This window comes from Harpia harpyja, chromosome 4 (assembly GCF_026419915.1).
Source record: "Harpia harpyja isolate bHarHar1 chromosome 4, bHarHar1 primary haplotype, whole genome shotgun sequence".
Taxonomy (NCBI): domain Eukaryota; kingdom Metazoa; phylum Chordata; class Aves; order Accipitriformes; family Accipitridae; genus Harpia; species Harpia harpyja.
In genome coordinates this window covers 79,889,753-79,957,580 of record NC_068943.1, presented here as the reverse complement: position 1 = coordinate 79,957,580, position 67,828 = coordinate 79,889,753, and the positions used below count along the sequence as shown (strand labels likewise).

General features: G+C 53.9%; 6 protein-coding genes and 2 gene segments (V, D, J or C); 2 read left to right on the top strand and 6 right to left on the bottom strand.

Moving 5' to 3' along the window:
• The first annotated feature begins 3,764 nt into the window (after positions 1–3,764).
• LOC128140717 (T cell receptor alpha variable 1-1-like) lies at positions 3,765–6,164 on the top strand. The segment is given in 2 exon segments: positions 3,765–3,943; positions 4,895–6,164. Coding segments are annotated over 2 exon segments (543 nt in total).
• An 850-nt stretch (positions 6,165–7,014) lies between these two features.
• On the bottom strand, positions 7,015–7,484 carry LOC128140736 (feather keratin Cos2-3-like). The gene has a single exon (XM_052784940.1). The coding sequence runs from the start codon at positions 7,318–7,320 to the stop codon at positions 7,015–7,017; it is 306 nt and encodes a 101-aa protein (XP_052640900.1). The 5' UTR covers positions 7,321–7,484.
• Positions 7,485–16,528: 9,044 nt separating this feature from the next.
• LOC128141196 (feather keratin Cos1-1/Cos1-3/Cos2-1-like) lies at positions 16,529–17,303 on the bottom strand. Its single transcript, XM_052785804.1, has 2 exons — positions 17,235–17,303; positions 16,529–16,855 (listed from the first exon to the last, which is right to left on the bottom strand). The coding sequence occupies exons 1-2, from the start codon at positions 17,301–17,303 to the stop codon at positions 16,529–16,531; spliced, it is 396 nt and encodes a 131-aa protein (XP_052641764.1).
• A 7,319-nt stretch (positions 17,304–24,622) lies between these two features.
• On the bottom strand, positions 24,623–29,543 carry LOC128141197 (feather keratin Cos2-3-like). The gene is made up of 2 exons (XM_052785805.1): positions 29,496–29,543; positions 24,623–24,925 (listed from the first exon to the last, which is right to left on the bottom strand). Exons 1-2 carry the CDS (start codon positions 29,541–29,543, stop codon positions 24,623–24,625), a joined length of 351 nt encoding a protein of 116 aa, XP_052641765.1.
• An 11,968-nt stretch (positions 29,544–41,511) lies between these two features.
• On the top strand, positions 41,512–43,911 carry LOC128140712 (T cell receptor alpha variable 1-1-like). The segment is given in 2 exon segments: positions 41,512–41,690; positions 42,642–43,911. Coding segments are annotated over 2 exon segments (543 nt in total).
• Positions 43,912–44,761: 850 nt separating this feature from the next.
• On the bottom strand, positions 44,762–45,269 carry LOC128140713 (feather keratin Cos2-3). Its single transcript, XM_052784924.1, has one exon. The coding sequence runs from the start codon at positions 45,065–45,067 to the stop codon at positions 44,762–44,764; it is 306 nt and encodes a 101-aa protein (XP_052640884.1). The 5' UTR covers positions 45,068–45,269.
• An 8,003-nt stretch (positions 45,270–53,272) lies between these two features.
• On the bottom strand, positions 53,273–54,476 carry LOC128140710 (feather keratin Cos1-1/Cos1-3/Cos2-1). The gene is made up of 2 exons (XM_052784921.1): positions 54,408–54,476; positions 53,273–54,026 (listed from the first exon to the last, which is right to left on the bottom strand). Exons 1-2 carry the CDS (start codon positions 54,474–54,476, stop codon positions 53,700–53,702), a joined length of 396 nt encoding a protein of 131 aa, XP_052640881.1. The 3' UTR covers positions 53,273–53,699.
• A 6,276-nt stretch (positions 54,477–60,752) lies between these two features.
• Positions 60,753–66,087, bottom strand: LOC128140711 (feather keratin Cos2-3-like). Its single transcript, XM_052784922.1, has 2 exons — positions 66,040–66,087; positions 60,753–61,458 (listed from the first exon to the last, which is right to left on the bottom strand). Exons 1-2 carry the CDS (start codon positions 66,085–66,087, stop codon positions 61,156–61,158), a joined length of 351 nt encoding a protein of 116 aa, XP_052640882.1. The 3' UTR covers positions 60,753–61,155.
• Positions 66,088–67,828: the final 1,741 nt, after the last annotated feature.

Below are 67,828 nucleotides of genomic sequence, written 5' to 3'. Positions count from 1 at the left end.
TCCTGGGTTGGGCTGGAGGAAGGGGAGGGTCCAATTCCCAAGTGTCAGCACTCCTGCTTCTTAGCAAACAGGACTGCAAGCACTGGGGCTGTTTCCCAGAAAACATCCAGCAGGGACGGTGCAGCGGTCCCGGGCAAATGTGGGCAGTCACCGCAACTTGCACCCATAGGATGTGTGAGTCAGGCCAGAGACTGACTGCAGGTTTCAGCTGGACTCTTGTTCTCATTTAGATCTCACCCATTGACATCACAAGTGAATGGAAGGAATTGCACAGCCACGTACACACAGGTGCACGTGAAAAAGTGCTCACATCCACACACGCAGGGTGCACACACGTCCCCATCCCTAGGGTCACAGAGGTGTGTGCGATCACAAGCATGTATGTACACAAATGCACATGGTCCTTGTACACATATGGAAGTGGAAGCACACACATGTGCCTGCACAAACACAAACATTTCCTCACGTGGGAGCACACATGAAAAGACATGTGCATGCACATCCATATGTAGATGCACATACCTTAACCCTCCAGGACATGTCATCACATAAATGTTCACATGTGCTTATACGCACCTGCACCCTCACACTTGCATGTAGATATATATGCAAGTGCCGGTACGAACACAGATATAGATGTGCTCATCTGCACACAGTATGCCCACCCACATACACTCACATGCACACTCAAAACACACACTTACTTTCTCACCTGCAAAAAATGTGCACGTACACAAACACAGGCACAGACACACACAGAAATGCACTTGTTCACACACACGTTGGCAGACACTCACTCTCACATGTGCAGTTGCAAATGCAAACACGTAGGCACAAATACGCCCACAAGAACAGACAGATGCACAGACACATGAGGAAGCACAGCCTCCCCCAACATTCTGATAACCAGGACTCCACCAGCCAGCTCTCTGCCTCTGTGCCCCTCACCTTTAGGCAAGTCCTTGAAAGCCCAGTGTTAAAGAAGTTAAATCAGGCACCAGCCATCCCTGGTGGATTAATGACAGCAAAGGGCTTTTGTGGGTTGGGCAGAAGTGGTTCACCTGATTGTGTTCTCATTAGAGGAAAGAGAAAAGGTGGATTGGGGTCCAAGCTGCAGGGTCCTTTTTGGACATTCAGCCTGTTCACATGTGAAGTCCATTCATGAGAGACAAAGTCAAAGCTAGAGACAATCCCTATTGCTGCAGCTCCAGGGGTTGCCCACCTAACAAGGCAAAGAAATCCCAAAGTCTGACAAGGTCCAGCCAATCCCTGGTGATCGCTGTAGGGCAGTTGTGGAGGTCTGGGACCAGTTCCATCTTCAAAGCAGGGAGAGGTGCTGCCCTGACATGCTCACACATCAGCAAAGGGTTGTGTGTCTGGGCTGTAACCTGGCTCATTAGAGCTGATGGAGCTGCACTGCTGGAGAAGTCTGTCTCTGCATCGCCTTTTAGCACTGGAGCAGTCCCCAGAGCCACGGGCGTGGGGACAGGAGGCTGTGCCCAGCGCTGCACAGGCGCCAGGAGAAAAAGCCTTGTGCCCTGAGAGTCTCCTAGAAAGGCTGGTTTTTTCCAAGGGTCCTCACCTGGTCTGGAAGGCTCCTATGCAGGTCCCCCTCCAACCGTGACACGCCTCCCTTGGAAGGAGTTCAGCTCCTAACTATGCTCTGCAAGTGCAGCATCAGGAAGGAAGGTGCCAGCCACATGGGTTTGTTAGCAATCTTCTCAGAAAGCAGCTGCAACATTGCTTAGGCTAGTCAGCTGCTGCTGTTGTAAGGAAGAAATTTTTTACGATAATGGTGGTGAGGCACTGGAATGGGTTGCCCAGAGAAGTTGTGGATTCCCGTCATTGGAAGTGTTCGTGGTCAGGCTGGACGGGGCTCTGAGCAACCGGATCGAGTGAGAGATGTCCCCGCCATGGCGGGGGGTCGGCCTAGATGGTCTTTCAAGGTCCCTTCCAACCCAACCCATTCTAGGAGTCTCTGACAGCCCGAGCCATGCCCGCCAGGGGGGGCTGCTGCTCTGCTCGCCGGGGCCACCTTGCACCACCCAGCCCCTCCGGGCCACGGGCCCCGGGGCGCTTCCCCTGCCGCCAGGCATTGTCGTCAGCATCAGCACTGCCACCGGCATCGAGCATCGCCATCGCAATCGGCATCCAGCTTCTTCCGAGCTTCTCCATCGTTTCCCACCACGGGATCTCTTCCAGTCCTCGGAAGCCATCCCGCAGAGGCAGGAGTTTGAGCCCAACACAGACACGAGACAATGACGTAGAGGTGACCGAAACCCTCAGGCTTTCTCCATAGGTCCCAGACCATGAGGCTGTTGTAGAGGATTTGGCTCCACACCAAATGCAGAGCTTTTTGGGGTGCAGGTGAAGTCCCAGAGATGGGATGAAAGCTTGGGCGTGCCTAGGGTCCGAGACACAAAGGGGGCTCAAGGGGTGCCAAGGTCATGTCTCAGAGGCAGTCAGAAAGAGAAGTGCTATGTTTCCCAAAGGGGTCGAAGGTCTGAGGTTTGCTGAAGCTGAAAGCCGTCCACTGACCAGAAAGATTTCTGTACAGCTGGTCCCCAGGGAAGCCCGCACGGCTCTAGTAGCTCACTCAGCTGTTCAAGGTCCATGCTCCCGGGCTGCAGAAGCAGAGGGGAAAACCTGGTTTCTGCAACGGCAGAGGCCCCTGTCCTGAACTGGCAAAGGACGCCTTCTCCAGGCATTCCCTGGATGGGCTTCCAACAGGCCAGGTTGCATGCTAGCCTCAGTGGTGGTGTCTGGGAGCCCAGGGCAGCACAAGCAGCTGTGCCCTTGTAGGAAATCAGACCAACTGCACTCTGAGATGTCTTTTTAAAAGGGTAGCCAGCCAGGGAAGTGATCCTTCTCCTCTGTCACTCCTGAGACCATGCCTGGGGTCTTCTTATTTCTCACTCTGTTTTGACCCTGAAAATTCTCAAGTACTGGAATGCACTGTTCACAGATATTGTACAGGCTCTGGCCTTGGAAATTTTCCAGGCATGACAGGCACAGCCCTGAGCAGCCTGATCTAATGAGACCTGCTCTGAGCAGGGACTTGGAGTGGGTGATCTGCAGAGGACCTATCCAACCTAAATTGTGCTATGGTAAGAGTAAAAATAGTGTGGCTACAAGGATTTGTTAAAGGCTACAAGGAAGGAGAGGTCAAATGCAGATCCTACTTGTTTTGAGGAAACCGAGAATGGAAGGGTTATGGTCAAGTGAAAGAACTGTTTAGTTGCATTTGAGTGGTTTGGTTTTTTTTTTCCCCCAACAAGCTTTTCAGAAGCTGATTTATGAGATTTATGAGATGGGATGGGCAGTGTGGCTAGAAACGTCCTTTATCGGTTCCTGAGATATCTTCTCCTGAATAGAGGGAGAAAGTCCACAGTGCCTGGAGGGGCTGAGTGGGACAGTTGGTGTCTGCAGGGTTTGGGGTTGTTGACCATTGTGTTTGTGAGAGCTGCAGCCTTGGGGTGTGCTGAGAGGAGCTTGGGGCACCATACAGGAGCCAGGAGAGGCCAACTCAACCGTGGTCTTGAGGTTGGTGAAACAAGAGGCACGAGGCATGAAGGAAAGAGAGACTCCCAAGACGTTGCAGAGGAGGATGTGTCAGAGAGCTTGGTCACCAGGTGCATGTCTATCCCCCTTTAACCCCTCACCTTGGAAAAGCAAAGGCGTTGTCTGCAGGAGCAACACGTGTCCCTGCTGGAGGAGGGAGGACCACAGCACGGGCAATTCAAGCGTGCTAAGGAGAAGCATTTTGTCTTCCCTGTTTCATTCTTTGTTGCCCTTGCCGAGTCATTTCCGGCAGCTGTGCTCTCTCAGGGCTCTTGGTGGGGACGTGTGGCTTTTTTGAGTCTCTCTCACACATGCAGGAGGATTGGTCTCAGCATGCACCTCGGGTATCTCATCCTCGCTGCTTTCCTGAGGCAACCACTAGGTAAGCACTGGCTTTGACTGGAGGCTTGATTCCTCTTCCCCCCAGGAGACCCTCACCCCCTCAACAGTTCTCTGCAGGGAGCTGCTCTTGAATTATGGGCAAATGTTGGGAAACATCAGATCACACGGGTGGATTTGCACCTGCTTTCTCAAGATGCAGATACCGATGGAAAAGAAAAATGAGACCAAGAGGAAGCATCTCCTCTGCTGATCATCTTAGACCCCTGCCCTTCCTTGTCTCTTGCCAACCATCCACCTCTCTCTGCCTCTCTCTGCTGATCTGTCTGGGCCCAGCGTTTCACAGACATATGACTGCAGAAGCTCTTTGCTCTCTCAGCAGTACCTATTTTCTGACGCACAGCACTTCTGAAAGATGATGCAGGGACATGAAAGCTCTCTCATCCCACTCTCATTCTTAGGGTGTGCCAGTATCTCTCCTGGCTGGCACATGTCATGCAGCATGCCCTGGCTATCCATTGCTCCTGTGTGATTGCAATGCCAGGGCTTCCTTTTCCCTCCCCGCCCTTGACCTTGGAGCCTTTTGAGAGCACAGGGAATGGGGAGCAGGATGAAACTTCTCACAGGAGTTCCCGGGTCCCTCACCCTGCTGCAGGTGTCCTGGAGCCAGCACAGGAAGGCCAGGCACTACAGGCTCTTCCCTGGAGCCTCCAGGCAGTAGGAGAGTGAGGATGGAAGACCTGGGTGAAAGCACAGCTCTCTCTGGGGGTATCCCTGTGGGAGGTTATTGGCATTACTGTGCTATGGGATCCACGCTGAGCTGAGGTCTCAGACCTCCTGCCCAAAGACACTCACCACCTTGCTGTTCCCACCCATGGGGGTCTTGCTGCAGAGCAGGACACAGGGAACTTTCTCCTCTGGCACTTTGCATCCCCTCTTGTTTTGCATCTTGGAGCCTTTCCCTGCACAGCCGCTGACCCTTGCTTTCTTCCAGGCACCATGGGGCAGACCACCGTCACCCAGCAAGAAGGACAAGTCACAGTCAAGGAGAGAGACACCTTCCAGACCACCTGCACCTACCAGGTCACTAACTTTTATGGATTGTTCTGGTACCAGCAGAGGAAAGGCCAAGCCCCACAGCTTATCTCATATCAGGCAGCAGCTGGCCCCAGGCGGAGTGGCCGTCTCACCACATTGCTGAACACCACAGGGAAAAACAGCCTTCTCCAGCTGGAGGAAGTCGAGGTCTCTGATGCTGCCTTGTACCTCTGTGCTGTGCAAGACACGCTGGTGCAGGAAGCTTCTTTGGCTGTGCAAGAAGCCAGGGGAGAGAGGGCATTGGTTTGTGTGAGGCTGAGCTTGGGGGAAGGGGCCCTCAGCTCTCCCCTGGCAGTGTTGCTTGCCCTGTACACCCAGAGCTCTGCAGGTCAAAATCCTCTTCCAGGAGAGGACAGTGTCAGTGGCTTGAGAGGAAGAAGAAGGTGGTGAACGAGTCTCAGGTTCCCTCGTTTTCACCGTGGGTTATGTGGTTATCCTGCCCATGGCTTTGGAGAAGTGATGGGCAATGTAGGAGGTTGGGACCGCTTCTGCAATGGTTCCCTGCTGCTCTTAACTTTCTGGTTTTGTCTACTGCACATTGCTGCTTCAGGTATTCCTGCAAGCCTGTTCCTTAGAGTACCTGCTCCGGGATGTGTCCCTCAGAGGTCAGAGTTCAAAGTAAGACGAAAAATGTAAATAACATGCCACAGGACAATGCTCCTTCCAGGAATTACATGCTTACAACAATTTTGGAAAATACTCAGAACTACTCTGTGGCTCCTCCAGTTGCTGCATGCCTATGTGCTGTGATCCAGAGGACCTGCTGTCCCCCAGTGCACTGTGCCGGTCCTTGGAGGCCTCCTCATGCCCTGCCTCGTGGGCTTTCCCCAGCCCTGCCTCATTTCTTCTGCAGTGGGACCAGGCTGTACAACTCTGTACAAGAGCACAATGGGGGAAGAGACCTCCAGGCAGAGGTGGGCAACAGGCCCTGCCAGGAGAAGAGCCAGCTTTGAGGAAAGCTCCTTCATGCTCGGCAGAAGGCCAGGCACCACAGAGCAGCCATGGGGGCTTGGGCACTGGCTGCTGTCCTTGGGCTCCCTGTCTGGTGGGAGCTGGGGCTGTGTGAGAAGCATGAGGCCCCTGGTGTGTGGCCTGGCCAGGCTGATTTCAACATCAGCCTGTGAGTCACCTTAGCCCTGCACACCTGTGTAACTGCTGGGCTGTGCAGGGCACTGTTTGGGGGGTGGAGGGTGTAGAGGGTGTGTAGGTAGCATTCCCTTCTGCACAGGTTTGTCAGCTGTTGACCTCTCAGAGCCTCCAGCACCACGGGGCTCCTCACTGGGGGATAGCAGTGGTTGGGCTCCCCATCTGCAGGACCTGCTCTGAGGCCAAGGGGCCATACCTGAGCAGAGATGCCAGAATGCAGGGCCTGATCTCCACTGGCTGTGGAGCAGCTGAGTATGTCTTCCTCGGCTTCAAGAGGCAGTGACTGCAAGGGACCCATTGCCCTGTCTCCCACCCTCCCCTTCCTCTGCAAATGATGAAAAGTTCCCTTGCGTCCTCACCTTCTCCCCCCACAACCAAAGGCAATGCCTTTCGTCCTTGGCACCACGAGACAATGTCCACCAAGAAAAGGATTACGTGGAGGCAGAGGCTGTGATGCGGAAAACTTTAATGACTCTGAAGAGGGAAGGGAGTTCAATTCTAGAGGAGGCTGCCGGTGCAGGGAGAGCAATAGCAGCTGCTGAAAGTCTGCGCCCATTGCCCATGGTGGAGATCCTGCAGGACATCCATTTGCTTGCACCGCAGAGAGAGCGGGGTCAGCAGATGCCCCAGGTTGGGTCTGGGGATCTTACGGCCCAGAAGAACAAAAGAAGGCAAGAAAGAGATCGGAGGTAGTGGAAGGCAGGGGATTTAGACTTTGGCCATGTTTTCAGAGGGCCTCCGCTGCCCTCCTTTGGAAGGGCAGCACTGGATGTTCAGCCTCTCTGAAATGAATGGCCGGGAGCTCTGTCCTCAGTTCAGCATCCGCTGCTGGTTTTGGGGTGGTCCTTGCCCGGGCTGTCACCAGGGGCTTTAGCAGGGGGGGCACCTTCTGCCACAGTAGCAGCTGGTGATGCAGGAGAGGTCACAGCACCCGGAGTTGATGGGGACTCCGTCACAGCTGAGGATGCTGCCAACAGCAGCGGAGGTGGAGGAGCCCACAACGGTGTTCTGCGGGAAGGAGCTGAGGATGGGGCCAGGCAGGGTCACCACCACGGGGGAGGGCTGGATGACAACGGTGGAGTTCTGGCACTGCCTGACGCAGGGCTCATTGCAGCTGTTGGCCAGTGGAGTCGGGCCACAGGGCTGGCAGGGCTGGCACTGGTTGTAGCAGGACATCTCTCAGGTCCAGAAGTTTACCTGGGAGAGAGGGCACAGAGGAATCACAGCACTGGTACATGCGAGAAGCCGTCTGCCATGAGTCCATCAGCAAAGTCAAAGGCACCTGCTGAGCTGGGAGGTAGAAGCTGGGCAGTGAGGCAAAAGGGTTTCTCAGCCTTATCCAGACACGGTACTGCAAAGTGTCACCAGGCCCAAAGAGGCTGCTGACTATCTCTTAAAAGAAGAGCCTCCTCAGCCAAGCCCCAGACACTCTCTGAGTGAGACCTTCACCTTTCTTCCCCCTCCCATGACAAGCAGCACCATGACCCAGCATAGGACTGAGGAGCATGCATCTGCATGAGCAGAAAATAACATGAGGAAATGCCTTCAGACTCACCTGGTTCCCAAGGAGAAGGACGTGAGAGAGGTGGATGAGAGAGCAAGGAGCTGGGCTGGCTTTTATGGTGGCCCTGACCTGCCCCAGGCCCAGCGGGAGCTTCTACGGAAGTGACAATTTTCTAAGGTGCTCATGATGAACGGAAAACATCCCAGCTAATGACATGGGCTGGGTGGTTGTTTTCCCCGATGACACCTCTTCATTTCCTGGCTTATGCCGTACCCATTCCCTCATGGAGGCTTCTTCTGAGTGCTGGGATTGAGAGGCCCCAGGATTTCCAGGACAGGAACGCAACGTTGCTGGCAGAAGACTCAGTTCAGGTACTGGATGGGTGCAGTGCAGGCAAATGATGTTGGCCTGGGGCACGCTGGTGGGGTTGCCTGTGGCCACGTTGACAGGAATGGCCCAGCTGCTCCCAGCCCTGCAATCCTTGACTGGTCACCCAAGGGCTTCCCTGTGTGAGGACGTGCCGTGTCTTTCTTTTTCCCTCCCTCCCTCCTCCCCAACTTGCTCCAATGTTCACTTGTGGTCGGTTTCCCAGGCAGGTGGGCTGCGCTGCTGGGTTTCAATCCTCTTCCTCCTAAACCTGCCCTCCGGAGAAATTTGTTGACCTCTTTTGGCATCTTACTGGCAGGGGATTACAGGGATCACAAGGGCCCTTAATGCAAACTGTTTTTCTGAGCATGCTGGGCCAGTGAACACATCTTCCACAAGGGTAGAAGATGACCACCTGGAAGGCACTTCTCGCTTACTGCAGCCCCCCACAGGGCAAGAGGCGGTTGAACACAACAAGGTTGTTTCCCTGCAGAGGCTGCCTGCTGCACTCCCAGGTCCTGAAGGAGCATTTGAGAGTCCATTTTGGTCCCCACTCAGAAATGCAGCAGGAGTTGAAGGAGGCAGAAGTTCGCCCCATGGCTTCCATGGAGCATGTCAGGCACTCACCATAACCCTAACCCTAACCTCTGGCCGAGGCTCCAGAGATCTGGAGCCAGACCGATATATTGATTTACATCAGACTTCACTCACTACATGAAGCTTATGACACATTTGTTCGGGGTGTAGAGCAAGTTTTTCATCATTTGCACCAGCTATTTGAACCTGGTGGTTATGCTCATCTCCATCTTGAAGCGGTCAGCAGGCATGACTCTATATTCTCCTGCTGTGACTTTAAACACTGTGAACATTGTGACATTTTTAGGCTGGGTCAGAACTCTCCAACCAAGTAAAAGAGAACCGTGTTTTGGTCAGACTTTCCACCTGGCTGTCATTATTGTAAAAGCCTTTGGGCGTGGGGTACGCAAAACCTGCAGCCTATCCCCCATTCCAAAATTAGAGACAAAAAGCGGTGCTATTTCTTTGATCTAAATAGCAGCAACAATTATCTCTGTTTTGTGGGGAGTGACATGGCACTTAGAGCCACAAGGGACCTGAGAGGTAGAGAATTGTTATGCAGAACAAAAGAGCTACAAGCCAAACTGGGGTGGTCTGTGCGGAGGAAAGTCATGCTGAATGACATCCCCTTGCTTGAGGGCATGTTAACATACGCACCATCCTCCTGTCAGAGGGGAAAAAGGATTGGGGGAGTTTTAAACCAGGCGACAACCTCAGATATTCCAAGACCTCCTTTTACATCTTTATTATGGTGTGAAGGGTGTCAGGAAGGTGTTTGGAGTGAGAAACTCTTGTCAGCTTTATCATACATTGTATAACCATGGCCATAGCTATAAATACCGTTGATGGCACTGCTTTCTCGTGACTGTGCATTTGACCTGGGGACAATGAAAAGGTGCCCCAGTTGCTGGCTGTTGTGCAGGTCTGGAGAACGCTTACAGAGGCGCAAAGCCACAGCTGTTAAAAAGACGTTGATTGTTTGGCTATGATTTTCTGTGAGAAGTTTAAGGCTGAGGCAGAAGAAGAGCACGAACGTAAAGTTGGAAGTGCGGGGTGTGCTATAAACAGATCTGTAATGTAAACCCGCACCAGTGTTTCACACTCGTGAACAAAAATCCAGAAGAAGGGCGGGGCTATATTATCTATGACAGGGAGTGTGTGCAGGAAATGGGATACATGACCTGAACTCCATTTTTTCCTGTGGAGATAGCACTGGATGCATGTACCTATGTGTAGTTTGCTGGAGTATTCCCTGACCTGATCCTCTTCCACCAAGGGTACATCTTTCTCTTGTTCCAGACTTTCCCACTGGTCTCAGGGACCTGGGATTCTGAAGGCTGGTCTTGCTAGTAAAGATTGAGGCAAAGGCGGCATTCAGCACCTCAGCTTTTTCCACGTCACCTGTGTCCTTACAGAAGCCTAGTTGCCATTGACATCCGTGGCCAGATTCAGTTCCAGTTGGGCTTTGACTTTGCTAATCTCATCCTTGCATGCTTAGGCAGTGACCCTTAATTCCTCCTAGGTTACCTGTCCTTGCTTCCACCTCCTGTATGCTTCCGTCTTGTGTTTTGGTTTTGCCAGGATCAACTTGTTCATGCACGCTGGCCTCCAGGCATGCTTGCCTGACTTCCTCCTCATTGGGATGGTCTGCTCTCGAGCTTGGAGGAGGTGATCCTTGAATATTAACCAGCTTTCCGGGGACCCTCTGGCTTCCAGGGCCTTATATTAGGGGACGTGTCCAAGCAGCTCTTTAAAGAGCCAGAAGTCTGCTCCCCTGAAGTCCAAGGCTGTGAGTTTGCTTTTTACTCTCCTCCCCTCCCCTCAGGATCCTGAACTCCAGCCTTTCGTGGTCAATGCAGCCCCGGCTGCCCTTGAGCTTCACATCCCTAACAAGCCCTTCCTGCTTGGTGCATAGGAGGTCCAGCAGACCTCATTGGTCTCACTGGATCCTCTATCACTTGGGTGATGAAGGTGTCTGGGGAGGTCCCTGCTGACTGGCAGGTGGCCAATATTATTGCGATTTACAAGAAGGGCATGGGGGAAGGCCCAGGAAACTGCAGACCTATTAGTCTAACCTCAGTCCCTGGAAAAGTTGTGGAGAAGATCGTGCTGAGTGCTATTGAAAGGCTTTTTAAAGAACAATGCGCTCATCTGGAACAGTCAACATGGGTCCATAAAGGGAAAGTCCTGTTTAACTGCTTTTGATATCCTGCTATGAGAAGGTCACCTGCCTCGTGGATGAAGGGAAGGTGGTGGATGGAGTTCTTCTGCCTTTCAGTAAGGCTTTCGATAGTGTCCCTCGCAGCATCCTTCTGGACAAGTTGTCCAACTGTGGGATGAGCAGGTACACGGTGTGCTGAGTGAAGAACTGGCTGAAAGGCAGGGCTCAAAGGGTTGTAGTGAATGAGGCTACATCTGGCTGGCGACCGGTCACCAGAGGTGTTCCTCAGGGCTCGCTTCTAGGGCCAGTTCTCTTCAGTATTTTTATCAGTGGTCTGGATGCAGGAGTTGAATGCACCATTAGCAATTTTGCCGACAATACCAAAGTGGGAGGTGCCGTTGACTCTCTTGAGGGAGAAGAGGCCTTGCAGAGGGATCTAGATAGATTGCAGCATTGGACAATCATTAATGGCATGCAATTTAACAAGTCCAAACGCCGGATTCTGCACCTAGGGTGGAGTAATGCCAGGCACAAGTATAAACTGGGAGAGGAGTGGCTGAAGAGCAACCCTGCAGAAAGGCATTTGGGGGTGCTGGTTGGCAGCAGGCTCAATATGAGTCAGCAGTGTGCCCTGGCAGCCAAGGGGACAAACCGCATCCCGGGGTGCATGGAACACAGTACAAGCAGCTGGGCAAGAGAGGTGATCATCCCACTGTATTTAGCGTTGGTGTGGCCTCCTCATGAGTACTGCGTGTAGTTCTGGGCCCCAGAGTTGAAAAAGGATGTGAAGGTACCTGAATGTGTCCAGAGGAGGGCAACAAAGCCGGTGAAAGGGCTGGAAGGTGTGTCCTATGAGGAGTGGCTAAGGACTTTGGGTTTGTCTAGTTTGGAGGAAATGAGGGTGAGGGGCAACCTCATTGCTCTCTACAGCTTCCTGAGGAGGGGAAGTGGAGAGGGAGGTGCTGATCTCTTCTCCCTGGCATCCAGTGATAGGACACGTGGCAACGATTCCAAGCTGCTCCAGGGGAGGTTCTAACTTGACATTAGGAAGCATTTCTTTACTGAGAGAATGGTCAGACACTGGAACAGGCTTCCTAGAGAGGTGGTCAACGCCCCAAGCCTGTCAGTGTTTAAGAGGCATTTGGACAATGCCCTTAATAACATGCTTTAACTTTTGTTCAGCCTTGAAGTGGTCAGGCAGTTGGACAAGATGACCATTGTAGGTCCCTTCTAACTGTAATAGTCTAGTCTAGTCTAGTCTATTCTTTTCTATTCTATTCTTTTCTATTCTATCCTTCACCTTGCTCAGAGGTGGCACTTGCCTTAACACTAGGTGGAGACACTGCCTGCTTCTCCACTGCAGTTGGGGTCTGGGGCTCATCAAGCTGCCAGAGAAAATCCTGTCTATCTCCCTGTCACCTGCTCTGATGCTGTGCAGTCAGCTTACTTGCACCTGCTTGCTGACTGACGAATGCTGACCACTTGCTGTCTGTTACGCCTGAGCATATTCTGTGTTGTTACAGTTCTGGCAACTGCAGTATCAGGGAGCGCTCTGGAAATATGCTTTTATCAAGTTTGTGGAGAACTTAAGTTTTGCTCTTCTACTGATTGACAGGGCTTTTGGTAAAGCAGGGAGGGACTGTGTGGAAAAAAGTGTATCTGGTGCCTGCAAATGAACTGGAGCTGCTATGGGTGCTGCCATGACCCAAGGAAGACGTGAGGGCTGATACAGTCTCCTCTTTGGCTGCTGAAATGAGGAACATCCTCCAGAAACCCGGTTTTCATGGCCTATGAGAAAGCTAAGGGTTCTATGGCCACTCTTCAAAAGTACTAGTCCCACGAGAAGCAGAGCGATCAGAAAAGGGGGAAAATAACTCCTGCTTTTCCAGAAGAAATCAAGACAGAGGTGGAAAAGCCCCTGGAGACTCCTGAGGATGCCAGCCCTGTTGTTCAGGAAGTGCCTGATAATATGCATCCATGGTATTGGAAGAATGCACAAGTGCTCCTAGGTACAGTAGGGCAGCAGAAGCATCTATCTTCTTGGGAAAACCAGGGAGGTTTTGTATACAAAGGAGATGGCATTAAGAGGTCCAGCCTGCTTGATTTAGTCCAATGTGTCCTTCCGACTTGTGGCCCATCTGAGAAGACCTAAAGGCTGGAATGTTTTTACGAAAGCCATGGCTGCGATGAATGTACCATCTTCTGTCATGGGTCATTGTCGTGGTTTAACCCCAGCCAGCAACTAAACACCACGCAGCCGCTCACTCACTCCCCCCCACTCAGTGGGATGGGGGAGAAAATCGGGAAAAGAAGCAAAACCCGTGGGTTGAGATAAGAACGGTTTAATAGAACAGAAAAGAAGAAACTAATAATGATAATGATAACACTAATAAAATGACAACAGCAATAATGAAAGGATTGGAATGTACAAATGATGCACAGTGCAATTGCTCACCACCCGCCGACCGACACCCAGCCAGTCCCCGAGCGGTGAATCCCTGCCCCCCCCCACTTCCCCGTTCCTAAACTGGATGGGACGTCACATGGTATGGAATACACCGTTGGCCAGTTTGGGTCAGGTGCCCTGGCTGTGTCCTGTGCCAACTTCTTGTGCCCCTCCAGCTTTCTCACTGGCTGGGCATGAGAAGCTGAAAAATCCTTGACATTAGTCTAAACACTACTGAGCAACAACTGAAAACATCAGTGTTATCAACATTCTTCACATACTGAACTCAAAACATAGCACTGTACCAGCTACTAGGAAGACAGTTAACTCTATCCCAGCTGAAACCAGGACAGTCATACAACACCTGGGGTCTCTGGGAAGAGCTAAAAGTGACTGAGGAGGCCCTAGAAGCACCACGCACACCACCCAGGAAGAGGAAGTTCCCTAAAACCCAGTGGCGCACCTCGTGAAGTTTACTGTTGAAACCAAAATATTCATAGAACCATGGAATTATAGCATGGTTTTCTTTGGACGGGACCTTTAAAAGGTCATGTAGTCCAACCCTCTCTGCCATGGGGGGTTTAAATTCATAAAATCTTTAAACTTTGCTCTCTGTGGTGTCCATTTAAAAAACATGTTGGTTTGGGTTGGGCTGAGCTTCAAGAGCACGCACTCAGCCTTGCAGCTGGGTTATAAGTTTTATTTGCAGAATCCATTTATGAAAATTCCTGCAAAAGGTGCTGGTCTGGGTCTTCTGAAACATATTTTGAGTAGCTGTGGCCAGGAGGAAAGCTTCATCTTCCTAGTTTACAAAACGCATCGGTATCTGATCATTTTGTACTAGATTGTTAGAATACAATTTTGAAATCTATTCAAAAGGCAATCCCTTGTTATGGTGATGTAGGAAAAAGACACAGTGGTATCCACAGGCCATGGAGAGGGGATGCTGCAGTTGCTTCCTCTGCAAAGCACTGTCCATAGCATTGTCTTTTAAAAAGGCCATGATGCCTTCAGGAAAGAGAGCACTCTTTGGAGGGTAAGCACATGAGTCAAAAAACTCTGTGTGGTTCTGATGTGCCAAGAAAAGTGCTAGCCGGTGCTCTCCAGGCTGGTTATGAGGATGTGTATTCACCCCCATGCTTGGTTAAACACCTGGAAATGTTTCCCTTGTGTAGGGCTCTGCTGAGAAAAAACAAAAGAGCTTGGTCCACCTCAGACTTCTGTCTGAGACAGGAGATAATTCTACCCCCAAAGTATCTACCGATTACTGCCATAATTTAGGCAACAGATGTGTAGGAGGTCTCAGTCCCAGGGTCAGAGCTGGTGCTGGGGCTCAGACCAAGGCCAGACTCAAGAGAGGACAAGGTGAAGGCTCCACCCAGCGACTGCCGTGGACTAGCTAGGAGCCTGGCCAGGCCAGGAGGATAACAGTAGCCCAAGCCAGACACAGGCACAGATAGGGCAGAGCTGGGGCAGGCCTGCGCTAGGCCAGAGCTCTCATAGAGACCGTGGGCCAGGAACCGAGCCAGAGCTGGGACCCATGGTTGCACTGGGTCTAGGTAGGCTTGGTCCTGATGCTCATTTTCCCTGTGTTACCACCTGACTCAGCACTGCCTCCCACAGAACCCAGCCTGGGGAGAGCTGCCCCCAGTCCTCACCCCACGTAGGAATCACTCTGTCCCCTATCCTGGTCCTGTGGTGTTGGTGGTGTGTGAGGTCTGTGCGAGGGCAAACCCCCACACCACAGGGTCCCAGAGTCTGCAGCTGTGGGAAGGCATTCGCCTGCGTGTAGGGAGCAGTGGTGCTGCACAGAGCACAAGGGCCACTTCAGCCTCAGGGCTCTGGGAATTCGGTGCCTGGGGGAAGGCACTCCAACATGTGTCCTACGGTTGCACTGGTGCGTGCCCCGTGCCATTCAGGGACAGGTCACGGATCCTGTTGATTGCAGAATCAGGTCCCACTGTCACTGCTATGTCTTCACAGAGCTGGGTATATCTCCTCTCACATGGCACTTTTCCGGACCAGAGTTGGGTTGTGGCACTTGTGAGGCTGTAGAGCTCCTGGGCCTGAAGAAAGCTGCTCCTTGCTGGGGGAACACAAGGCACCAAAGAGCATCCGTGTGTGGTTGGCCACCAGTCACTGTCCTGGGCCTGCCTTCACCCAAGGGGGTGGTTGGGTCACAGGGACAGGGGACTCAAGTGTGTGACCTGCTGTAGCTGATACCAATACTAACTTGTGAACACCTCAGCCCTACACATGTAGGCAAGAGGTGGGCCATGCCAGACGCTGCGCTGAAGGGTGATAGGGCTGCACGGGGAAGCCGTCCCTGCTGCCCATGCCCAGGCGTGCTGGCCATGGCCCCTAGATTGGCTGATGGAGAGAAGGAGCAGGCAGAGTAGGGACTGTGGGCCATCCCCAAGGCTATTTACCCCTTCCCAATTCCTGCCATCCTTTGGCAATATTGTCTTCTGAGCCTCCTTGCCCAGCACAGCTCCAGCCAAAGCAAGAGGAGCTCTCTTCCCCAAGAGCTTGTGGGACTGCTGACCTCCTCGGGGACTCCCACATGCCCACAGTTCCTCTCTGGAGAACAGCAGTTGTCAGGATTCCTGTTCATGTGACATGCTCCAGGGCCAAGGGAATATTTCTGAGCAGGGTCACAGCAAGGCAATGCGTGATGGCCATTGGCTGTGGAGTAACTAGGGTTGTCTCCCTCAGCTTCAAGAGGCATTGCCTGAAAGAGGACTCGCTGCAGTGTGTCCCACCCTCCAATGCCTCTAGGAGTGATGAATGGTCCTCCTGTGCCCCCACCTAATTCCCCTCCAAAGCAATGGCTTTGTCCCTCAGAGTCAGTATGCAGATGGAAAGACCACCTAAGGGACACAGGCAGCATTGCAGCAATTTTTTAATGACTAAAGAGGGAAATGAGGTCACTCCGAGGGGAGGCCCCCAGTGCAGGAAGGCGCAGGAGCAGCCAAGAATCTGTTCCCCTTTTTTCCTGTGGCAGAGTTGCCACCGGCCATCTGTTGACCTGCCTGGCAAAAGGGAGACAGCCTAGCAGGTCACTCCAGGCTGGTTTCTGGGGTCCCCAGAGCAGGCTTTGAGGGGAGCAAAAGACAACAAAGAAAAGAGAGAAAAAGGGTGAGTGGAAGAGAGGAAAGGTAGACATTGGCCATGTTTTCAGAGAGCCCAGGCTGGTCCCTTCCATGCTGCCCTTGCAGGGCAAGCCAGTGGTGGCCAGCTAGTCTGAAAACAACAGCATGAATTTTGATCCTCTGTCCAGCAGCATCTTCTGGGTTCCTAGAGTCCTTATCGGAGGCCATTGCCAGCATCTTTAGCAGGGGGGGCACCTTCTGCCACAGTAGCGGCTGGTGATGCAGGAGAGGTCACAGCACCCAGAGTTGATTGGCACTCCGTCACAGCTGAGGATGCTGCCAACAGCAGCAGAGGTGGAGGAGCCCACAACAGTGTTCTGCGGGAAGGAGCTGAGGATGGGGCCGGGCAGGGTCACCACCACAGGGGAGGGCTCGATGATGACAGTGGAGTTCTGGCACTGCCTGACACAGGGCTCGTTGCAGCTGTTGGCCAGCGGGGTCGGGCCGCAGGGCTGGCAGGGCTGGCACTGATCACAGCAGGACATGACTTGGGGCTGGAGGTGCACCTGGGAGAGAGGGCAGGGAGGAAGCAAAACATGGGGAGGCGTGAGGAGCATTCTGTCACCACACCACGAGGGAGCCAAAGAATATGCAGGGCCAGGAGGTGGAGGCTGTGCAGGGATGCCTGAGGGCTTCTTGGCCTCATCCTGCCAGGGCCCAGAAAGAGCAACCAGGTGTTATGTGGCTACTGCCTAGCCCCTGAGTCCAGAAGACACGAGTACAGTCTCAGCCTCCCTCCGTGTCTAACCTTCTCCCCACTTCCCTCTCCCATGACAAGCAGCCCCATGATGTGGCATAGAACCAAGCTGGTGTCAGCTGAGAGGCCCATTGAGGTGAGACCTGCCTTTAGAGAAAGCAGAGAAGCAGAAGGGCTTTGAGACTCACCTGACTCCCAAGGAGATGGAGGCAAGAGAAGTGGATGAGAGAGTGAGGAGCTGGGATGGCTTTTATCATGGACCTTTACTGCCCTAGGCTGCCAGAGGCATCCCTTGTAGAGGTGATTATTTTCTGACAAGCTCATCTTGAATGCAGAACATCTCACCTAATGCTATGGGCTGTGTTTTGGCTCCCTGAATTGCTGCTGTTTCATTTCCTGCTTTATGCCAGGCACATTCCCCAGTGAAGGCATCTTTTGTGTGACAGGATGAGAGGCCCAAGCATTTCCGGAGCAAAACACGTCAGCGTGGGCAGAGGACTCAGCTCACATGGTGGAGGAGTCCAGTAAAGGACACTCAAGATACAGACTAAACAGCTGGCTTAGACAACACCCATACACACACACACGTCCAGACCTCTAGTCCTCTAGAGCTAATTGAGAAGGCTCAAGACACCCCAAGAGAGGCTGTCTACACTATCCAGGGCCACCACGCAAGTCTTGGACTTGACAGAGTCAGGGGGAAGACTGATCTGCAGTCGGTGAGAGTGGGAGGTGCAGCTGATGAGAGTAATGTGCCCAGCTTGAAAGCATTTCACCCCCACAAAAGCCCTTTCCCTGCTCTCTGTCTGTCCCTGAGTAGCGTGGACATGGCTATGGGGTTTAGCCATGGGATGGAGGTGCTTCTAGGCTCTGGTAGGACAGCCTGTGGGTTCACTTCTGATCGCATGATGAAGCAAGCCATGCGCACGTGACCAGGCATGCAGGCCTTGCTGTGAGCTTATGCTAGCTGGGCAGTTCAGAGGCCACGACTGGTCAATTACAGGATCAGTGTCTCCAGAAAGGTGACTTGTCTCGTTTACCATGGATGTCTGCTTTGGGATGGCAGAAGTCCCGTGTGTGAGCTGATGTCTCTTCACTGACTGTGGGAAGAGTCTGTAGAATCTTTTAGAGCAGGTCCAGAGGAGGGCCATGAAAAGGATCAGCGGGATGGAACACCTCTGCTATGAGGGAAAGCTGGGAGAAGTGCAGTTGTTCAGCCTGGAGAGGAGAAGGCTCTGGGGAGACCTTCTTGCGGCCTTTCAATACTTAAAGGAGGCTTATAAGGAAGAGAGAGAAAGACTGTTTACCAGGGCCTGTAGTGACAAGGTAAGGGGCAATGGCTGTAAACTGAAAGAGGATAGGTTTAGGTTGGACAGAAGGAAGAAGTTTTTTCCAGTGAGGGTGGTGAGACACTGGAAGAGGTTGCCTAGAGACATTGTAGATACTCCATCACTGGAGGTGTTCAAGGTCAGGTTAGATGGGGCTCTCAGCAACCTGATCTAGTGAGAGATGTCCCTGCCTGTGGCAGGGGGATTGGACTAGATGGTCTATCAACATCCCTTCCAACCCAGGCCATTCTATGATTCTATGGATTATGCGGGTAACAAAGCTGAGTCTGTGAGGTCCTTCCCTCAGGGCAGTGAGTTTGGGCTGAAAGAGCCTCTACACAAGGATGTCTTTGGAATCTGCGTTGGTCCCACAGGCCTGGAAGGACATATGCCCTGAAGGGGTCTTGATCCATTTCACTGCCAACCCCTTAATTACCTCTCTTTACTAAGACTGAGATGCAAAGCATGGCACAGAAGTCAGAAAAGAATCCCTCTCCCTTGAGAGCTCATTTGGGCAGTGTGCATGGCAGGAGTGGGGAGCAGCAGCACTCAGCAGCCTTGGCTTCTGTCCCCAGAGGACCCTTTTGGACTGGTCAGGCATGGAAGGTGTTTGACAAGGTGAGGCAAGAGTGCTTTTGCAAACACCTGCTAAAGTGGGCAGGAGGAGTTTCAAGTAGGTGTGGAGGAGGAGGTCTGCCATAGACTGAAGAGAAGGGACAGCACAAGGGGTAGAAGAAGTACGTGTGGGGGACAGCATGCCAGGGGAGGCTCTCACACTTGCCCTGTGGCACAGGTGGTGGTGCAGTGGTATGTCTGTGTCATGGTTTAAACCAGCCAGCAACTAAGCACCACACAGCTGCTCACTCACTGCCCCCCCCGCTGGAATGGGTGAGAGAATGAGAAGAGTAAAAGTGAAAAAACTCATGGGCTGAGATAAAGACAGTTTAATAAGTAAAGCAAAAGCCACCTGTGCAAGCATAGCAAAACAAGGACTTCATTCACCACTTCCCATCGGCAGGCAGGTGTTCAGCCATCTCCAGGAAAGCAAGGCTCCATCACCCGTAAGTGTTACTTGGGAAGACAAGTGCCAGAACTCTGAACGTTCCCCCATTCCTTCTTCTTCCCCCTGTTTTAAATGCTGTGCATGACATCATATGGTATGGAATATCCCTTGGGTCAGCTGGGGTCAGCCGTCCTGGCTGTGTCCTCTCCCAAATTCTTGTGTACCCCCAGCCTCCTCATTGGAGGGGTGGTGTGAGAGGCAGAAAAGGCCTTGATGCTGTGTAAGCACTGCTCAGCAATAATGAAAACAACCCTGAATTATCAACACTGTTTCCAGCACAAATCCAAAGCATAGCCCTATACCAGCTACTATGAAGAAAATTAACTCTGTCCAGGCCAAAACCAGCACAGCCTGCTGCACACCTCCTGCTCAGGAAGAGGAGGCAGATGACGCCACCTTCAGGCAGTTGGGGAAAGCCTCACCATCATAGGCCCTGGTAACCATGGGAGGTTTTTAGCAGCTCAGCATCTGCCTCAGGGGCAAAATGGCCGGGCACAAGCAAACCAGGAAATGTCCTGCTCCTCCACACAGCTGTACACACACAAAAGCACACCCATACACACACCTGTGCCCACACAGTTATGTACATGCAGACCAGTCACACACATTCATACTCTCCCGCCCCCTCGCAAAGAATTCCCGTATTACAAGGAAAAGAAAACAAATCCTCCAGTGCTAGAAGCTCCCACCTGACCTTGGTGATCTCCTCAAGGGTCTGGGACCAGCCCCTGCCCTTGCAAAGGCAGCGGTGCCACAGTGACACACTCATGTGGCAGCAGAAGGGTGTGTGTCTGAGACAAGGCAGACTCCCCTCTGGCTACAGACACTCAAGCTGGCACATCAGAAGTGATGTAGTAGGGAACCTGTCTCTAGACTCACTTTAAGGTAAATACCCTCTCTTCCAAAGGCAGACAAGTGCAGAAGCAACCTTAAATTACAGAGCAGCTGAAAAAAATGGTTTGGCTACGCTGTGATTGTTCATGCATTCTTTTTCTTTTTTCCCCAGTTTGAATTGATGTGCTGGCCTTGTTTCTTCTTGTCTTTTGCATGCAGGTGCAGGTGGTGTAGTTGCCTGTAGTGAGAGGGAGCTGCCTGCAGCCTCCTCTGTTAACCTTGAGCTAGCTGAGTTTATCTTGCAGCCAAGATATGCAAAAGAGTTTCTGCACAAAATAATAATACCAGAGTCATGCCGGTGTATTTGCTTTACCTGGCAAGGTTTCGGTACTGAAGGGCTCAAGGATGGCTTCTGTGAGAAGATGCCAGAAGCTGCCCCCATGGCAGAAAGAGCCAGTAACAGCCGCCTCCAGGATGGACCTGCTGCTGGCCAAAGCTGAGCCCATCAGCAACGTTGGGAGTGCCTCTGTGATAATATATTTAAGAAAGGGGAAAAAACAGTGTGCAGCAGCCAGAGGAGAAGAGTGAGAAAAGTGACAGCAACAACTCTGGAGACACCAAGGCTAGTGAAGGAGGAGGGGGAGGAGGTGCTGCAGGAGCCACAGCAGAGATACCCCTGCAGCCCTGGAGAAGACAATGGTGACACAGCTTGTCCCCTGGCAACCCATGGAGGACCACGATGGAGCAGATATCCACTCTGCAGCCCACAGAGGACCTCATACCAAAGCAGGTGGGGACGGCCTGAAGGAACTTGCAGCCTGTGGAGAACCCACACTGGAGCAGGCTCCTGGTAGAAACTGTGGCCCATGGAGAGGAGCCCACACAGGAGCAGGTTTTCTAGCAGGACTTGTGGCCCCACAGGGGACCCACGCTGGAGAAGTCCATTCCTGAAGGACTGCAGCCTGTGGAAAGGACCCATGCTGGAGCAGTTCATGAAGAATGGCAGCCCACAGGAAGACCCCATGTTGGAGAAGTTTGTGAAGGACTGTGTCTTGTGGGTGGGACCCCAGCCTGGAGCAGGGGAAGGGCATGAGGAGGAAGGAGCAGCAGAAATGAAGCAGTATCAACTGACCTCAACCCCCATTCTCCATCACCCTGTGCTGTTTGGGGGGAGGAAGTAGAAGAGTTAGGTAGGAATGAAGTTGAGCCTGGCCAGAAGGGAGGGGTGGGGGCAATTTGTTTCTAGTTTTGTTTCATTTTTTGCTATCCTGCTCTCTTGCAGTTAATTGGCAATAAATCAAATTAATTACCCAAGTCGAGTCTGGTTTTCCCATGACAGCAATTGGTAAGTAATCTCCCTGTCCTTATCTTGACCCACAAGCCTTTCATCGTATTTTTCTCCCCCTGTCCTCTTGATGGAGGGGAGTGATAGAGCGGCTTGGTGGGCACCTGGCAGCCAGCCAAGGTCAATCTGCCACAGACAGATAAAGCAAAGAGAGGAAGCATAGAATAGCAGTGATGTTATGGCTGGAAGTAGCAGAGATGTCCTGTCCCCCTTGTCCCATGCCCTGTAAAACAGCGGTGGCACAGAGATCACTAAACAGCCCAGTTCCTTGTGTGGTGTAGAAGACAAGGAGGAGCTCTGGTGTGGCTGGAGGGCAGGGGCATCCAGCACTTCATGCTTGAGGCTGCATGGTATGCGGTGAGGGGAAGCAGTCATGTGAGGCTCCACCCACATAATGGTTCTGCATGAGATAAAAGAAAGGAATGATTTTCACGGACAACTTGGAAGTGGGGGTGTCTCCTCTAGTACCCTGAACACAGCCATTAGCTCTGCATGCTGACTGCTGTCCGCACCCATCTTGCTGAGCTGGATGAAAGCTTGCAGCCTTCCACCACCTCCCTCCCTTCACATATCTGCCTGATCTAGGTCTGTGAACTAGGCACAGTGTGGCTGCTCAGGGCTGGGATGTTTGTGCGGTGGGCCTTTCTGAGCCCAGGCAGTGCTTAACAGCTCCAGGGGAGGGTTGGTCGTGTCCATCAGTCCTATTTGAGCTGGATTTTCCTGCACTGATTTGGTGGGGACATGGCTTTGCCTGCATGGAAAGATACCATTCCCATTTTGCAGTGCTGGATTGTTGTGCTTTCTGTGGACTCGTTTCCCAGCTGTGTCCACAACGTTTCCCCAGGGCCTCCTCTCATCCTGCTGGGTAGGTGCAGTCAGCAGCATAAGGGGCCAGCTCACATCCTGGGGACAGGCTGCACTTCTAGAGCTGGGCCACAGTCCCCTGGGAAGGCAGAGGGCTGTGCCCGTACCCCTGAGGCAGCACAGCAAATGCACATCAGCGGCCTCTGGCTGCTCTGGCAGGGTGAGCTATGGGGAGCAACCGCAGCCCCAGGGGGACGGCCGTGCCCAAAAGCCAGTAACCTACAGTGCTACACCAGGACCCAGCCGCTTGCTTTACAGGCCAGACAGGGTTCTGGAAAGGCAAATGCATCTGCTGGACAACCCCAGCTTCTAACAATGTTCTACTAGTTGCAGAGGTGACAGCATGCCCCGGGGCAGCCAGTCCTGCTCTGAGGGTACAGTCCTGGAGGGAGGGGTCCTCAAAATATAGGGGGGCACCATCCTTCCCACTGTGAGCTGAGTAGATATGGAAAGAATATTTTCCCCCACTGGATATTAAAACTCTTTCCTGCTGACAGATCATGGCCTGTGATATATATCGGGGCACTCTTGGAGCCCACCCCAAGCTGTAAGTAGTAGGTTCCCTGCAGGCTGCAAGGTTAGAAAGCCTTTTCCAGATAATTCTTCCGCCCCTCCCTCACCCCGATTTTGTTAACATTCAACACTTGATTCTTGCGGTAATGGGGCAGATTTCCATGAATTAGGGTTACTTCTGCCCTGGTATCTAGCAGAGCCACAGCCTGTTGGTTGTTATTCTGGCTCCACAGTGTTACAAGCAGAACACAAGGGCTCTGTTCATTCCTCCCCATGCCTGTCCCTATCCCTGTCCTGGTCCCTTTGCTGATGAGGGAACGTCCCTAAACCGGGCTTATTTGCAGGGAAGGGGAGATGCCAGCCTGTGTGCCCCATGCCCACACCCCACCATTTCCTGCCCAGACCCCTTTGAGCTGCTGCGCCTGCATCTCATGTGGGGCTGCTGCTTCAGCTCCAAACATCCTCATGTCCCCTTCAAGCATGGTAGTAACAACAAACGCAGCACTAGTGGTCGTTGTCTTTTCCTTGCCCTACCCTCTGTTTCCTGAAACAAGCTCCTAGTTCAGGTGGGCTGGGACCTTCAGCTAATTCCTCCTCACTTTCCCAATTCACCAAGAAAACCATTGAGGACAGGTCTCTTGTGACTGTTTCACTCTCCCCTTCTCTGTGCTGATTGCCCTCAGCTCTCACATGCTTAGCTCTACTTTCCAGCCTCAATGCATACAGCAGCATGGGTGACTATTCCCTGCTGGCCCCATCCATGCATGCTGGCCATGGCCCCTAGACTGAGTGGTGGAGGGGAGAGGAAGGTGGAGTAGCAGCTATGGGCCATCCCAAGGGCTGTTCCCTTCTCTAGCCCTCTTCCCATTCCCCAAAGCAAATCATCTTTTGGAACCCAACACCACCCCCTGTCACCCCAGTGCAGCTCCAACCATAGCAAGAGGAACACTCTTCCTCAAGAGATCATGTGGCTGCTGACCCCTGAGGGCCTCCTGCCTTTCTGGATGTTTGTGGGCAGAGACACAGCAGGGCAAGGCCTGATCGTCACAGGCAGCAGAGCAGCCAGGGATGGCTTCCTCAGCTCCATGAGAGAGTGCCCAAAAGAGGATCCACTGCAGGGTGTGGAGCCTCTCATTCCTCTGTGGATGGAGAAGGGTCTCCTTGTGCCCTCACCTCCCCCATCCACCCCAGAGCAACATCTTTCTCGTTTGGCCGCTTGGCGAGTGTCCACAGGGGGAAGGACCACAGGGAGGCAAGGCTTGAATGCAGCAGAGCTTTAATGAGTCAAAAGAGGGCAACGAGTTCACTCCAAGCGGAGGACAGAAGTGCAGGGAGTGCTGGGGGCAGCCGAGAGTCTGGAGTCCTTGGTCATGGGGAAGTTCCTGCATCATGCCTGCCCCGTGGAGGGAGAGGAGACAGATGGTCCCTACCAGGTTGGTGTTGGGGAGATAGTGTGGGCAAGGGGATAGGCAGCAACAAAGAAAAGGGAAAGAAAGGCAAAACCATTTGGGTATACTGAAAACAGCATCCAAAAGACTGATCCTCTGCCCAGCACCATGTTCTGAGTTCCTCAAGGTGTCACCCTGGGGCTTTTCCAGCATCTTTATCTGGAGATGGGCCACCTGCTGCCTAGTAGCGTCTGGAAATGCCAGAGAGGTCACAGCACCCAGAGTTGATGGGCACTCCATCACAGCTGAGGATCCTGCCAACAGCAGCAGAGGTGGAGGAGCCCACAACGGTGTTCTGCGGGAAGGAGCTGAGGATGGGACCGGGCAGGGTCACCACCACAGTAGAGGGCTCAATGACGACAGTGGAGTTCTGGCACTGCCTGACACAGGGCTCATTGCAGCTGTTGGCCAGCGGGGTCGGGCCACAGGGCCGGCATGGCAGGCACTGGTTGTAGCAGGACATGTCGTGGGGCTGGAAGTGCACCTGGGAGAGAAGCAGGGAGGAAGTAGAGCACAAGGGTGACTGAGGAGCAGCCTGGTTACCCTGTCACAAAGGAGCCAAGGCCAATAATGAATGGGAAGCTGGAGGCTCGGCCAGAAGACACGCAGTCTTCAATGTCCTACAAAGAACTGCCTGACCCAGGGAGGCTCTCTCCTAATTCCTAAACCAAAACACCCCTCGACCATGTCCCAGCCTCTCTCTAAGCAGTCCTTCTCCCTGCTTCCCCCTCTCAGGACAAGAAGATCCAAACCCCAGCACAGGCCAGAGCCTGTATCAACTGAGAGGTCCATCGAGGAGAGATCTCACTTTGGAAGAGAAGGAGAAGGGGCTTCAGACTCACCTGGTTCCCAAGGAGAAGGAGGCAAGAGCAGTGGATGAGAGAGCAGGGACTTGGGCTGCCTTTTATACCTGCCCTTCATTGCTGTAGGACCAGAGGCACCCTTTGCAGAGGTAACAATTTTCTGACAAGCTCATCTTCAATGCAAACCATTGCAGCTAATGATATGGGCTGTGCTTTGGTTTCCTGCACTGCTGCCTTTTCATTTCCAGATTTGTTCCATGCCCATTCCCCAAAGAAGGCTTCTTCTGAGCAGTGGGATGAAAGGCCCAGGATTTCTCAGGCAGGAATGCAGCAGTGCAGGCAGAAGGCACAGCTCAAGTGCTGGACAGGTCCAGAGCAGGCAAGTGACATCAGTCTGGCTCACCCTGTCGGGGCTGCTTGAAGTGTCATTCTCAGGAAGGAGCTCCAGCAATGCTCAGCTGGATGTCATGGGCTCCCGTGCATGAGGACGTGCCGTGTCCTGGTCTTTCCTTCCCTCCTCAGCTCACCCTGATGGTCCCTTGTTCCTGCCTCCCCAGGGGTGTGCGTTGTGCTCCTAGGTTTTGACCCCCTCCTGCCTAACACTGCCCAGTCCCCAGGGGTCCTCAGCAGGGTCCATGGTTCATGGTGTTCCTGTGTGTGTGTGCTTGTCTTGCGTGTACTTGTAAGCAACCAGGTTTGTGTGGATGCCCATCAGAGCACATATATGTGTATAATCCAAGCTGGTATGCATGAGCCCATGTCTGTGTGTCCTTGTGTATCCCTCATCACGAGGGAATATGCTGCTCATGGCAGGGACACTCTCCACTGCTCTCTCCATGAGCGTCACAGAGCAGCAGGTTCCCAGGGTCAGGAGGAGCCTGAGTGCAGCTGAGTGGTGATGGCACCAGACTGCTAGAGAACTGTCCAGGGAAGAGGCACTGAAATGCAGCCACTGTCTCCTGAGCCCTCCTTTCCCTGCCTCTCCAAAGCTCAAGCTCCGCTGCTGCTGATTTCAGGCCCCAACAAGGATGGTTTCACACCAGTTTTGATCCACAGTTTAATTCAGTGTAAACAATATTGGGAATACTTCAGCATGGCTGGCAGTCCTCCCTGCCTGCCCCTCCAGGCCAGGACACAGCAGATCTCCCCAGTGCAAGAGAGTTCAAAAGGATGGGGATTGCTCTCTGGGGAAGGAGAAAGGCTGAGGAATCCTGCTGACCTTGCGCTGGCCATCCCTGAGTGGATCTGCTTCCAGTGCAGGGTCAGTGGTGTCTGGGGTGGTGCACGACCCCTCTCATGTCAAGGCCAAATGTACTTCATCGGCCTGGTGCTGTGTCAGGCAGGGACTGAGACCTTGGATCAAACAGGTACTGAATGAAAGGAACACAGAGCGTGATACCACTGTGCTGTGAGTGGAAGGACAGACCCTGTGGCCTGCACAGGAAAGGCAAAGAACTGGTGACTGCTTTGGACTTCAGCCCACAAGGACCTTCCTGCCCCACACTGGAATCTCGGTCTGAGTGCCCAGCAACTGCCCCTGGGAGGGAAGGGGCATTGGATCCTAGACCGCATCTCCCAAAGCCAGCTGCTGTCCCACAGGGGTGTCCCGAACAGACCCTCTTTCTGACAAGGGCTGTGCACAGTGGGTAAATTTTCTAAGCCCATCTCCCTGCCTGAATGGCTGTCAGCCTGAGGTCAGGACCATCTTGGACTCAGTGCAGTCAAGGGCTTTCCCCCTTCCCTTTACTGACCTCGGTGAGATCAGCGCCAGGCAGCTCTGCTGGGAGAGCTCAGCCAGGGCTGATTCCCCTCTTCGTGGGTCTGCTTTTGAGCTGAGGCTCTACTCCATCTGAGAGCCAACCTCATTGCTTCCTCGTGAGGTAACAGGCACCGTGGAAAAAGGGAAGGGCAGGGGAGGTGTGTACCTAGAGTTTAGCAAGACCTTTGAGAGCCTCTCCTGTAATTCCTTGATGACCAAATTGGAGACGAATGGGTTCAGTTAGAGGATGACAAGGTGGGTGGAAAAATGGCTGTACTGCCAGGCTCAGAGAGTTGTGACCATGGTGCAAAGCCCAGCTGGCCAACACTTATTAGTGGGGTGTAGTATTCAGGATCAGTAGTAGGACCAATACTCTTAATGTTGTCAGGAATGTCATGAGTGGGAACTCCCAGCAAGTCTGTGGATAACACCCAGCAGGGGGAATGGGCCGTAACTTTCAGACATGGCTCCTGTTTAGAGAACCTGGACAGGCTGGAGAAATGGGCTGACTGGAACTTCATGAAGGTCAGAAAGAGCAAGGGCAAAATTTTGCATCTGAGGGAGAAATCAGCCTAGGCAGTCATGCAGGCTGGCAGCTGGCTGCCTAGGAAGCAGATCCATAGAAAAGGATGTGGGGTTTTAGGAGAGACCCAGCTGAACATGAGACAGCAGCGTGCCTTTGCAGCAAACAGGACCAAGTGCATCCTGAGCTGTGTCAGCCAAAGTGTTGCCGGCAGGTCCAGGAAGGTGACCCTGCCCCTCTGGCCCTTGAGAGACCACAGCTGGAGTACTGCAGCCAGATTGGGGCTCCCTGGTCCAAGAAGGATATTGACATACTGAAGCGAGCCCAACAAAGGCCACCAAGTCGATTAGGGGGCTGACAAACATGACATGTGAGGAGAAGCTGAGAGAAGTGGGCCTGCTCCTCTTGGAGAAGAGATGTCTCAGGGGACACCTTCTTGTGGTCTAAAACTACTTTTTCAGAGGAAATGGAGAAAATGAACCTAGACTCTGGAAGTGCTCTGCGACAGGACTAGAGGCAATGACCAGCTGCTGGAACATGGGGAGTGCCAGTGAAGCAAGAGGCTAAAGGAAAAAATGAGAACAGGCATGGATTTCCCTGGGAGTTTCTGTAATCTTCATCATGGAGTAGCCTGATCTAACGTGAACTGTTCCAAGCCAGAGTTGAGCTAGGTGACCTCTGCAGGTCCCTTCTGACCTGCGTTCTGACTCAGTGATTCCCCCTCTCCCCTGCCCTGAACCCTGCACTCCCATGGGCACAGGTGTCCTCTCAGCCCCTTGGCCACCGCACAACTTTTAGGCATTGTGCCGGGAGTGCAGAGAGGCAGCTGAAGGGAGGGAGGCTCTCAGCCTCCTCCCTGCCATCCGCAGGAAATCAGTGGCTGCTGTCGGCAGCCCCTGAGCTCGGAGACAGCTCTGGGAAGCTGGTCCATCTCCTGGGTCAGGGCCCTGCTGCCGTGCCAGGCTGCCGCTGGCGCTGCGCAGGCTGCTTCTTGCTGGGGAGGTGTCCTTGCTGGAGGAGCGGGAGAGGGCATTTCCCAGGAGACGAAGCGGTGCCCGTGCAGAGCCCCTGCGCCCTCTCAGCCCGGGCGGCGCCGGCGCAGGGCTCAGCCCCGGGGCGGAGCTGGCGGAGGCGGCGGAGAGGAGGCGCCGCGGCCGGAGCAGAGAGCCGGGGCTGGCGGGGGGCAGCGAGGCGCGGGCGGCGGAGCGGCGGGATGCGGCGGTGCCGGGGCGCGGGGCTGGCGGCGCTGGCCGCGGTGCTCCTGGGTGCGCGGGGCTGGCGGGGGTGGACGGGGGCGGGGGCTGTGCCCGGGCTGTTCCGCGGGGAGCCCAGCGCCGAGCCTTCCCTCTCCTTCTTCAGCGTGTCTTTCCCCCTCCCTGCCTCTCTGCCATCCCTCGTCCCCCTTCCAAACCCTCCGAGTCCTCGCTTCCTATCCTCCCTATTTTGCCATCAGCTCTGGTGGCACAAGCCTGCTTGCATGTACGCCTGCCTTTCCATGCACCTACTCTTTCCCCTGTGCATTCGGCAGTTCTTACTGCCCTGACTATAGCCCTCCGCCCTTCACTCTAACAACCCATCTCCCCGTCTGCTCCTCCTCTCTTCATCCAGCCATCCACGCACCCAGCTTTTGACCCATCTCTCCACGCATCTAGCATCCTTAAGCCCTCTTCCCACCCTGAGACCCCTCTCTCATCTCTCCGTTTCCTTCATGTCTGTAGGCACGAGGTTGCTTTCCTGCACCACACCGTTATTGCATACATCCTCTCATCCCCCTGTGCATTCAGCATTTATTCTTCTTCTGAATTCAACCCTTCATCCTTCGCTGCAACACACCCAACTCTCCTGTCTCCTCTCCCTCTTGCCGTCCATCCATCCATCCATCCGTCCATCCATGCACCTGACTTTCATTGTAACTCGGCATGCATCAATTTCACATTCCCTCCCAGACTTCTCCCCTGGCTCCACACACCTGCCCCAGGACCACTCTCCATCCTTGTTGATGGGCACACGTCACCATCCGTTCCAGTCCAGTTTTGTCTCACTGCCACTGTTCCTGACTGTTTCTCTGGGAAAAGAGCCACCAGAGCTGAGTGATCTTTGGTGATCTTTGGTCTTTCCTTCTCCTTTCTCGGCAGTGGCTGTGGTCAGAGCCCAGGTGCAGCAGGAGGCGTCGGCAGAGACCACCGAGGGCACCGGCATCAGCATCAACTGCTCACACCCCAACATACAGACCAGCGACTCCATCCTCTGGTACCGCCAGCTCCCGGGCCGAGGCCCCGCATTCCTCGTGAGCACTTTTAAAGAGTCCAAAGAGCTGCCGGACCCGCCGGGGCGGCTGTCGGTGGCGGCAGACCGCCGGTCCAGCGCCCTGTGGCTCGCCCGGCCCCGGCGCGGGGACGCGGCGGTGTATTACTGCGCCCTGAGAGACACGGGGAGAGGAGCCGGGGCTGCGGCCGGGCACGAACCGCCGCGGGCGGGGCCGGGCCTGTGGGGCGGGGGCGGGGGGACAGCCCCGGGCGGGCCCGCCAGGGGGCGCTGCCGCTCCGCCCGCCGGCGCCGCCTCGCCCCGCCCGGCCCCGCGCGGCGCCGCCCGGCCCCGCCCGGCCTCGGGCCCCGGGGCGGTTTCCCCTCCCGGCACCGGCACCGGCACCGGCACCGGCACCCCCGCCCTCCCACCGGGACGCAGACAGACATCCCCCGCGACAGCGGGGAGGAATCGCGACCGGAGCGGTGGCGGTGGCCGGCGGTGCCCGGGAAGGAGCGATTGCAGCCGCCGGCCCCGCTGGCTCCCGGCGAGGAGCAGCGCCTTTCTGCTGTGCCCAGGGAGGCGGGCAGCAGAGATCCTCCTGCCCACGGGCAGCCCTCGGTCCTGCCGCAGGGACCGGCCACTGCTGACACGGGACATACAGGGCCTCTTCTCGGGCGTCTGACTTTCCCCACTGGGATAGCCAAGGGAGCCCTGAGCAGGTGTTCCCCTCTGCTCTGTAACCACAGGGACTCCCCTGCGAAGCTGCTAATGCAAAACTTGACTTAGAAAAGAACGCCCAGAAGGGGTTCCACGTTTTGTTTCTTTCTCCTCTGCCCAACAGAAAACTGCTGGAGGCTGCATTTCTCGGGTGTGCATTTCTGGGATCTAGTTTGTCCCTCTGTGCACATGCCTCTTGTTATGCTAATCCTGTTTTGGAAAGCAAAGAGCTGGTCCTGGAGAGGAGAAGCTGTGGGGAAAGCTGAGAAAAGCAGCCATGATGGCAGGCCAACATATTCCGATTAATGGAGTGATGTCACCTCAGTAGGCCATGACAGTTGGCAGCGAGGCCTTCTGATGTGACAAAGAAAGTTCAAGCTTAGTGGAAGAGAGGGGAATATGTCCAACGCAGAGATGTGCCAGGGGGAATGAGAAGGAGGCAAAGAGTTTGAGGCACCTGGAGAAAAGTGTCTCTGTGAGGTACTGGAAGGTGGATGAGAAGTCCCATTCCCACCTGGATGGGAAAGAAAGCTGTGGTTTGGATCCTACCTGGAGGTTGAGTTCAGGTCTGTCCTCATCCACAGCTATACTCAAACTTCTCTGGGGGTGGATTCAGGATCTTGCAGGAAATGCAGGACATCTTGGGAGGGCAAACAAGAAATATGCTGGAATACAGGGCCACAAACTAACTCCTTCCAGAATGGCATTTCAAGTGAGCTGAGTGCTTTTTCACACCCACCTTACATCTGAAACCAATTGCTCCTTTGTCCAATCTTTCCCTTTTCCTTCATGTTTGTAACTTCTCAGGCATCCTGAAAAGTGCATCCCGTGGCTTAACATTGCTGCAGGTGTTGCAGGGAGACACTTCAAAGACTGATCTCAACATGGGATTTTCCCCCAGAGCCTTCACTCAAGAGGCCCGATTTTCTCTGGGGACAGGAGCCTTTCAGCACCCTGAGGACGTCGCACACCTGAGGAACTTCACCAGAGGATACTGTCAGGGCATGTGGAAGGTGAGAGCTGCTGGTTCACTAAGGCTGTCAGCTCAAGCCCCTTTTTCCTTTCAAAGGGAAGAACAAGTAAAAGGGAAAGTGATAAACAAAGCACACAATGACAGCGATCCCTCAGTAAGTGATAAGGGAGACCAGAGCTCTTCAGCCGCTAATTGATGGGTCATTAGGAAACTGCAGGCGTGGCTCTGCAGTGGGTCATCCTGAGTTTATAACGATTATGGATGTTTGAGGGGGGTCCTGCAGGATTAGGCTACGCTTATTAAGGAATGCTTAGGAGAAGGGTCAGATGTGGGGGGAAAGAGAGTGCTGGAGAGGTGTAAGAAGAGGCAGAAGGGAGGAGGAAGGATAAAAGGAGGTACCTGCACCTAAGCAGGGGCTTGTCAGTGCACTTGCTGGGATGAGCCCTGTGCCTGCTCAGTAAAGCCAGAAACTGGAGGGACCGCATTGCACGTGTATGTCTGAGAGGTGAAAGGCCCAGTGACTGGAGGGACCTCAGTGTGTTTCTCCTTTTAATTTGTGAATTGAACCTGATGTGCATGGGTGTGTATTGGCATTTGGTAGGGTATTTCAAGCTGGCCTGGGCAGTGAGTTGGAGGAAAATCTGTATCTAAAGTGTGAGCCAGAGGTAGGTAAGGGAGCCCAAAGCCAGCACATGGATGATAGGCTGATATTAGCAAGACATGGTAATGTTTGCGGGATCCAGGAATGTGGGGGTGATTGTGAGAGGAGTGGGTGCTTGCATGCATCTGTTTGCTAGTGAACATCAGGCTGGCCTATCTAGAGAGAAGAAGGAGACCCAGGTGCTGGATGAGAGGGCCCAGGCTCCAGGCAGGGCTATTAGATGGGCTGAAGGCCCATGCTGATATTTGAGGGATGCAGGACTGTGGGCGTGCTTGTGACTGCAGAGGGCGAGGGGGTGTGTGTTTTCAGTAGGGAACTGTGTGTCACAGGCATACTGGGGACAGTCAAGCGAGAGTCCACTTAGATGATGAATACACTGGAACATCTCCTATATGGAGAAAGGCTGAGCGAGCTGGGGGTGTTCAGCAGAGAGAAGTCTCAGGGGAGATGTCATCAATGTGCACAAATACCTGAAGGGAGGCTGTGAAGATGGAGCCAGGCTCTTCTCCAGGGTGTCCAGTGACGGGACAAGAGGCATTTGGCACAAGCTGAAAGGAGGCTCTGTCTGAACACCAGGAAACCCTTTTTCACTGTGAGGGTGAGGGAGCACTGACACAGGATGCGCAGAGAGGTTATGGAGTCTCCAGCCGTGGAGGTTCTCAAAATCCGCCTGGACATAGTCCTTCGCAACCAGCTCTAGGTCACCCTTCCTGAGGTGGGGTTTGGGCCCAATGACCTCCAGTGGCCTCTTCCAAATATAACAATTCTGTGTTTCTCTAACACAAGACATGAGGAGGGTCTGAGAGAACTGGACTTCTTCAGCCTTCAAAAGAGAAGCTTAAGAGAGAGCTTTTGGATGCTTCTAACACTTGACTGGAGGATGAAGGGCCAGATGGAACCAAACGTTTCTTGAGCACAGTGATAGAGCAAAAGGCAAGGGGCACGTTCTGGAAGGGGGGCAACTGCTACTAGAAATTTGGAATTGTGGGTTTTTGTAATGATGAGGGTGGAGCGTGATTGTAGATAGATCCCAGTAAGAATGGTACTCCACAGAGTGTTGATTAAAATACCATTAATTGGAGATAACACCAGAAGGTAGAAGGGGATAGCATGGGTGACGTTATGCCCCTTCAGATGCTGGAAACCCTGAGTTATGGAGCATGAGGTGGAGCTCGAGTTGGGGTTTAGCACATAGTGCAAATCCTGCCCTTGCTGAGACTGGCTGGCATTGTTGTCTTTTAAGTTTTCATTGGATTTCTTAGAAATAGACCACTCCTAATTTCTACTGTTGAGCAAAAGGACATTTGTAAGAAAGCATGGTTTTTCACTCTTAGATGAAGACAAGCACATGCTCATGGCAATGTTGCCAAGTTTGCCAAGTGATATATACAGCTCAGCACAGCACAAGCCTGTGCCTACTCAGGTTAGGTTAACTTAACAATAATGAACAGTTTGTTATCTCTGCCATGACTGGTGCGTGGGCTGGCTTTGGAGTTAATGTGGAAAGGTGGCGGGAGTAGGGGTCCCCACCTGCCCATCCGCCACCCCTTCACATGCCCTTTCAGCTCTGGGGTGCAGAGCTACCCTATCCTCACCCCTCGCAGTGCAGCAATCCAATGGGTGCCCCATGAGCTCCCTGGGAGTAGGAGGTGACCCACTGATCCCTCGTCCTGTTCCCTGCTGACCCCTCACCCTTTCCCCTAGAGCTGGAGAAGCTTGTCCTTGTCAACTGTGGGTTTGTGGCATCTAACAGCCCCAATGGAGCCAGGTTGCTCTCCCACACTGTGGGTTATCCCACCAGACTAAGACACAGCCAGAACCCCTGGGCTGCTGCACAGCAGGGTTCATCTCCTAGTTCTGGGGACTTGGAGGAGGGGCATTGTTCCCAGGCAGCTGAGGAAGGAAAGTGAAGAAGTGGCAGATACAGAGGAGACTTCTGTTTCCAGAAGAAATAGCAGTGTCCCCAGTGAGCTGAGGACCCCAGGGGAAGATGTGAAACTTAGTGGGGAAGAAACCCCTGTCCTCCCAAGTGGTCCAGCACTGGGTGTGCAGAAGAGCAGGTGATTCTAGCTGGGGAGGTGAGGACTCCACTGTGAGCTGCCCAGGAACAGCCTCTTCCCATGACTGGGGACCACAGGGACCCCCATGGTGGAAATGTTCAGAATGCCATTGGCTGAGGGAGCCACAGGTGTTGCTGCTGGAGGAGGGAGACACCCAGGAGGAGCATTTCAGGCACAGGAAGAAGAGATCACTTCTCTTTCCCGCTTCTTCCTTTGCTCCCCCAACAGAGTCGTTTCTGGCAGCTCTGTTATCTCGGGGCTGCGAGGTGGTTTTCTGACTCTCTCACTCAGCAAACAGGCAGGTTGGTCTCAGCATGCACCTCGGATATCTCGTCCTCACTGTCTTCCTGGGGCAACTGCTGGGTAAGTCCTGGCTTTCTGTAAACACGTACTACTTCTTCTCCCAAGGAAACCCTTGCCAGCCTTATCAGGATCATGCAGAGGACTACTCTTGACTAACAGGAAAACGCTGGGAAATACCCGCTCACATTTGTGGTTTTGCAATAGTTCTCTCAAGATGCTGCTACTGTTGGAAACAAAATTTGAACAGAGAGGAGAGAGACCTCAGAGCCCTTCTCCTGCTTTTCCCTCCCCTGCAATCCTTCTCTCTCTGCCTCTCTCTTCTGATCCACCTGCTGTCACTGTAGGAGATCTCAGCTCTCTCTGCACTCCCATATTTCTCCCTTTCCACCACAAATTAGCAGATCCTGTCAAAGCTGTGACAGGGACTTCAAAGGTCTCATCTCACTGACATTAACTGGGTGTCCCATTCTGCCTCCTGGCTGGCACTTGACTGTCATGGCTGCCAGTTTTCTCCTGGTTGCCAACACAGCCAGCGCTCCCTTTTTCAAGCTCAGCATTGTGTGTACTCAGGGAGCTAGGAGCCCTCAGAGATGACAGGGATGGGGAAGTAGGATGAGTCTTTTTGCCACAGCTCCGTGGACCCCTCAACCTGGGGGAGGGATGCTGGTCCCAGCACATGGTGCTCAGGCATGACGGGCTGTTCCCTGGTCCTCTGGGCAGTAGGAGAAGGAGCAGGGACAGAGCACAGCTCTCCTCAGGATCCATGCTGTGCTGAGAGCTCCAAGCTCCTGCCCAAAACTACTCTCCAGCTGGCTGTGCCCAGGCCTCAGGATTTTCCTGCAGGGCAAGGGAGAGGGAGCCTTCTCCAGCAGGGTTTTGCATGCACTCCTGGTTTGCTTCCCAGAGCTTCTCCCTGCACAGTCGCTGTCACATGTGTTCTTCCAGACACCGTGGGGCAGACTAGTGTCATCCAGTGGGTCCCAGTGAAGGAGAGAGGCTCCTTCCAAACAACCTGCACATAGCAGACCTCCAACTTTTGGTGCTTGCTCTGGTACCAACAGAGGAAAGGCCAAGCTCCCCAGCTGGTCTCGTTTCAGGCAGCAGATGGCCCCAAGTAGAGTGGCCATCTCGCCACATTGCTGAACAGCACAGGGAAATACAGCGTCCTGCAGGTAGAGGCAGTCAAGGTCTCTGGCAGTGCCTTGTACCTCTGCGCTGTGAGTGACACCCTGGTGCAGAGATCTTTGACTGTGCAACAACCCAGGGTAGGGAGGGCATCTGTCTTTCAAGGCTGAGCTTGGGGAAGGGGCTCTCAGCTCTCCCCTTGCATCACGGCTTTCTCTGTACACCCAGGGATCTGCAGGCCAAGATCCTGCTTCCCACCACAAAGAAGACAAGCTGCCTGCTGCATGGCCAGGTAGAGGCTGTGCAGGGAGACACCAGGGCTTCTTCCGCTTGGACCCAAGGGCTCGTAAAAGAGCAGCCGTGCCTAGAGAGGTTTCTGCCAAGCCTGTTGCGCAGGAGCCACCTCAGCCAGTCCGTCACATCTCTCCAAGCCAAACACTCTTCCCCTTTCAATGTCCCATAAGAAGGAGCTCATAGAGCAGAGTGGGTATGAGCTGAGATGGCCATTGAGGCAAGACCTCACCCTGAAGGAGGAGGAGAAAGAGCTTCCCTCACCTAGTTCTCAATGCAGAAGGAGGCAAGAGATGTGAATGAAGGAGAGAGGAGTTATACATGATTTCATAAGGGCCTTGCACTTGCCAAGGTCCACAGGCACCCTTTGTGGAGGTAATAGTCTTCTGACCTGACACGCTCATCCCTTAATCCAAATGTCCCAGCTAATGATGAAGGCTGTGTTTTGATTTCCTGCAGTGCTACCTTTTCATTTTCTCATTTCTACCATGCCCATTCATTCACAGAGTGCCGGGATGATGAGCCCAAGGCTTTCCAGAGCTGAAATGCATCAGTGCAGACAGCAGATGCAGACCGTGAGCCGGAGGGTTCCTGTGCAGGCAGTTAATGTAAGGCTGTGGCACTCTGGTGGGGTGGTTTGTGTCTCTGTTTGCAGGGAGGGCCTTGGCTGCTTCCAGCCCTGCAGTCCTCAGCCCCACACCCCCAGGTTCACATCCATGAGGACATTTCACACCTTTCTCCCTCCCAACCTCCCAACCTCCTTCCCTCCCAGCTCACTCTAGCTGTATGTGGTTATCACTTTCTCAGGTGGATGGGTCGTGCTGCTGGGATTTGGCTCTCTTCCTCCTAATGCTGCCCTCAGGAGAAAGCTGGTGGCCTATTTGGCCTCCTGCCCTGTCTGCAAAGCCTCTGGGAGTCCTCAGCGGACACTAAGGGTGTGCTTGGGGCCTTATTTGAAGGTGTTGCAGCCCTTCCCTGCCAGGGTGATCCCCCGTGTTGCCTCTCCTGAGCCCACAGTTGCTCACGTGGGTGCATGTCTGCTTGCCTGTGTGGACATTTGTGCATGTGGATCCCTGCACTGAGCAGGTATTGAACCGGAGGGACTGGAGTCCTTATGTTGCTGTGCGCAGGAAAGCCAAAGAGCTGATGAACCCTTTGGTCTTCAGCCCCTTGGACCTTTGTGTCCTGAGCAGCCAGCAACTGGCCCTGGGGGAAAGGGATGTCTGATTCAAGGTCACACATCCCAATGCCTGCTGCTCTTCCCTGACTGGGTCAGGGCAAGACCCTCTTTCTCCCAGGGGCTGCTGGTGGTGGAAGGGAGGGCGCTGCATGAGAGGTGGAAACACTCTCTTGGAAGCTGTTTCCCTGAGGAATTCTTCCTCGAGGTGACTTCTGGCTTCTTCCTGTCAATGACCTTCTTTCTCCTATTCCAGCCAGGCTTTCTTTGTCCATGGTCATTGCTCACTGGTAGCCTGATGGTGCAAAATGGGGCTACAACAGCAGAGAGAGTTTCCTTCCCTGTCTGCAGGTGAGCCCTGAACCCGTTTTACTTCTTCCCTCCCTGGCCCCCACACACTCTACTAGTCCATTTCTCCCCACACCCCCTTCACCTCTGCAAAGGTCTCGGGCATTGGCTTTGGACTGCAGAGAGGCGCCCGGAGGGAGGCCCTCATCCTGATCTTTCCCGTCCCCAGCAGCTCCAGGTGCTTAGCGGTCCCAGGCTAGGGATGGAGCTGCGCACACTGACTCTTGCTGGGGACTCTCCAGGTCGGCTTCCGCTTTCTCCTCCTCTGCTGACAAAGGGGTTTTAGCCTTTTCCCATCTCTCCGTCTTTTGCTCCTGTCTCCTGGGTTGGGCTGGAGGAAGGGGAGGGTCCAATTCCCAAGTGTCAGCACTCCTGCTTCTTAGCAAACAGGACTGCAAGCACTGGGGCTGTTTCTCAGAAAACATCCAGCAGGGACGGTGCAGCGGTCCCGGGCAAATGTGGGCAGTCACCGCAACTTGCACCCATAGGATGTGTGAGTCAGGCCAGAGACTGACTGCAGGTTTCAGCTGGACTCTTGTTCTCATTTAGATCTCACCCATTGACATCACAAGTGAATGGAAGGAATTGCACAGCCACGTACACACAGGTGCACGTGAAAAAGTGCTCACATCCACACACGCAGGGTGCACACACGTCCCCATCCCTAGGGTCACAGAGGTGTGTGCGATCACAAGCATGTATGTACACAAATGCACATGGTCCTTGTACACATATGGAAGTGGAAGCACACACATGTGCCTGCACAAACACAAACATTTCCTCACGTGGGAGCACACATGAAAAGACATGTGCATGCACATCCATATGTAGATGCACATACCTTAACCCTCCAGGACATGTCATCACATAAATGTTCACATGTGCTTATACGCACCTGCACCCTCACACTTGCATGTAGATATATATGCAAGTGCCGGTACGAACACAGATATAGATGTGCTCATCTGCACACAGTATGCCCACCCACATACACTCACATGCACACTCAAAACACACACTTACTTTCTCACCTGCAAAAATGTGCACGTACACAAACACAGGCACAGACACACACAGAAATGCACTTGTTCACACACACGTTGGCAGACACTCACTCTCACATGTGCAGTTGCAAATGCAAACACGTAGGCACAAATACGCCCACAAGAACAGACAGATGCACAGACACATGAGGAAGCACAGCCTCCCCCAACATTCTGATAACCAGGACTCCACCAGCCAGCTCTCTGCCTCTGTGCCCCTCACCTTTAGGCAAGTCCTTGAAAGCCCAGTGTTAAAGAAGTTAAATCAGGCACCAGCCATCCCTGGTGGATTAATGACAGCAAAGGGCTTTTGTGGGTTGGGCAGAAGTGGTTCACCTGATTGTGTTCTCATTAGAGGAAAGAGAAAAGGTGGATTGGGGTCCAAGCTGCAGGGTCCTTTTTGGACATTCAGCCTGTTCACATGTGAAGTCCATTCATGAGAGACAAAGTCAAAGCTAGAGACAATCCCTATTGCTGCAGCTCCAGGGGTTGCCCACCTAACAAGGCAAAGAAATCCCAAAGTCTGACAAGGTCCAGCCAATCCCTGGTGATCGCTGTAGGGCAGTTGTGGAGGTCTGGGACCAGTTCCATCTTCAAAGCAGGGAGAGGTGCTGCCCTGACATGCTCACACATCAGCAAAGGGTTGTGTGTCTGGGCTGTAACCTGGCTCATTAGAGCTGATGGAGCTGCACTGCTGGAGAAGTCTGTCTCTGCATCGCCTTTTAGCACTGGAGCAGTCCCCAGAGCCACGGGCGTGGGGACAGGAGGCTGTGCCCAGCGCTGCACAGGCGCCAGGAGAAAAAGCCTTGTGCCCTGAGAGTCTCCTAGAAAGGCTGGTTTTTTCCAAGGGTCCTCACCTGGTCTGGAAGGCTCCTATGCAGGTCCCCCTCCAACCGTGACACGCCTCCCTTGGAAGGAGTTCAGCTCCTAACTATGCTCTGCAAGTGCAGCATCAGGAAGGAAGGTGCCAGCCACATGGGTTTGTTAGCAATCTTCTCAGAAAGCAGCTGCAACATTGCTTAGGCTAGTCAGCTGCTGCTGTTGTAAGGAAGAAATTTTTTACGATAATGGTGGTGAGGCACTGGAATGGGTTGCCCAGAGAAGTTGTGGATTCCCGTCATTGGAAGTGTTCGTGGTCAGGCTGGACGGGGCTCTGAGCAACCGGATCGAGTGAGAGATGTCCCCGCCATGGCGGGGGGTCGGCCTAGATGGTCTTTCAAGGTCCCTTCCAACCCAACCCATTCTAGGAGTCTCTGACAGCCCGAGCCATGCCCGCCAGGGGGGGCTGCTGCTCTGCTCGCCGGGGCCACCTTGCACCACCCAGCCCCTCCGGGCCACGGGCCCCGGGGCGCTTCCCCTGCCGCCAGGCATTGTCGTCAGCATCAGCACTGCCACCGGCATCGAGCATCGCCATCGCAATCGGCATCCAGCTTCTTCCGAGCTTCTCCATCGTTTCCCACCACGGGATCTCTTCCAGTCCTCGGAAGCCATCCCGCAGAGGCAGGAGTTTGAGCCCAACACAGACACGAGACAATGACGTAGAGGTGACCGAAACCCTCAGGCTTTCTCCATAGGTCCCAGACCATGAGGCTGTTGTAGAGGATTTGGCTCCACACCAAATGCAGAGCTTTTTGGGGTGCAGGTGAAGTCCCAGAGATGGGATGAAAGCTTGGGCGTGCCTAGGGTCCGAGACACAAAGGGGGCTCAAGGGGTGCCAAGGTCATGTCTCAGAGGCAGTCAGAAAGAGAAGTGCTATGTTTCCCAAAGGGGTCGAAGGTCTGAGGTTTGCTGAAGCTGAAAGCCGTCCACTGACCAGAAAGATTTCTGTACAGCTGGTCCCCAGGGAAGCCCGCACGGCTCTAGTAGCTCACTCAGCTGTTCAAGGTCCATGCTCCCGGGCTGCAGAAGCAGAGGGGAAAACCTGGTTTCTGCAACGGCAGAGGCCCCTGTCCTGAACTGGCAAAGGACGCCTTCTCCAGGCATTCCCTGGATGGGCTTCCAACAGGCCAGGTTGCATGCTAGCCTCAGTGGTGGTGTCTGGGAGCCCAGGGCAGCACAAGCAGCTGTGCCCTTGTAGGAAATCAGACCAACTGCACTCTGAGATGTCTTTTTAAAAGGGTAGCCAGCCAGGGAAGTGATCCTTCTCCTCTGTCACTCCTGAGACCATGCCTGGGGTCTTCTTATTTCTCACTCTGTTTTGACCCTGAAAATTCTCAAGTACTGGAATGCACTGTTCACAGATATTGTACAGGCTCTGGCCTTGGAAATTTTCCAGGCATGACAGGCACAGCCCTGAGCAGCCTGATCTAATGAGACCTGCTCTGAGCAGGGACTTGGAGTGGGTGATCTGCAGAGGACCTATCCAACCTAAATTGTGCTATGGTAAGAGTAAAAATAGTGTGGCTACAAGGATTTGTTAAAGGCTACAAGGAAGGAGAGGTCAAATGCAGATCCTACTTGTTTTGAGGAAACCGAGAATGGAAGGGTTATGGTCAAGTGAAAGAACTGTTTAGTTGCATTTGAGTGGTTTGGTTTTTTTTTTCCCCCAACAAGCTTTTCAGAAGCTGATTTATGAGATTTATGAGATGGGATGGGCAGTGTGGCTAGAAACGTCCTTTATCGGTTCCTGAGATATCTTCTCCTGAATAGAGGGAGAAAGTCCACAGTGCCTGGAGGGGCTGAGTGGGACAGTTGGTGTCTGCAGGGTTTGGGGTTGTTGACCATTGTGTTTGTGAGAGCTGCAGCCTTGGGGTGTGCTGAGAGGAGCTTGGGGCACCATACAGGAGCCAGGAGAGGCCAACTCAACCGTGGTCTTGAGGTTGGTGAAACAAGAGGCACGAGGCATGAAGGAAAGAGAGACTCCCAAGACGTTGCAGAGGAGGATGTGTCAGAGAGCTTGGTCACCAGGTGCATGTCTATCCCCCTTTAACCCCTCACCTTGGAAAAGCAAAGGCGTTGTCTGCAGGAGCAACACGTGTCCCTGCTGGAGGAGGGAGGACCACAGCACGGGCAATTCAAGCGTGCTAAGGAGAAGCATTTTGTCTTCCCTGTTTCATTCTTTGTTGCCCTTGCCGAGTCATTTCCGGCAGCTGTGCTCTCTCAGGGCTCTTGGTGGGGACGTGTGGCTTTTTTGAGTCTCTCTCACACATGCAGGAGGATTGGTCTCAGCATGCACCTCGGGTATCTCATCCTCGCTGCTTTCCTGAGGCAACCACTAGGTAAGCACTGGCTTTGACTGGAGGCTTGATTCCTCTTCCCCCCAGGAGACCCTCACCCCCTCAACAGTTCTCTGCAGGGAGCTGCTCTTGAATTATGGGCAAATGTTGGGAAACATCAGATCACACGGGTGGATTTGCACCTGCTTTCTCAAGATGCAGATACCGATGGAAAAGAAAAATGAGACCAAGAGGAAGCATCTCCTCTGCTGATCATCTTAGACCCCTGCCCTTCCTTGTCTCTTGCCAACCATCCACCTCTCTCTGCCTCTCTCTGCTGATCTGTCTGGGCCCAGCGTTTCACAGACATATGACTGCAGAAGCTCTTTGCTCTCTCAGCAGTACCTATTTTCTGACGCACAGCACTTCTGAAAGATGATGCAGGGACATGAAAGCTCTCTCATCCCACTCTCATTCTTAGGGTGTGCCAGTATCTCTCCTGGCTGGCACATGTCATGCAGCATGCCCTGGCTATCCATTGCTCCTGTGTGATTGCAATGCCAGGGCTTCCTTTTCCCTCCCCGCCCTTGACCTTGGAGCCTTTTGAGAGCACAGGGAATGGGGAGCAGGATGAAACTTCTCACAGGAGTTCCCGGGTCCCTCACCCTGCTGCAGGTGTCCTGGAGCCAGCACAGGAAGGCCAGGCACTACAGGCTCTTCCCTGGAGCCTCCAGGCAGTAGGAGAGTGAGGATGGAAGACCTGGGTGAAAGCACAGCTCTCTCTGGGGGTATCCCTGTGGGAGGTTATTGGCATTACTGTGCTATGGGATCCACGCTGAGCTGAGGTCTCAGACCTCCTGCCCAAAGACACTCACCACCTTGCTGTTCCCACCCATGGGGGTCTTGCTGCAGAGCAGGACACAGGGAACTTTCTCCTCTGGCACTTTGCATCCCCTCTTGTTTTGCATCTTGGAGCCTTTCCCTGCACAGCCGCTGACCCTTGCTTTCTTCCAGGCACCATGGGGCAGACCACCGTCACCCAGCAAGAAGGACAAGTCACAGTCAAGGAGAGAGACACCTTCCAGACCACCTGCACCTACCAGGTCACTAACTTTTATGGATTGTTCTGGTACCAGCAGAGGAAAGGCCAAGCCCCACAGCTTATCTCATATCAGGCAGCAGCTGGCCCCAGGCGGAGTGGCCGTCTCACCACATTGCTGAACACCACAGGGAAAAACAGCCTTCTCCAGCTGGAGGAAGTCGAGGTCTCTGATGCTGCCTTGTACCTCTGTGCTGTGCAAGACACGCTGGTGCAGGAAGCTTCTTTGGCTGTGCAAGAAGCCAGGGGAGAGAGGGCATTGGTTTGTGTGAGGCTGAGCTTGGGGGAAGGGGCCCTCAGCTCTCCCCTGGCAGTGTTGCTTGCCCTGTACACCCAGAGCTCTGCAGGTCAAAATCCTCTTCCAGGAGAGGACAGTGTCAGTGGCTTGAGAGGAAGAAGAAGGTGGTGAACGAGTCTCAGGTTCCCTCGTTTTCACCGTGGGTTATGTGGTTATCCTGCCCATGGCTTTGGAGAAGTGATGGGCAATGTAGGAGGTTGGGACCGCTTCTGCAATGGTTCCCTGCTGCTCTTAACTTTCTGGTTTTGTCTACTGCACATTGCTGCTTCAGGTATTCCTGCAAGCCTGTTCCTTAGAGTACCTGCTCCGGGATGTGTCCCTCAGAGGTCAGAGTTCAAAGTAAGACGAAAAATGTAAATAACATGCCACAGGACAATGCTCCTTCCAGGAATTACATGCTTACAACAATTTTGGAAAATACTCAGAACTACTCTGTGGCTCCTCCAGTTGCTGCATGCCTATGTGCTGTGATCCAGAGGACCTGCTGTCCCCCAGTGCACTGTGCCGGTCCTTGGAGGCCTCCTCATGCCCTGCCTCGTGGGCTTTCCCCAGCCCTGCCTCATTTCTTCTGCAGTGGGACCAGGCTGTACAACTCTGTACAAGAGCACAATGGGGGAAGAGACCTCCAGGCAGAGGTGGGCAACAGGCCCTGCCAGGAGAAGAGCCAGCTTTGAGGAAAGCTCCTTCATGCTCGGCAGAAGGCCAGGCACCACAGAGCAGCCATGGGGGCTTGGGCACTGGCTGCTGTCCTTGGGCTCCCTGTCTGGTGGGAGCTGGGGCTGTGTGAGAAGCATGAGGCCCCTGGTGTGTGGCCTGGCCAGGCTGATTTCAACATCAGCCTGTGAGTCACCTTAGCCCTGCACACCTGTGTAACTGCTGGGCTGTGCAGGGCACTGTTTGGGGGGTGGAGGGTGTAGAGGGTGTGTAGGTAGCATTCCCTTCTGCACAGGTTTGTCAGCTGTTGACCTCTCAGAGCCTCCAGCACCACGGGGCTCCTCACTGGGGGATAGCAGTGGTTGGGCTCCCCATCTGCAGGACCTGCTCTGAGGCCAAGGGGCCATACCTGAGCAGAGATGCCAGAATGCAGGGCCTGATCTCCACTGGCTGTGGAGCAGCTGAGTATGTCTTCCTCGGCTTCAAGAGGCAGTGACTGCAAGGGACCCATTGCCCTGTCTCCCACCCTCCCCTTCCTCTGCAAATGATGAAAAGTTCCCTTGCGTCCTCACCTTCTCCCCCCACAACCAAAGGCAATGCCTTTCGTCCTTGGCACCACGAGACAATGTCCACCAAGAAAAGGATTACGTGGAGGCAGAGGCTGTGATGCGGAAAACTTTAATGACTCTGAAGAGGGAAGGGAGTTCAATTCTAGAGGAGGCTGCCGGTGCAGGGAGAGCAATAGCAGCTGCTGAAAGTCTGCGCCCATTGCCCATGGTGGAGATCCTGCAGGACATCCATTTGCTTGCACCGCAGAGAGAGCGGGGTCAGCAGATGCCCCAGGTTGGGTCTGGGGATCTTACGGCCCAGAAGAACAAAAGAAGGCAAGAAAGAGATCGGAGGTAGTGGAAGGCAGGGGATTTAGACTTTGGCCATGTTTTCAGAGGGCCTCCGCTGCCCTCCTTTGGAAGGGCAGCACTGGATGTTCAGCCTCTCTGAAATGAATGGCCGGGAGCTCTGTCCTCAGTTCAGCATCCGCTGCTGGTTTTGGGGTGGTCCTTGCCCGGGCTGTCACCAGGGGCTTTAGCAGGGGGGGCACCTTCTGCCACAGTAGCGGCTGGTGATGCAGGAGAGGTCACAGCACCCAGAGTTGATGGGGACTCCGTCACAGCTGAGGATGCTGCCAACAGCAGCGGAGGTGGAGGAGCCCACAACGGTGTTCTGCGGGAAGGAGCTGAGGATGGGGCCAGGCAGGGTCACCACCACTGGGGAGGGCTGGATGACAACGGTGGAGTTCTGGCACTGCCTGACGCAGGGCTCATTGCAGCTGTTGGCCAGTGGAGTCGGGCCACAGGGCTGGCAGGGCTGGCACTGGTTGTAGCAGGACATCTCTCAGGTCCAGAAGTTTACCTGGGAGAGAGGGCACAGAGGAATCACAGCACTGGTACATGCGAGAAGCCGTCTGCCATGAGTCCATCAGCAAAGTCAAAGGCACCTGCTGAGCTGGGAGGTAGAAGCTGGGCAGTGAGGCAAAAGGGTTTCTCAGCCTTATCCAGACACGGTACTGCAAAGTGTCACCAGGCCCAAAGAAGCTGCTGACTATCTCTTAAAAGAAGAGCCTCCTCAGCCAAGTCCCAGACACTCTCTGAGTGAGACCTTCACCTTTCTTCCCCCTCCCATGACAAGCAGCACCATGACCCAGCATAGGACTGAGGAGCATGCATCTGCATGAGCAGAAAATAACATGAGGAAAGGCCTTCAGACTCACCTGGTTCCCAAGGAGAAGGACGTGAGGGAGGTGGATGAGAGAGCAAGGAGCTGGGCTGGCTTTTATGGTGGCCCTGACCTGCCCCAGGCCCAGCGGGAGCTTCTACGGAAGTGACAATTTTCCAAGGTGCTCATGATGAACGGAAAACATCTCAGCTAATGACATGGGCTGGGTGGTTGTTTTCCCTGATGACACCTTTTCATTTCCTGGCTTATGCCGTACCCATTCCCTCATGGAGGCTTCTTCTGAGTGCTGGGATTGAGAGGCCCCAGGATTTCCAGGACAGGAACGCGACGTTGCTGGCAGAAGACTCAGTTCAGGTACCGGATGGGTGCAGTGCAGGCAAATGATGTTGGCCTGGGGCACGCTGGTGGGGTTGCCTGTGGCCACGTTGACAGGAATGGCCCAGCTGCTCCCAGCCCTGCAATCCTTGACTGGTCACCCAAGGGCTTCCCTGTGTGAGGACGTGCCGTGTCTTTCTTTTTCCCTCCCTCCCTCCTTCCCAACTTGCTCCAATGTTCACTTGTGGTCGGTTTCCCAGGCAGGTGGGCTGCGCTGCTGGGTTTCAATCCTCTTCCTCCTAAACCTGCCCTCCGGAGAAATTTGTTGACCTCTTTTGGCATCTTACTGGCAGGGGATTACAGGGATCACAAGGGCCCTTAATGCAAACTGTTTTTCTGAGCATGCTGAGCCAGTGAACACATCTTCCACAAGGGTAGAAGATGACCACCTGGAAGGCACTTCTCGCTTACTGCAGCCCCCCACAGGGCAAGAGGCGGTTGAACACAACAAGGTTGTTTCCCTGCAGAGGCTGCCTGCTGCACTCCCAGGTCCTGAAGGAGCATTTGAGAGTCCATTCTGGTCCCCACTCAGAAATGCAGCAGGAGTTGAAGGAGGCAGAAGTTCGCCCCATGGCTTCCATGGAGCATGTCAGGCACTCACCATAACCCTAACCTCTGGCCGAGGCTCCAGAGATCTGGAGCTAGACCGATATATTGATTTACATCAGACTTCACTCACTACATGAAGCTTATGACACATTTGTTCGGGGTGTAGAGCAAGTTTTTCATCATTTGCACCAGCTATTTGAACCTGGTTATGCTCATCTCCATCTTGAAGCGGTCAGCAGGCATGACTCTATGTTCTCCTGCTGTGACTTTAAACACTGTGAACATTGTGACATTTTTAGGCTGGGTCAGAACTCTCCAACCAAGTAAAAGAGAGCCGTGTTTTGGTCAGACTTTCCACCTGGCTGTCATTACTGTAAAAGCCTTTGGGCGTGGGGTACGCAAAACCTGCAGTCTATCCCCCATTCCAAAATTAGAGACAAAAAGCGGTGCTATTTCTTTGATCTAAATAGCAGCAACAATTATCTCTGTTTTGCGGGGAGTGACATGGCACTTAGAGCCACAAGGGACCTGAGAGGTAGAGAATTGTTATGCAGAACAAAAGAGCTACAAGCCAAACTGGGGTGGTCTGTGCGGAGGAAAGTCATGCTGAATGACATCCCCTTGTTTGAGGGCATGTTAACATACGCACCATCCTCCTGTCAGAGCGGAAAAAGGATTGGGGGAGTTTTAAACCAAGCGACAACCTCAGATATTCCAAGACCTCCTTTTACATCTTTATTATGGTGTGAAGGGTGTCAGGAAGGTGTTTGGAGTGAGAAACTCTTGTCAGCTTTATCATACATTGTATAACCACGGCCATAGCTATAAATACCGTTGATGGCACTGCCTTCTCGTGACTGTGCATTTGACCTGGGGACAATGAAAAGGTGCCCCAGTTGCTGGCTGTTGTGCAGGTCTGGAGAACGCTTACAGAGGCGCAAAGCCACAGCTGTTAAAAAGACGTTGATTGTTTGGCTATGATTTTCTGTGAGAAGTTTAAGGCTGAGGCAGAAGAAGAGCACGAACGTAAAGTTGGAAGTGCGGGGTGTGCTATAAACAGATCTGTAATGTAAACCCGCACCAGCGTTTCACACCCGTGAACAAAAATCCAGAAGAAGCACGGGGCTATATTATCTATGACAGGGAGTGTGTGCAGGAAATGGGATACATGACCTGAACTCCATTTTTTCCTGTGGAGATAGCACTGGATGCATGTACCTATGTGTAGTTTGCTGGAGTATTCCCTGACCTGATCCTCTTCCACCAAGGGTACATCTTTCTCTTGTTCCAGACTTTCCCACTGGTCTCAGGGACCTGGGATTCTGAAGGCTGGTCTTGCTAGTAAAGATTGAGGCAAAGGCGGCGTTCAGCACCTCAGCTTTTTCCACGTCACCTGTGTCCTTACAGAAGCCTAGTTGCCATTGACATCCGTGGCCAGATTCAGTTCCAGTTGGGCTTTGACTTTCCTAATCTCATCCTTGCACGCTTAGGCAGTGACCCTTAATTCCTCCTAGGTTACCTGTCCTTGCTTCCACCTCCTGTATGCTTCCGTCTTGTGTTTTGGTTTTGCCAGGATCAACTTGTTCATGCACGCTGGCCTCCAGGCATGCTTGCCTGACTTCCTCCTCATTGGGATGGTCTGCTCTCGAGCTTGGAGGAGGTGATCCTTGAATATTAACCAGCTTTCCGGGGACCCTCTGGCTTCCAGGGCCTTATATTAGGGGACGTGTCCAAGCAGCTCTTTAAAGAGCCAGAAGTCTGCTCCCCTGAAGTCCAAGGCTGTGAGTTTGCTTTTTACTCTCCTCCCCTCCCCTCAGGATCCTGAACTCCAGCCTTTCGTGGTCAATGCAGCCCCGGCTGCCCTTGAGCTTCACATCCCTAACAAGCCCTTCCTGCTTGGTGCATAGGAGGTCCAGCAGACCTCATTGGTCTCACTGGATCCTCTATCACTTGGGTGACGAAGGTGTCTGGGGAGGTCCCTGCTGACTGGCAGGTGGCCAATATTATTGCGATTTACAAGAAGGGCATGGGGGAAGGCCCAGGAAACTGCAGACCTATTAGTCTAACCTCAGTCCCTGGAAAAGTTGTGGAGAAGATCGTGCTGAGTGCTATTGAAAGGCTTTTTAAAGAACAATGCGCTCATCTGGAACAGTCAACATGGGTCCATAAAGGGAAAGTCCTGTTTAACTACTTTGATATCCTGCTATGAGAAGGTCACCTGCCTCATGGATGAAGTGAAGGTGGTGGATGGAGTTCTTCTGCCTTTCAGTAAGGCTTTCGATAGTGTCCCTCGCAGCATCCTTCTGGACAAGTTGTCCAACTGTGGGATGAGCAGGTACACGGTGTGCTGAGTGAAGAACTGGCTGAAAGGCAGGGCTCAAAGGGTTGTAGTGAATGAGGCTACATCTGGCTGGCGACCGGTCACCAGAGGTGTTCCTCAGGGCTCGCTTCTAGGGCCAGTTCTCTTCAGTATTTTTATCAGTGGTCTGGATGCAGGAGTTGAATGCACCATTAGCAATTTTGCCGACAATACCAAAGTGGGAGGTGCCGTTGACTCTCTTGAGGGAGAAGAGGCCTTGCAGAGGGATCTAGATAGATTGGAGCATTGGACAATCATTAATGGCATGCAATTTAACAAGTCCAAACGCCGGATTCTGCACCTAGGGTGGAGTAATGCCAGGCACAAGTATAAACTGGGAGAGGAGTGGCTGAAGAGCAACCCTGCAGAAAGGCATTTGGGGGTGCTGGTTGGCAGCAGGCTCAATATGAGTCAGCAGTGTGCCCTGGCAGCCAAGGGGACAAACCGCATCCCGGGGTGCATGGAACACAGTACAAGCAGCTGGGCAAGAGAGGTGATCATCCCACTGTATTTAGCGTTGGTGTGGCCTCCTCATGAGTACTGCGTGTAGTTCTGGGCCCCAGAATTGAAAAAGGATGTGAAGGTACCTGAATGTGTCCAGAGGAGGGCAACAAAGCCGGTGAAAGGGCTGGAAGGTGTGTCCTATGAGGAGTGGCTAAGGACTTTGGGTTTGTCTAGTTTGGAGGAAATGAGGGTGAGGGGCAACCTCATTGCTCTCTACAGCTTCCTGAGGAGGGGAAGTGGAGAGGGAGGTGCTGATCTCTTCTCCCTGGCATCCAGTGATAGGACACGTGGCAACGATTCCAAGCTGCTCCAGGGGAGGTTCTAACTTGACATTAGGAAGCATTTCTTTACTGAGAGATTGGTCAGACACTGGAACAGGCTTCCTAGAGAGGTGGTCAATGCCCCAAGCCTGTCAGTGTTTAAAAGGCATTTGGACAATGCCCTTAATAACATGCTTTAACTTTTGTTCAGCCTTGAAGTGGTCAGGCAGTTGGACAAGATGACCGTTGTAGGTCCCTTCTAACTGTAATATTCTAGTCTAGTCTAGTCTAGTCTAGTCTAGTCTATTCTTTTCTATTCTATTCCATTCTATTCTATCCTTCACCTTGCTCAGAGGTGGCACTTGCCTTAACACTAGGTGGAGACACTGCCTGCTTCTCCACTGCAGTTGGGGTCTGGGGCTCATCAAGCTGCCAGAGAAAATCCTGTCTATCTCCCTGTCACCTGCTCTGATGCTGTGCAGTCAGCTTACTTGCACCTGCTTGCTGACTGACGAATGCTGACCACTTGCTGTCTGTTACGCCTGAGCATATTCTGTGTTGTTACAGTTCTGGCAACTGCAGTATCAGAAATATGCTCTGGAAATATCCTTTTATCAAGTTTGTGGAGAACTTAAGTTTTGCTCTTCTGCTCATTGACAGGGCTTTTGGTAAAGCAGGGAGGGACTGTGTGGAAAAAAGTGTATCTGGTGCCTGCAAATGAACTGGAGCTGCTATGGGTGCTGCCATGACCCAGGGAAGACGTGACAGCTGATACAGTCTACTCTTTGGCTGCTGAAATGAGGAACATCTTCCAGAAACCCGGTTTTCATGGCCTATGAGAAAGCTAAGGGTTCTATGGCCACTCTTCAAAAGTACTAGTCCCACGAGAAGCAGAGCGATCAGAAAAGGGGGAAAATAACTCCTGCTTTTCCAGAAGAAATCAAGACAGAGGTGGAAAAGCCCCTGGAGACTCCTGAGGATGCCAGCCCTGTTGTTCAGGAAGTGCCTGATAATATGCATCCATGGTATTGGAAGAATGCACAAGTGCTCCTAGGTACAGTAGGGCAGCAGAAGCATCTATCTTCTTGGGAAAACCAGGGAGGTTTTGTATACAAAGGAGATGGCATTAAGAGGTCCAGCCTGCTTGATTTAGTCCAATGTGTCCTTCCGACTTGTGGCCCATCTGAGAAGACCTAAGGGCTGGAATGTTTTTACGAAAGCCATGGCTGCGATGAATGTACCATCTTCTGTCATGGGTCATACAACACCTGGGGTCTCTGGGAAGAGCTAAAAGTGACTGAGGAGGCCCTAGAAGCACCACGCACACCACCCAGGAAGAGGAAGTTCCCTAAAACCCAGTGGCGCACCTCGTGAAGTTTACTGTTGAAACCAAAATATTCATAGAACCATGGAATTATAGCATGGTTTTCTTTGGACGGGACCTTTAAAAGGTCATGTAGTCCAACCCTCCCTGCCATGGGGGGTTTAAATTCATAAAATCTTTAAACTTTGCTCTCTGTGGTGTCCATTTAAAAAACATGTTGGTTTGGGTTGGGCTGAGCTTCAAGAGCACGCACTCAGCCTTGCAGCTGGGTTATAAGTTTTATTTGCAGAATCCAGTTATGAAAATTCCTGCAAAATTCCACGCTGGTCTGGGTCTTCTGAAACATATTTTGAGTAGCTGTGGCCAGGAGGAAAGCTTCATCTTCCTAGTTTATAAAACGTGTCAGTATCTGATCATTTTGTACTAGATTGTTAGAATACAATTTTGAAATCTGTTTAAAAGGCAATCCCTTCTTACGGTGATGTAGGAAAAAGACACAGTGGTATCCACAGGCCATGGAGGGGGGATGCTGCAGTTGCTTCCTCTGCAAAGCACTATCCATAGCCTTGTGTTTTAAAAAGGCCATGATGCCTTCAGGAAAGAGAGCACTCTTTGGAGGGTAAGCACATGAGTCAAAAAACTCTGTGTGGTTCTGATGTGCCAAGAAAAGTGCTCTCCAGGCTGGTTATGAGGATGTGTATTCACCACCATGCTCGGTTAAACACCTGGAAATGTTTCCCTGGTGTAGGGCTCTGCTGAGAAAAAACAAAAGAGCTTGGTCCACCTCAGACTTCTGTCTGAGACAGGAGATAATTCTACCCCCAAAGTATCTACCGATTACTGCCGTAATTTAGGCAACAGATGTGTAGGAGGTCTCAGTCCCAGGGTCAGAGCTGGTGCTGGGGCTCAGGCCAAGGCCAGACTCAAGAGAGGACAAGGTGAAGGCTCCCCCCAGCGACTGCCGTGGACTAGCTAGGAGCCTGGCCAGGCCAGGAGCATAACAGTAGCCCAAGCCAGACACAGGCACAGATAGGGCAGAGCTGGGGCAGGCCTGCGCTAGGCCAGAGCTCTCATAGAGACCGTGGGCCAGGAACCGAGCCAGAGCTGGGACCCATGGTTGCACTGGGTCTAGGTAGGCTTGGTCCTGATGCTCATTTTCCCTGTGTTACCACCTGACTCAGCACTGCCTCCCACAGAACCCGGCCTGGGGAGATCTGCCCCCGGTCCTCACCCCACGTAGGAATCACTCTGTCCCCTATCCTGGTCCTGTGGCGTTGGTGGTGTGTGAGGTCTGTGCGAGGGCAAACCCCCACACCACAGGGTCCCAGAGTCTGCAGCTGTGGGAAGGCATTCGCCTGCGTGTAGGGAGCAGTGGTGCTGCACAGAGCACAAGGGCCACTTCAGCCTCAGGGCTCTGGGAATGCTGAAGGAACTTGGTGCCTGGGGGAAGGCACTCCAACATGTGTCCTACGGTTGCACTGGTGCGTGCCCCGTGCCATTCAGGGACAGGTCACGGATCCTGCTGATTGCAGAATCAGGTCCCACTGTCACTGCTATGTCTTCACAGAGCTGGAGATATTTCCTCTCACATGGCACCTTTCCGGACCAGAGTTGGGTTGTGGCACTTGTGAGGCTGTAGAGCTCCTGGGCCTGAAGAAAGCTGCTCCTTGCTGGGGGAACACAAGGCACCAAAGAGCATCCGTGTGTGGTTGGCCACCAGTCACTGTCTTGGGCCTGCCTTCACCCAAGGGGGTGGTTGGGTCACAGGGACAGGGGACTCCAGTGTGTGACCTGCTGTAGCTGATACCAATACTAACTTGTGAACACCTCAGCCCTACACATGTAGGCAAGAGGTGGGCCATGCCAGATGCTGTGCTGAAGGGTGATAGGGCTGCACGGGGAAGCCGTGCCTGCTGCCCATGCCCAGGCGTGCTGGCCATGACCCCTAGATTGGCTGATGGAGAGAAGGAGCAGGCAGAGTAGGGACTGTGGGCCGTCCCCAAGGCTATTTACTCCTTCCCAATTCCTGCCATCCTTTGGCAATATTGTCTTCTGAGCCTCCTTGCCCAGCACAGCTCCAGCCAAAGCAAGAGGAGCTCTCTTCCCCAAGAGCCTGTGGGACTGCTGACCTCCTCGGGGACTCCCACATGCCCACAGTTCCTCTCTGGAGAACAGCAGTTGTCAGGATTCCTGTTCACATGACATGCTCCAGGGCCAAGGGAGTATTTCTGAGCAGGGTCACAGCAAGGCAAGGAGTGATGGCCATTGGCTGTGGAGTAACTAGGGTTGTCTCCCTCAGCTTCAAGAGGCATTGCCTGAAAGAGGACTCGCTGCAATGTGTCCCACCCTCCAATGCCTCTAGGAGTGATGAAGGGTCCTCCTGTGCCCCCACCTAATTCCCCTCCAAAGCAATGGCTTTGTCCCTCAGAGTCAGTATGCAGATGGAAAGACCACCTAAGGGACACAGGCAGCATTGCAGCAATTTTTTAATGACTAAAGAGGGAAATGAGGTCACTCCGAGGGGAGGCCCCCAGTGCAGGAAGGCGCAGGAGCAGCCAAGAATCTGTTCCCCTTTTTTCCTGTGGCAGAGTTGCCACCGGCCATCTGTTGACCTGCCTGGCAAAAGGGAGACAGCCTAGCAGGTCACTCCAGGCTGGTTTCTGGGGTCCCCAGAGCAGGCTTTGAGGGGAGCACAAGACAACAAAGAAAAGAGAGAAAAAGGGTGAGTGGAAGAGAGGAAAGGTAGACATTGGCCATGTTTTCAGAGAGCCCAGGCTGGTCCCTTCCATGCTGCCCTTGCAGGGCAAGCCAGAGGTGACCAGCTAGTCTGAAAACAACAGCATGAATTTTGATCCTCTGTCCAGCAGCATCTTCTGGGTTCCTAGGAGTCCTTATCGGAGGCCGTTGCCAGCATCTTTAGCAGGGGAGGCACCTTCTGCCACAGTAGCGGCTGGTGATGCAGGAGAGGTCACAGCACCCAGAGTTGATTGGCACTCCGTCACAGCTGAGGATGCTGCCAACAGCAGCAGAGGTGGAGGAGCCCACAACAGTGTTCTGCGGGAAGGAGCTGAGGATGGGGCCAGGCAGGGTCACCACCACGGGGGAGGGCTCGATAACGACAGTGGAGTTCTGGCACTGCCTGACACAGGGCTCGTTGCAGCTGTTGGCCAGCGGGGTCGGGCCGCAGGGCTGGCAGGGCTGGCACTGATCACAGCAGGACATGACTTGGGGCTGGAGGTGCACCTGGGAGAGAGGGCAGGGAGGAAGCAAAACATGGGGAGGCGTGAGGAGCATTCTGTCACCACACCACGAGGGAGCCAAAGAATATGCAGGGCCAGGAGATGGAGGCTGTGCAGGGATGCCTGAGGGCTTCTTGGCCTCATCCTGCCAGGGCCCAGAAAGAGCCACCAGGTGTTATGTGGCTACTGCCTAGCCCCTGAGTCCAGAAGGCGCCTGAGTACAGTCTCAGCCTCCCTCCATGTCTAACCTTCTCCCCACTTCCCTCTCCCATGACAAGCAGCCCCATGATGTGGCATAGAACCAAGCTGGTGTCAGCTGAGAGGCCCATTGAGGTGAGACCTGCCTTTAGAGAAAGCAGAGAAGCAGAAGGGCTTTGAGACTCACCTGACTCCCAAGGAGATGGAGGCAAGAGAAGTGGATGAGAGAGTGAGCAGCTGGGCTGGCTTTTATCATGGACCTTTACTGCCCTAGGCTGCCGGAGACATCCCTTGTAGAGGTGATTATTTTCTGACAAGCTCATCTTGAATGCAGAACATCTCACCTAATGCTATGGGCTGTGTTTTGGCTCCCTGAATTGCTGCTGTTTCATTTCCTGCTTTATGCCAGGCACATTCCCCAGTGAAGGCATCTTTTGTGTGACAGGATGAGAGGCCCAAGCATTTCCGGAGCAAAACACGTCAGCGTGGGCAGAGGACTCAGCTCACATGGTGGAGGAGTCCAGTAAAGGACACTCAAGGTAGACTAAACAGCTGGCTTAGACAACACCCATACACACACACATCCAGACCTCTAGTCCTCTAGAGCTAATTGAGAAGGCTCAAGACACCCCAAGAGAGGCTGTCTACACTATCCAGGGCCACCACGCAAGTCTTGGACTTGACAGAGTCAGGGGGAAGACTGATCTGCAGTCGGTGAGAGTGGGAGGTGCAGCTGATGAGAGTAATGTGCCCAGCTTGAAAGCATTTCACCCCCACAAAAGCCCTTTCCCTGCTCTCTGTCTGTCCCTGAGTAGCGTGGACATGGCTATGGGGTTTAGCCATGGGATGGAGGTGCTTCTAGGCTCTGGTAGGACAGCCTGTGGGTTCACTTCTGATCGCATGATGAAGCAAGCCATGCGCAAGTGACCAGGCATGCAGGGCTTGCTGTGAGCTTATGCTAGCTGGGCAGTTCAGAGGCCACGACTGGTCAATTACAGGATCAGTGTCTCCAGAAAGGTGACTTGTCTCGTTTACCATGGACGTCTGCTTTGGGATGGCAGAAGTCCCGTGTGTGAGCTGATGTCTCTTCACTGACTGTGGGAAGAGTCTGTAGAATCTTTTAGAGCAGGTCCAGAGGAGGGCCATGAAAAGGATCAGTGGGATGGAACACCTCTGCTATGAGGGAAAGCTGAGAGAAGTGCGGTTGTTCAGCCTGGAGAGGAGAAGGCTCTGGGGAGACCTTCTTGTGGCCTTTCAATACTTAAAGGAGGCTTATAAGGAAGAGAGAGAAAGACTGTTTACCAGGGCCTGTAGTGACAAGATAAGGGGCAATGGCTGTAAACTGAAAGAGGATAGGTTTAGGTTGGACATAAGGAAGACGTTTTTTCCAGTGAGGGTGGTGAGACACTGGAAGAGGTTGCCTAGAGACATTGTAGATACTCCATCACTGGAGGTGTTCAAGGTCAGGTTAGATGGGGCTCTCAGCAACCTGATCTAGTGACAGATGTCCCTGCCTGTGGCAGGGGGATTGGACTAGATGGTCTATCAACATCCCTTCCAACCCAGGCCATTCTATGATTCTATGGATTATGCGAGTAACAAAGCTGAGTCTGTGAGGTCCTTCCCTCAGGGCAGTGAGTTTGGGCTGAAAGAGCCTCTACACAAGGATGTCTTTGGAATCTGCGTTGGTCCCACAGGGCTGGAAGGACATATGCCCTGAAGGGGTCTTGATCCATTTCACTGCCAACCCCTTAATTACCTCTCTTTACTAAGACTGAGATGCAAAGCATGGCACAGAAGTCAGAAAAGAATCCCTCTCCCTTGAGAGCTCATTTGGGCAGTGTGCATGGCAGGAGTGGGGAGCAGCAGCACTCAGCAGCCTTGGCTTCTGTCCCCAGAGGACCCTTTTGGACTGGTCAGGCATGGAAGGTGTTTGACAAGGTGAGGCAAGAGTGCTTTTGCAAACACCTGCTAAAGTGGGCAGGAGGAGTTTCAAGTAGGTGTGGAGGAGGAGGTCTGCCATAGACTGAAGAGAAGGGACAGCACAAGGGGTAGAAGAAGTACGTGTGGGGGACAGCATGCCAGGGGAGGCTCTCACACTTGCCCTGTGGCACAGGTGGTGGTGCAGTGGTATGTCTGTGTCATGGTTTAAACCCAGCCAGCAACTAAGCACCACACAGCTGCTCACTCACTGCCCCCCCCCCCCCCCCCGCTGGAATGGGCGAGAGAATGAGAAGAGTAAAAGTGAGAAAACTCATGGGCTGAGATAAAGACAGTTTAATAAATAAAGCAAAAGCCACCTGTGCAAGCATAGCAAAACAAGGACTTCATTCACCACTTCCCATCGGCAGGCAGGTGTTCAGCCATCTCCAGAAAAGCAGGGCTCCATCACCCGTAAGTGTTACTTGGGAAGACAAGTGCCAGAACTCTGAACGTTCCCCCATTCCTTCTTCTTCCCTCAGTTTTAAATGCTGCGCATGACATCATATGCTATGGAAAATCCCTTGGGTCAGCTGGGGTCAGCCGTCCCGGCTGTGTCCTCTCCCAACTTCTTGTGCACCCCCAGCCTCCTCATTGGAGGGGTGGTGTGAGAGGCAGAAAAGGCCTTGATGCTGTGTAAGCACTGCTCAGCAATAATGAAAACATCCCTGAATTATCAACACTGTTTCCAGCACAAATCCAAAGCATAGCCCCATACCAGCTACTATGAAGAAAATTAACTCTGTCCAGGCCAAACCAGCACAGCCTGCTGCACACCTCCTGCTCAAGAAGAGGAGGCAGATGACGCCACCTTCAGGCAGTTGGGGAAAGCCTCACCATCATAGGCCCTGGTAACCATGGGAGGTTTTTAGCAGCTCAGCATCTGCCTCAGGGGCAAAATGGCCGGGCACAAGCAAACCAGGAAATGTCCTGCTCCTCCACACAGCTGTACACACACAAAAGCACACCCATACACACACCTGTGCCCACACAATTATGTACATGCAGACCAGTCACACACATTCATACTCTCCCGCCCCCCCGCAAAGAATTCCCGTATTACAAGGAAAAGAAAACAAATCCTCCACTGCTAGAAGCTCCCACCTGACCTTGGTGATCTCCTCAAGGGTCTGGGACCAGCCCCTGCCCTTGCAAAGGCAGCGGTGCCACAGTGACACACTCATGTGGCAGCAGAAGGGTGTGTGTCTGGGACAAGGCAGACTCCCCTCTGGCTACAGACACTCAGGCTGGCACATCAGAAGTGATGTAGTAGGGAACCTGTCTCTAGACTCACTTTAAGGTAAATACCCTCTCTTCCAAAGGCAGACAAGTGCAGAAGCAACCTTAAATTACAGAGCAGCTGAAAAAAATGGTTTGGCTACGCTGTGATTGTTCATGCATTCTTTTTCTTTTTTCCCCAGTTTGAATTGATGTGCTGGCCCTGTTTCTTCTTGTCTTTTGCATGCAGGTGCAGGTGGTGTAGTTGCCTGTAGTGAGAGGGAGCTGCCTGCAGCCTCCCCTGTTAACCTTGAGCTGGCTGAGTTTATCCTGCAGCCAAGATATGCAAAAGAGTTTCTGCACAAAATAATAATACCAGAGTCATGACAGTGTATTTGCTTTACCTGGCAAGGTTTCGGTACTGAAGGGCTCAAGGATGGCTTCTGTGAGAAGATGCCAGAAGCTGCCCCCATGGCAGAAAGAGCCAGTAACAGCCGCCTCCAGGATGGACCTGCTGCTGGCCAAAGCTGAGCCCATCAGCAACGTTGGGAGTGCCTCTGTGATAATATATTTAAGAAAGGGGAAAAAACAGTGTGCAGCAGCCAGAGGAGAAGAGTGAGAAAAGTGACAGCAACAACTCTGCAGACACCAAGGCTAGTGAAGGAGGAGGGGGAGGAGGTGCTGCAGGAGCCACAGCAGAGATACCCCTGCAGCCCTGGAGAAGACAATGGTGACACAGCTTGTCCCCTGGCAACCCATGGAGGACCACGATGGAGCAGATATCCACTCTGCAGCCCACAGAGGACCTCATACCAAAGCAGGTGGGGACGGCCTGAAGGAAGTTGCAGCCTGTGGAGAACCCACACTGGAGCAGACTCCTGGTAGAAACTGTGGCCCATGGAGAGGAGCCCACACAGGAGCAGGTTTTCTAGCAGGACTTGTGGCCCCACGGGGGACCCACGCTGGAGAAGTCCATTCCTGAAGGACTGCAGCCTGTGGAAAGGACCCATGCTGGAGCAGTTCATGAAGAATGGCAGCCCACAGGAAGACCCCATGTTGGAGAAGTTTGTGAAGGACTGTGTCTTGTGGGTGGGACCCCAGCCTGGAGCAGGGGAAGGGCATGAGGAGGAAGGAGCAGCAGAAATGAAGCAGTATCAACTGACCTCAACCCCCATTCTCCAGCACCCTGTGCTGTTTGGGGGGAGGAAGTAGAAGAGTTAGGTAGGAATGAAGTTGAGCCTGGCCAGAAGGGAGGGGTGGGGGCAATTTGTTTCTAGTTTTGTTTCATTTTTTGCTATCCTGCTCTCTTGCAGTTAATTGGCAATAAATCAAATTAATTACCCAAGTCGAGTCTGGTTTTCCCATGACAGCAATTGGTAAGTAATCTCCCTGTCCTTATCTTGACCCACAAGCCTTTCATCGTATTTTTCTCCCCCTGTCCTCTTGATGGAGGGGAGTGATAGAGCGGCTTGGTGGGCACCTGGCAGCCAGCCAAGGTCAATCTGCCTCAGACAGATAAAGCAAAGAGAGGAAGCATAGAATAGCAGTGATGTTATGGCTGGAAGTAGCAGAGATGTCCTGTCCCTCTTGTCCCATGCCCTGTAAAACAGCGGTGGCACAGAGATCACTAAACAGCCCAGTTCCTTGTGTGGTGTAGAAGACAAGGAGGAGCTCTGGTGTGGCTGGAGGGCAGGGGCATCCAGCACTTCATGCTTGAGGCTGCATGGCATGCGGTGAGGGGAAGCAGTCATGTGAGGCTCCACCCACATAATGGTTCTGCATGAGATAAAAGAAAGGAATGATTTTCACGGACAACTTGGAAGTGGGGGTGTCTCCTCTAGTACCCTGAACACAGCCATTAGCTCTGCATGCTGACTGCTGTCCGCACCCATCTTGCTGAGCTGGATGAAAGCTTGCAGCCTTCCACCACCTCCCTCCCTTCACATATCTGCCTGATCTAGGTCTGTGAACTAGGCACAGTGTGGCTGCTCAGGGCTGGGATGTTTGTGTGGTGGGCCTTTCTGAGCCCAGGCAGTGCTTAACAGTTCCAGGGGAGGGTTGGTCGTGTCCATCAGTCCTATTTGAGCTGGATTTTCCTGCACTGGTTTTGTGGGGACATGGCTTTGCCTGCATGGAAAGATACCATTCCCATTTTGCAGTGCTGGATTGTTGCGCTTTCTGTGGACTCATTTCCCAGCTGTGCTCTCTCGTAGTGTCCACAACGTTTCCCCAGGGCCTCCTCTCATCCTGCTGGGTAGGTGCAGTCAGCAGCATAAGGGGCCAGCTCACATCCTGGGGACAGGCTGCACTTCTCCTAGAGCTGGGCCACAGTCCCCTGGGAAGGCAGAGGGCTGTGCCCGTACCCCTGAGGCAGCACAGCAAATGCACATCAGCGGCCTGTCCTGGTCCCTTTGCTGATGAGGGAACGTCCCTAAACTGGGCTTGTTTGCAGGGAAGGGGAGATGCCAGCCTGTGTGCCCCATGGCCACACCCCACCATTTCCTGCCCAGACCCCTTTGAGCTGCTGTGCCTGCATCTCATGTGGGGCCGCTCCTGCAGCTCCAGTCATCCTCATGTCCCCTTCAAGCATGGTAGTAACAACAAACGCAGCACTAGTGTTCCTTCTCTTTTCCTTGCCCTACCCTCTGCTTCCTGAAACAAGCTCCTAGTTCAGGTGGGCTGGGACCTTCAGCTAATTCCTCCTCACTTTCCCAATTCACCAAGAAAACCATTGAGGACAGGTCTCTTGTGACTGTTTCACTCTCCCCTTCTCTGTGCTGATTGCCCTCAGCTCTCACATGCTTAGCTCTACTTTCCAGCCTCAATGCATACAGCAGCACGGGTGACTATTCCCTGCTGGCCCCATCCATGCATGCTGGCCATGGCCCCTAGACTGAGTGGTGGAGGGGAGAGGAAGGTGGAGTAGCAGCTATGGGCCATCCCAAGGGCTGTTCCCTTCTCTAGCCCTCTTCCCATTCCCCAAAGCAAATCAACTTTTGGAACCCAACACCACCCCCTGTCACCCCAGTGCAGCTCCAGCCATAGCAAGAGGAACACTCTTCCTCAAGAGATCATGTGGCTGCTGACCCCTGAGGGCCTCCTGCCTTTCTGGATGTTTGTGGGCAGAGACACAGCAGGGCAAGGCCTGATCGTCACAGGCAGCAGAGCAGCCAGGGATGGCTTCCTCAGCTCCATGAGAGAGTGCCCAAAAGAGGATCCACTGCAGGGTGTGGAGCCTCTCATTCCTCTGTGGATGGAGAAGGGTCTCCTTGTGCCCTCACCTCCCCCATCCACCCCAGAGCAACATCTTTCTCGTTTGGCCGCTTGGCGAGTGTCCACAGGGGGAAGGACCACAGGGAGGCAAGGCTTGAATGCAGCAGAGCTTTAATGAGTCAAAAGAGGGCAACGAGTTCACTCCAAGCGGAGGACAGAAGTGCAGGGAGTGCTGGGGGCAGCCGAGAGTCTGGAGTCCTTGGTCATGGGGAAGTTCCTGCATCATGCCTGCCCCGTGGAGGGAGAGGAGACAGATGGTCCCTACCAGGTTGGTGTTGGGGAGATGGTGTGGGCAAGGGGATAGGCAGCAACAAAGAAAAGGGAAAGAAAGGCAAAACCATTTGGGTATACTGAAAACAGCATCCAAAAGACTGATCCTCTGCCCAGCACCATGTTCTGAGTTCCTCAAGGTGTCACCCTGGGGCTTTTCCAGCATCTTTATCTGGAGACGGGGCACCTGCTGCCTAGTAGCGTCTGGAAATGCCAGAGAGGTCACAGCACCCAGAGTTGATGGGCACTCCATCACAGCTGAGGATCCTGCCAACAGCAGCAGAGGTGGAGGAGCCCACAACGGTGTTCTGCGGGAAGGAGCTGAGGATGGGGCCGGGCAGGGTCACCACCACAGCAGAGGGCTCAATGGCGACAGTGGAGTTCTGGCACTGCCTGACACAGGGCTCATTGCAGCTGTTGGCCAGTGGGGTCGGGCCACAGGGCCGGCATGGCAGGCACTGGTTGTAGCAGGACATGTCTTGGGGCTGGAGGTGCACCTGGGAGAGAAGCAGGGAGGAAGTAAAGCACAAGGGTGACTGAGGAGCAGCCTGGTTACCCTGTCACAAAGGAGCCAAGGCCAATAATGAATGGAGAGCTGGAGGCTCGGCCAGAAGACACGCGGTCTTCATTGCCCTACAAAGAACGGCCTGACCCAGGCAGGCTCTCTCCTAATTCATAAACCAAAACGCCCCTCGACCATGTCCCAGCCTCTCTCTAAGCACTCCTTCTCCCTGCTTCCCCCTGTCAGGACAAGAAGATCCAAACCCCAGCACAGGCCAGAGCCAGTATCAACTGAGAGGTCCATCGAGGAGAGATCTCACTTTGGAAGAGAAGGAGAAGGGGCTTCAGACTCACCTGGTTCCCAAGGAGAAGGAGGCAAGAGCAGTGGATGAGAGAGCAGGGACTTGGGCTGCCTTTTATACCTGCCCTTCATTGCTGCAGGACCAGAGGCACCCTTTGCAGAGGTAACAATTTTCTGACAAGCTCATCTTCAATGCAAACCATCGCAGCTAATGATATGGGCTGTGCTTTGGTTTCCTGCACTGATGCCTTTTCATTTCCAGATTTGTTCCATGCCCATTCCCCAATGAAGGCTTCTTCTGAGCAGTGGCATGAAAGGCCCAGGATTTCTCAGGCAGGAATGCAGCAGTGCAGGCAGAAGGCACAGCTCAAGTGCTGGACAGGTCCAGAGCAGGCAAGTGACATCAGCCTAGGTCACCCTGTTGGGGCTGTTTGAAGTGTCATTCTCAGGAAGGAGCTCCAGCAATGCTCAGCTGGATGTCATGGGCTCCCGTGCATGAGGACGTGCCATGTCCTGGTCTTTCCTTCCCTCCTCAGCTCACCCCGATGGTCCCTTGTTCTTGACTCCCCAGGGGTGTGCGTTGTGCTCCTAGGTTTTGACCCCCTCCTACCTAACACTGCCCAGTCCCCAGGGGTCCTAAGCAGGGTCCATGGTTCTCTTGTGTGTGTCCTTGTCTTGCGTGTACTTGTAAGCAACCAGGTTTGTCTGGGTGCACGTGGGAACACATATATGTGTATAATCCCAAGCTGGTATGCATGAGCCCATGTCTGTGTGTCCTTGTGTGTCCCTCATCACGAGGGAATATGCTGCTCATGGCAGGGACACTCTCCACTGCTCTCTCCATGAGCGTCACAGAGCAGTAGGTTCCCAGGGTCAGGAGGAGCCTGAGTGCAGCTGAGTGGTGATGGCACCAGACTGCTAGAGAACTGTCCAGGGAAGAGGCACTGAAATGCAGCCACTGTCTCCTGAGCCCTCCTTTCCCTGCCTCTCCAAAGCTCACGCTCCGCTGCTGCTGATTTCAGGCCCCAACAAGGATGGTTTCACACCAGTTTTGATCCACAGTTTAATTCAGTGTAAACAATATTGGGAATACCTCAGCATGGCTGGCAGTCCTCCCTGCCTGCCCCTCCAGGCCAGGACACAGCGGATCTCCCCAGTGCAAGAGAGTTCAAAAGGATGGGGATTGCTCTCTGGGGAAGGAGAAAGGCTGAGGAATCCTGCTGACCTTGCGCTGGCCATCCCTGAGTGGATCTGCTTCCAGTGCAGGGTCAGTGGTGTCTGGGGCGGTGCACGACCCCTCTCATGTCAAGGCCAAATGTACTTCATCGGCCTGGTGCTGTGTCAGGCAGGGACTGAGACCTTGGATCAAACAGGTACTGAATGAAAGCAACACAGAGCGTGATATCACTGTGCTGTGAGTGGAAGGACAGACCCTGTGGCCTGCACAGGAAAGGCAAAGAACTGGTGACTGCTTTGGACTTCAGCCCACAAGGACCTTCCTGCCCCACACTGGAATCTCGGTCTGAGTGCCCAGCAACTGCCCCTGGGAGGGAAGGGGCATTGGATTCGAGACCGCATCCCCCAAAGCCAGCTGCTGTCCCACAGGGGTGTCCCGAACAGACCCTCTTTCTGACAAGGGCTGTGCACAGTGGGTAAATTTTCTAAGCCCATCTCCCTGCCTGAATGGCTGTCAGCCTGAGGTCAGGACCATCTTGGACTCAGTGCAGTCAAGGGCTTTCCCCCTTCCCTTTAGTGACCTTGGTGAGATCAGCACCAGGCAGCTCTGCTGGGAGAGCTCAGCCAGGGCTGATTCCCCTCTTCGTGGGTCTGCTTTTGAGCTGACGCTCTACTCCATCTGAGAGCCAACCTCATTGCTTCCTCGTGAGGTAACAGGCACCGTGGAAAAAAGGGAAGGGCAGGGGAGGTGTGTACCTAGAGTTTAGCAAGACCTTTGACAGCCTCTCCTGTACTTCCTTGATGACCAAATTGGAGACGAATGGGTTCAGTTAGAGGATGACAAGGTGGGTGGAAAAATGGCTGTACTGCCAGGCTCAGAGAGTTGTGACCATGGTGCAAAGCCCAGCTGGCCAACACTTATTAGTGGGGTGTAGTAGTCGGGATCAGTAGTAGGACCAATACTCTTTAATGTTGTCAGGAATGTCATGAGTGGGAACTCCCAGCAAATCTGTAGATAACACCCAGCAGGGAGAATGGGTCGTAACTGTCAGAAATGGCTTCTGTTTAGAGGACCTGGACAGGCTGGAGAAATGGGCTGACTGGAACTTCATGAAAGCCAGAAAGAGCAAGGGCAAAATTTTGCATCTGAGGGAAAAACCAGCCTAGGCAGTCATGCAGGCTGGCAGCTGGCTGCCTAGGAAGCAGATCCATAGAAAAGGATGTGGGGTTTTAGGAGAGACCCAGCTGAACATGAGACAGCAGCGTGCCTTTGCAGCAAACAGGACCAAGTGCATCCTGAGCTGTGTCAGCCAAAGTGTTGCTGGCAGGTCCAGGAAGGTGACCCTGCCCCTCTGGCCCTTGAGAGACCACAGCTGCAGTACTGCAGCCAGATTGGGGCTCCCTGGTCCAAGAAGGATATTGACATACTGAAGCGAGCCCAACAAAGGCCACCAAGTCAATTAGGGGGCTGACAAACATGACATGTGAGGAGAGGCTGGGAGAACTGAGCCTGCTCCTCTTGGAGAAGACATGTCTCAGGGGAGACCTTCTTGCTTTCTACAACTACTTGCTGAGAGGAGACAGAGAAGATGGACCTGGTCTCTGGAAGTGCCCAGGAGACAGAACATGGGGAGTTCTGATTAAGCAATAGGCTAGAAGAAATAATGAGAAAAGGAACGTCTTTCGCAGGCAGGTTGTGCAATCTCCATCCTGGGAGGTGTTCAAGGCTGGACAGAATGTGACCTTGAGCAACCTGATCTAATGGGATCTGTTCCAAGCAGAGGGGTGATCCATATGACCTCTGCAGGTCCCTTCTGACCTGCGTTCTGACTCAGTGATTCCCCCTCTCCCCTGCCCTGAACCCTGCACTCCCATGGGCACAGGTGTCCTCTCAGCCCCTTGGCCACCGCACAACTTTTAGGCATTGTGCCGGGAGTGCAGAGAGGCAGCTGAAGGGAGGGAGGCTCTCAGCCTCCTCCCTGCCATCCGCAGGAAATCAGTGGCTGCTGTCGGCAGCCCCTGAGCTCGGAGACAGCTCTGGGAAGCTGGTCCATCTCCTGGGTCAGGGCCCTGCTGCCGTGCCAGGCTGCCGCTGGCGCTGCGCAGGCTGCTTCTTGCTGGGGAGGTGTCCTTGCTGGAGGAGCGGGAGAGGGCATTTCCCAGGAGACGAAGCGGTGCCCGTGCAGAGCCCCTGCGCCCTCTCAGCCCGGGCGGCGCCGGCGCAGGGCTCAGCCCCGGGGCGGAGCTGGCGGAGGCGGCGGAGAGGAGGCGCCGCGGCCGGAGCAGAGAGCCGGGGCTGGCGGGGGGCAGCGAGGCGCGGGCGGCGGAGCGGCGGGATGCGGCGGTGCCGGGGCGCGGGGCTGGCGGCGCTGGCCGCGGTGCTCCTGGGTGCGCGGGGCTGGCGGGGGTGGACGGGGGCGGGGGCTGTGCCCGGGCTGTTCCGCGGGGAGCCCAGCGCCGAGCCTTCCCTCTCCTTCTTCAGCGTGTCTTTCCCCCTCCCTGCCTCTCTGCCATCCCTCGTCCCCCTTCCAAACCCTCCGAGTCCTCGCTTCCTATCCTCCCTATTTTGCCATCAGCTCTGGTGGCACAAGCCTGCTTGCATGTACGCCTGCCTTTCCATGCACCTACTCTTTCCCCTGTGCATTCGGCAGTTCTTACTGCCCTGACTATAGCCCTCCGCCCTTCACTCTAACAACCCATCTCCCCGTCTGCTCCTCCTCTCTTCATCCAGCCATCCACGCACCCAGCTTTTGACCCATCTCTCCACGCATCTAGCATCCTTAAGCCCTCTTCCCACCCTGAGACCCCTCTCTCACCTCTCCGTTTCCTTCATGTCTGTAGGCACGAGGTTGCTTTCCTGCACCACACCGTTATTGCATACATCCTCTCATCCCCCTGTGCATTCAGCATTTATTCTTCTTCTGAATTCAACCCTTCATCCTTCGCTGCAACACACCCAACTCTCCTGTCTCCTCTCCCTCTCGCCGTCCATCCATCCATCCCTCCATCCATCCCTCCATCCATGCACCTGACTTTCATTGTAACTCGGCATGCATCAATTTCACATTCCCTCCCAGACTTCTCCCCTGGCTCCACACACCTGCCCCAGGACCACTCTCCATCCTTGTTGATGGGCACACGTCGCCATCCGTTCCAGTCCAGTTTTGTCTCACTGCCACTGTTCCTGACTGTTTCTCTGGGAAAAGAGCCACCAGAGCTGAGTGATCTTTGGTGATCTTTGGTCTTTCCTTCTCCTTTCTCGGCAGTGGCTGTGGTCAGAGCCCAGGTGCAGCAGGAGGCGTCGGCAGAGACCACCGAGGGCACCGGCATCAGCATCAACTGCTCACACCCCAACATACAGACCGGCGACTACATCCTCTGGTACCGCCAGCTCCCGGGCCGAGGCCCCGCATTCATCACACTTGCTCACAAAGGCTCCAAAGAGCTGCCGGACCCGCCGGGGCGGCTGTCGGTGGCGGCAGACCGCCGGTCCAGCGCCCTGTGGCTCGCCCGGCCCCGGCGCGGGGACGCGGCGGTGTATTACTGCGCCCTGAGAGACACGGGGAGAGGAGCCGGGGCTGCGGCCGGGCACGAACCGCCGCGGGCGGGGCCGGGCCTGTGGGGCGGGGGCGGGGGGACAGCCCCGGGCGGGCCCGCCAGGGGGCGCTGCCGCTCCGCCCGCCGGCGCCGCCTCGCCCCGCCCGGCCCCGCCCGGCCCCGCCCAGCCCCGCCCGGCCTCGGGCCCCGGGGCGGTTCCCCCGCCCGCCCCGCCCGGCACCGGCACCGGCACCCCCGCCCTCCCACCGGGACGCAGACAGACATCCCCCGCGACAGCGGGGAGGAATCGCGACCGGAGCGGTGGCGGTGGCCGGCGGTGCCCGGGAAGGAGCGATTGCAGCCGCCGGCCCCGCTGGCTCCCGGCGAGGAGCAGCGCCTTTCTGCTGTGCCCAGGGAGGCGGGCAGCAGAGATCCTCCTGCCCACGGGCAGCCCTCGGTCCTGCCGCAGGGACCGGCCACTGCTGACACGGGACATACAGGGCCTCTTCTCGGGCGTCTGACTTTCCCCGCTGGGATAGCCAAGGGAGCCCTGAGCAGGTGTTCCCCTCTGCTCTGTAACCACAGGGACTCCCCTGCGAAGCTGCTAATGCAAAACTTGACTTAGAAAAGAACGCCCAGAAGGGGTTCCACGTTTTGTTTCTTTTTCCTCTGCCCAACAGAAAACTGCTGGAGGCTGCATTTCTCGGGTGTGCATTTCTGGGATCTAGTTTGTCCCTCTGTGCACATGCCTCTTGTTATGCTAATCCTGTTTTGGAAAGCAAAGAGCTGGTCCTGGAGAGGAGAAGCTGTGGGGAAAGCTGAGAAAAGCAGCCATGATGGCAGGCCAACATATTCCGATTAATGGAGTGATGTCACCTCAGTAGGCCATGACAGTTGGCAGCGAGGCCTTCTGATGTGACAAAGAAAGTTCAAGCTTAGTGGAAGAGAGGGGAATATGTCCAACGCAGAGATGTGCCAGGGGGAAAGAGGAAGAGGCAAAGACTTTGAGGCACCTGGAGAAAAGTGTCTCTGTGAGGTACTGGAAGGTGGATGAGAAGCCCCATTCCCACCTGGATGGGGAAGAAAGCTGTGGTTTGGATCCTACCTGGAGGTTGAGTTCAGGTCTCTCCTCATCCACAGCTATACTCAAACTTTTCTGGGGGTGGATTCAGGATCTTGCAGGAAGTGCAGGACATCTTGGGAGGGCAAACAAGAAATATGCTGGAATACAGGGCCACAAACTAACTCCTTCCAGAATGGCATTTCAAGTGAGCTGAGTGCTTTTTCACACCCACCTTACATCTGAAACCAATTGCTCCTTTGTCCAATCTTTCCCTTTTCCTTCATGTTTG

Bases quoted from the DNA above. Each gene is read 5' to 3' on its own strand.
- LOC128140736 (XM_052784940.1), bottom strand. From the start codon at position 7,320: ATGTCCTGCTACAACCAGTGCCAGCCCTGCCAGCCCTGTGGCCCGACT.
- LOC128141196 (XM_052785804.1), bottom strand. From the start codon at position 17,303: ATGATAAAAGCCATCCCAGCTCCTCACTCTCTCATCCACTTCTCTTGC. The intron at 16,856-17,234 runs GTGAGTCTCAAA...CCTCTCTCCCAG, and splicing joins TCCATCTCCTTGGGAGTCAG to GTGCACCTCCAGCCCCAAGT.
- LOC128141197 (XM_052785805.1), bottom strand. From the start codon at position 29,543: ATGGTGACGTGTGCCCATCAACAAGGATGGAGAGTGGTCCTGGGGCAG. The intron at 24,926-29,495 runs GTGTGTGGAGCC...CTTCTCTCCCAG, and splicing joins GGAGAGTGGTCCTGGGGCAG to GTGCACTTCCAGCCCCACGA.
- LOC128140713 (XM_052784924.1), bottom strand. From the start codon at position 45,067: ATGTCCTGCTACAACCAGTGCCAGCCCTGCCAGCCCTGTGGCCCGACT.
- LOC128140710 (XM_052784921.1), bottom strand. From the start codon at position 54,476: ATGATAAAAGCCAGCCCAGCTGCTCACTCTCTCATCCACTTCTCTTGC. The intron at 54,027-54,407 runs GTGAGTCTCAAA...CCTCTCTCCCAG, and splicing joins TCCATCTCCTTGGGAGTCAG to GTGCACCTCCAGCCCCAAGT.
- LOC128140711 (XM_052784922.1), bottom strand. From the start codon at position 66,087: ATGGCGACGTGTGCCCATCAACAAGGATGGAGAGTGGTCCTGGGGCAG. The intron at 61,459-66,039 runs GTGTGTGGAGCC...CTTCTCTCCCAG, and splicing joins GGAGAGTGGTCCTGGGGCAG to GTGCACCTCCAGCCCCAAGA.